Here is a 72,089-nt window from a genome sequence, read left to right on the forward strand (position 1 = left end):
AATGATTTGGTGTGGGTAAAACGGTAGATCAGTGTCTAATAGTAAATGTTTGATAAATATTTTCTACTATTGTTGTCATGATTGCTAAGAGTGAGCTAATTTAATATTATGGAGCCATTTGTGCAAGACAAGGCCCTCTGATTATCCGCAATAGTGTGGACTGCCATGCCTCTGGCTGCAGAACTCCAGACACATTCTCCTGCTAGTACTAGCACATCCCATGCCTTAGATAAGAGCTTGACATTTAAGCAGAGGACTGTAAAGTGGGAGCCTTTCTTCTGAGAAGGGGTGTAAGACCTCACATAGAGCTAGATTCACCTGTACAAACCACTAGTCATGAATTCATTTGCAAGTGCGAGTCACTTCTACATATTTCTATCATGTTAGTTGCCTGGCACCATGGACGTAGATAGCTCTGCCACATTTGTAGCCTCATTTCTAGGATAACAACCCAAGCAGTTCCAGTAGCTCCTTTATGTAGTATGGTTTATTTCTCATCAGCCAGCTTGCTTTTCTCTGAACACGATCCACTTTGACTATAATCCCTTTATGTATTTATTTTTAAGATTTTATTTATTTATTTGACAGAGACACAGCGAGAGAGGGAACACAAGCAGGGGGAGCTGGAGAGGGAGAAGCAGGCTTCCCGCAGAGCAGGGAGCCCGATGCGGGGCTCGATCCCAGGACCTTGGGATCATAACCTGAGCCGAAGGCAGACACCAAACGACTGAGCCACCCAGGGCCCCTGACTATAATCCCTTTAAAAGAAAGTCCTTGGATTTGGAAACAAGACTTAAATACAGTGGAGACAAAATATGATTTTTCTGGACATTATATTTCTTAATGTTTATTACCTTTGTTTCCTTTTTTAAAAGTAGATATATCAGAATGAATTCATTGTGTTCTTTGATGCTTTCTCAAAAGTATCTCATAGTCATGATAATGAAAGTGCATATGCCAGTGAAACAGCTTTGTAGGAGAGAGATGATGGTGATGATGATGATGGTGATGATGGTGATGATGGTGATGATGATGATGATAATGATGGATGGATGGATGGATGATAGATGATAGATAGATAATAGATAGATAGATAGATAGATAGATAGATAGATAGATAGACAGATAGACTGACAGAATTATTGTAAGAAATTGGATTTAAGTGATAGTGGTTGTTGGCCAGGAAGTCTGAAATCTACAGGACAGGCCACCAAGAAAGGCAGACTAGAAACTTCAGCAAGACCAGGTACCAGAATCCACAAGCAGAATTTCCTCTTCTTCAGGAAAATCTCAGTTCTGCTCATAATGTCTTTCACCAAATTGAATCATGGCCATCCAGATTACCCAAAATAATCTCCTTTATATAAAGTCAACTGATTGCAAATGTGAATTACATTTATAAAATACCTTCACTACAATATCTAAATTAGTGTTTGATTAAATAACTGGGTACTCCTGCCAAGTCAAGTTGACACATGAAACTGATCACCACAGAGACTAATTCCCACTCTAAAAATTATTTATGGCTGCCTGGAATGCCATGTTCAGTGGGATTCTGAGGTTGCGTCTAGCCTCAACAGTAAGAGCACTTAGCAATATCTGTCAAGTGCAAGGGAAAAAGGAATGGCTACATATAGCATTTACTTTTCTTAATCTAATAACAGAAATAGATAAATATAAACACTAGTAATATATTGTCAGCTGTGTTTAGTATAACAGAGAACTCAAACAAAATACTATGCTATCAGGAAAAATGCAGTTGTATATCATGATGTAAACACAGTTTCTCTGGGGTAATACAATGTATATTTGTTTTTTCCAGTAGCCCATTTTTCAATTAGAATATACAATTTCGTAAATTCATTGAACAATAAAAAGTAATATTTAAAACATCTAAAAAAAAGAATAGAGAGATGAAAGATGAGTTACATTTCCTCTCAGTGTTCACAATGTATTGATAATAAAAAATACCTAAATGACATACACATAGATTATTTACATTAATATTTATAATCAAGCTCATTATATTTCAAGTATATGACTGATACTTTTGGAAATTTCAGTGTGTATTTGATGGTCTATGACCAAATGACAGTGTAGTAATAGATGAGATTGAGATTCTGACCACCAGAGAAGTTTCTGCAGGCTTGCCCAGCCACTTTTCCCAGTCTATGTGTACACTTTCAATGTTCAGGCTCTTTTGACCCCAAACTTGGCCCCTCATATTCCTCTTCTTTATAATGCATTATGAACTTCACTTTGTGCCTTGCATGTATTTCCCCACCAAACCTCAATAGTGCTCAAGGCTCTTGTCTTTCTCAAGTGTCTCAAGGTCCCAAGGAGCCCTACCTGGCACCAGTAAAATCTTGCTGGTCCCCAAACTTTCCACAATGCCTATTTCAGAGTTTTATGCTGACACATATATCCTAACTACATTTCTCCCATCTTCCTCCCAGTGGTCTTATACCCATGTCCCAGAAACGCTTAAACCTGGTTCTTCTTTAATGGTTATTTTACTTGACAAATGCATACTAAATGTCTACTAAGTGCATGAACAGAGATTACTGATAATAAAATGCTTTATTGTCCTATATTCCTCAAGTTACTGACATCTTTCCAATTCTACATCTCTTTTACCCCATAAATTCTCCAAACTTAATGTCCCATGTTTGTCTTAAATAGATTTAATTAGTATAATGAGGCACCAATCTAAAAAGATACTTTGGGTTAGAAGCAAGCTTGGAAAAGATAAACTAGTAATTCTCTACCACTGGGATTTTTGCCTCTGGTAGTGTCTGGAGGCATCTTTGGTGGTCACAACTGGAGGAGTGGATGCTACTGACATCTAGTGGGTAGAGGCCAGGGATGCTGCTTAACATGCTACAATACATACGACAGCTCCTCTTGCCCCCCCAACAAAGAAGGGTCCAGCCCAAAACGTCAGGAGTGCCAAGGTTGAGAAATCTAGAGATAAATTAAAGGAGACTTCAAGTTATTTTTTGATATGGATGGTAATAAAGATACAGGTGAATTATCAATCTGCATTTTTACTAAAAAGAAAATGAGCTTAAATTTCTGAGAGATAGATTGTTTAGCTAAAAGAACTTTCTGATTGTAAATTGTTTCGGCAAATGTTCATTTTTCTTGAATGATTTTAAGTATATTCCTGCCTAAAGGCAGTGGAGAAAATGTAAGAACATTTCAGGATTTTTATAACATTATTAGCATTCTGGGAATAACAGATACCAGTTCATGAAATAAACAAACAAAAACCAAAAGATGTGTCACTGCTTTGGAACTTTTTCCTGATTTTCTTTTACTGCTGTTGATTATGAAATTATCTTCTTCATATATCCATATTATGTCTTCAGTCTCATCACTGAAGTTTATAATATTTAACATTAGCAGCAAAATAGCCTAATGATTGACATTAAAAAATCTTAGCTCATTTTCTCAAAATTTGTATTTGTGCTACCTCTATGGTAAATAGCAGTTAAATTGCTATACTATTTGGAGTTTATTTGTACTCAACTCTTTGGAGTTGATTTGTATTCTTCAGCATTTGAGCAATAAATTATCCTTTCAATTGATAGCTATTTTAACACAAAATACACAAGAATGCAATTTCATAATATTACTAGTGGATGCAGACTCCCTCTCATTTTTTTTTAAAAAACTGAGAGCTCTTCCTTATGGCTACATAGTAGTTCTATTCATTGTCTTGTCTTTGCTTATTTTTACTGAAAATAGCATTTAAAAATCATTTTAAATAAGAAAATTCAGGTAACTTACACTTGATGTCAGAGAAGGACTGATTTTTTTTCAGAGGATGTTTGGATATTTGAATATAGCTGATGCATTCATTTTAATCCAGTCAGGAAAACTGACCTTTCCTATGAGGAATTGGGTATATAGGTAACACGGGGCTGGCAACTGCAGGAAGCAGCTCCCACAGCTGGGAGCACAGAAGAATGAGGCTGGGCTTGTCAGAACACAGCATCTTGGAGTGGGACCCTCTGGAGCTCCTACTAAGACCCCTGAAAAGAGTGCATCAGCCAACTGGACTGATATTCTGAGGGGTACACTGAGGTACAATGAGAGTTCAGAAAAAATCGGAAACTAGACCAGGTGTTGCAACCAACGTAGTGCTAACAGAAAGGGAAAGCAGAAAGGAAAGAGCAACTTCTTTTTCTCTCCTCCGCCCTTCTAACCTTTCTTTAAATTTCCTATAGCAGAGCTTAACAGAGCCAGCTGGATGGGAGAAGTGTGGTTTGCACACCTCAGTTCCAGGATCACAAAGAAGAGTATAGGAGGGTGGGTTTGGAGCTGAACAACAATAGTTGCATTATCAACTGCTCCTGGATTTTCTGCCTGTTTGGTGGACAACACTTAACAGTTCCTTGTATGGGCCTCTTCCACCCACTCGCCAACCTGCCTCCTCGCAAGCAGTCTAGTGAGCACTAGTACTATCCCAGGTGAACACCCAGTAGAAAACGAGTTGACTCTGGGGATCCTACTGAAAGCCCTGTAAAGCTGTAACTGCCAGAGGCTTCTGAGGCCAGAAGCTGTCATCAACTATTTTCTCCACTTACTAGAGCAGCTGCTAGAAGACCATGACTTTAAGGCTTTGACTAAAGTTGGCAGTAGCAGGTATTTTTGCCTGAATAAGGGACTTTTATTTCTACCTATCTCTGAGAGAAAGTGGGAACAGAACTCCTTGCTCATTTTATATTTAGGTGTATGAGTAAAAATATCATACATAGACTAGAAGACTTGATGCCCAAAGAGATGAGATAACTTGCCTCAGGTCACATAGCTCATTAATGCCAGAGCCATATCACACTCTTGGCTGTGTTTTGTTTTTTTTTTTTCCTGTTATATTACAATATCAATTCAGTTTCTCTTTAATCATAGACATAGAAGATACACACCTTCATTTATATATATAATTATATACTCAATTCTAATTTCCAGAAATTTGGTTGAGTATTTCAGGAAATACAAGGTGGAAAAGGACACATTTCTTCTCTGCACTTTGTAATCTAAAAGGAAAGATAAGGCATGCACATACATAGCTATTATCCAAGATATAAAGAGATATTCTCTCCTCAAGCAAGGTAAGTAAGTAGAAGTAGAGATTACTAATACTTGGGAAAAAATAGAATCTATCAAAACCTCTCAAAATGGCCACTCTAAATAGTCAAGGAATACCAAGTATCATTTAATGCAAGAACTTTTAATACTTTAAGTATTATAAATTATAATTATGAAAAATTACCAAAAAAAATCAATCCTTCTCTTACATCAAGTGTAAACACCATGGAATGTGTTACAGAAATGAATTCTCTGTCCTATAATACTCCATTTCTTTTTAAGCTGTGTACAAATTAGCAAATTCAATATATTCATGGAGGAAAGAATGAATGGGCCTCCATATGAAGCAGGATTAAGTGTGGCACATTTAAAGATATATCGACCTTCTCACACCCAATTTCTAAGTTAATGCTAAAATCATCAGCAACCAAAAGAAGTTTTGTAGGTCATAGCAAGACATGTGTGATACAAATGTTCTGTGAAATTGAGATATTGAGCAAAGGGGCTAAACAGAATAGTCTCTAAAATCAGCTTACCTAGGTTAAATCTCAGCTCCACAATGTGCTTGGTTGACCTCTGCTAAGTTATTTCTTTTGCATCTGTTTCTTCATCTGTAAAAAGAGATAATAGTCTCTACTTCATAAGATTGTTAAGAAGTTTGAATATAGTAATTCATGTAAATCATTTGAAATAGTAGTAAGCATTATATAAATGGTTCCTATTATTATTATCACCATGCATTTATTTTAAAGTATTTTCAGGGTATATGTATACAAAGTATTCATATACATTTAATACATAATCCAGGTATTGTACTAAGTACTTTATATTGATTATCTCACTTAATCGTCACACTAGAATTTTTAGCTCCATTTTATACGCTAAAAAATTGAGGCTGAGAAATTTATGTAATTGATCTAAAGTCATATAATTTCAAGGAGATGGTTAAAACCAAGTGTTGATTATTCATACTTAAGAAAGATCACACCCAACTGGGGACAACTAGCATTATTGACCCAGATGACTACACATTTTTTAACATCCTATAATTAAGTTACTTTTCTTAAGCTCTTAGTCTTGGCTAGTTTTGCATAGCTAGAGGTTCTTTATTAGTAGTTTTGTTTAGCTTGGAATATTTTTCATTAGTTTATATTTTTCAGGTTTGATGCCTGTGAGAGAGCATTTTCCTGGAAGATGGTAAAGGATGTGGTACTAGTTAAATTATGGTAAAGGCAGCTCAATGGAATCATCTCTGTAAGAGTTGATATTTAAATGAAGTAGTCCTTTGGAACTGGCTGAGGAAAAGGGCTTTAAGTTTGAAGAAACTTTAGTTGAGAACTACCAGTTGAGAAGACAAGACTTTGGAGCCTCCTTGAATAAAAAGTGGCCTTGGTCAACAGAGTAGAAATACAAACGTAATGCTGTATTCTTTCCAGGAGATCTATGAACATAAAAAGGAGATTTTTTTTTAATTTGAAAATTTCATGCAAGTTATAGTAGAGAAGTGATAGGACCTCAAAAATATAAGGAAAGAAGTGCCAGGGCTAGAGAATTTGCTTCCAAAGAATATGTCTGTCCATAGAGGATGACGGCTTTCATTGCACTTGGGTTTCACCTAGAAGCTTATCTCAGTTGACCACTTGTATCCTGTGTCAGTCAGGAATGTCCTAAAGTCAAACCAAAGCATTTTGCAATGACTTCCAAGAAAAGAGTACATAGTACATGTCAGAATCTATTTCCTATTTATATTTCACCTATTAATTAATGTTTTATTTTTACATGGGTTATTATCTAGATTTTATTTTGAGGAGTCTTGGTTCTATGCTCTAATAGTATTTGATAACTTATAAATATGAAGATATACTTTGCAACTGGTTATAAAATGTTATGTCTTATTTTACCTTTTTTGTCTCACATGCCATGGGGTTCAACAAGATCCCTAAAAGATTCTGTTGCATGCTAAAGTATGAGAACCACTGATACAGTATAGTCAATGGTCTATTTATTTTTCTGGCTAATTGCATCAGAAACATTTCCTGGTTGTGCCAGCTCCTTCAAGAGTTGCTAAGGAGAGACCGGACTAGACACTTCTCATTGTAGAAGGGAACCTGAGAGCAGATTCTCAGACACCATCAAATATACGGAAAGTCTTGCTAGCTGTTTTATATTCTATAAACCATTAGAATTTTAGAAGGCCAATGATAGCATCCCTATTATCTACCTGAATTCAGAAAGCAAACGAGAGATACACCTAGGAAATAGAAAGAGAGAAACTGGACATTTCCCGTGAATTAACAGATTTACCCTCCTTCCTTCCAGTCATTTTTTTTTTTAAAGATTTTATTTATTTATTTGACAGAGAGAGACACAGCGAGAGAGGGAACACAAGCAGGGGGAGTGGGAGAGGCAGAAGCAGGCTTCCTGCTGAGCAGAGAGCCCGACGCGGGGCTCCATCCCAGGACCCCGGGATCATGACCTGAGCCGAAGGTTGACGATTAACAACTGAGCCACCCAGGCACCCCTTTCTTTCCAGTCATTGACAAAGTTACATAGGGATAAGATTCTAACTTAAAGAGATGAGTTTATAATTCAACGCAACCTACTATTACAAGAAGAAAATATCAGGGGGAGGGGGAAGTATCTAAAACTAACATGCCCAATTCCTTCTTCTAAAGTCATAAAGAGGTAAGTGTCCCTCCTTGTCTTCTGGGAAAGAGTAAGTGAAGAGGCAGAGAGCAACGACATAATTCTAATAGAAGTTACTACGGAAACACGAGGAGATGGGCACAAGCGTTCTCCCCCAAGATGAGCAATGATTGAGTTGATAGCACAAATCTTGAATGACATTTACTCAACTCAAATTTATTGAGCACCTTCTTTCTCAGAAATTATGTTAGGATGGTGTGGAATGCAAGAATGAGAATTTAAAACCTGTGGTAGTTATGGATTTAGAGAACCACATGGGTAAGATTTGTACTTTAATTGCAACTGAAATATTTATTTTGGTCTATATTCAAAATCTCTTTGCTGTTTGAGAAGTTAACATACATGATTATATAAACAGCAGAGATATTCCAAAATAGTTTTACAGAATAGATTAAAAGATAATTGAAATATCTCATTGATAAAAAATAAATTTATATTGTGTCTAGATGGTCTGTCCTCTCACTTTTCTACCTCTTCTTTAAAAACCAAATATCTCCAAATAATTCTCAATAGAAAGTTTAAATCAGGATGCTTTGAAGGACAACGTATAAATAAAGGGAGTTATTGTTAGAAGAGTGAGTGACATAAATAAGAAGAGCAAGACCACGTGTGCAAATCAAAATCACTTAAAATTTCAATGTCTTTCAACACCTAAAAATATTCACACAAATGAAAATAAATGTTAATTCAAAAATAAACTTTGCAAGTTGACAATAAATCACTTGCTATTTATAATAAAGGCAGGAGTTTGTAAACCTAAAGAGAAAATTGCTCTTCTAGTACTAAAAGTTGCTTATCAGAATGTGACAGGACAAGGGTTACACATTCAAATGTAACAAGATTAGGCTTTGGATTCCCAAAGTAGAAAGAACATGTTCAGCAGAAATGGTTTTTACATTGCCTCTTGGGCTGCTTTAGAATTAATTCTATTTATCTTTGGCCATCAGCTGTGGTTCTGAGACTGGAGATTTTTAGTCAGAAAAAAAAAATCAGAAAAATTGGATTCTAGAATTTTCTTGAATACAATGTAACATGGCTTTTATTATACACAGACTTAATTACTTTTAATATAAGTATAAAATATTATTGTTAAACTTGATATTTTTATGTTTGTGTTAAATCTAAAAAACCATAAAAATAATTTATACACAAAAGAAGCTATTTATTATAGAATATATATTTTATTCTCCATTATTTCCCAATACTTAATACTTAATTTTTGTTTAGTAAAAGGAATTTAAGAAAAAATTTTAAAACTGAGCAGCCTTTGATTTTTTCCTAGGAAATATTTTAATATTGCATTTTTATCAAGCAAAACATATAAAAGTATAAAATGAATATGAATATTCACAATAAGGTTATGTTTATACATATTTATATGTATATTATATATATATTATATATATATAAATATATATATATATATATATAAAGTTCTTAGGTAATTTGGCTAGTTTTCCACTTTTTTTAGTTCCATTTGCAGTAATGCCTTTTATAAATTAATACCACCAAGAGTGGTCCCTACCTTTTCCTCAAAATTAACTATCATCACAGAAACTCCATTTTGTTAGAGTCTGGTATATGTAGTACTTCAATATACATGTTGCAATGGACTGAATGTTTGTGTTCTTTCCAAAATTCATATGTTGAAATCCTAACCCCAGTGTGATAGTATTAGAAGGGACCTTTAGGAGGTGATTAGTCAGGAGGATGAAACCCTCATAAGTAAGATCAGTGCCCTTATAAAAGAGACCCTAGCGAGTGCTCTCACCTCTTCTGTCATGTGAGAACACACCACGAACATGGCCTTCGATGAATCAGTAAGCGGGCTCTCATCAGACACTGAATCTGCTGGCACCTTGGCACTTTTCAGCCTCCAGAACGGTGAGAGATAAAAGTTTGTTGTTAAGCCACCTGGACAACGGTATTTTTGTTATAGCAGCCTGAAATAGACTAAGACACATGTGTATGTTTGTGTGTTTTAACAGTTGTAGGTTTTAATATATATTATCATCCAAAATCTAGTATTCTTGTTAGGAACACTGTTTTATGTCATGAGGATAAAATGGGAATAGTATAAAGCTGATCCATGCACAATCCTGACAAATTTAAAAGATAAACCCTTATAATAAAGGGTATAAACCAGACTCTCCGAGACAAATGTGGCTGAAGACAGACTCACTGAAACAATGTCTATGGTGCTGAAGATGAGGGAAAGTGGTGCAGAAATTATAGAATATTTGTCCTTTTGTGTCTGGCTTATTTCAATAGCATAATATTTCCGAGGTTTATCCATGTTGTATCTATCAGAGATTTATTTCTTTTTATGGCTGAATAATATTTCATTGTATGTGTATACCACATTTTGATGATCCATTCATCTGTTGATGGACACTTGTGTTGTTCTCTCTTTTGGCTACTGTCAATAATGCTTCAGTGAACACTAGCATATAAGCAATCTATTTGAGGCCTGGTTTTTAGTTTTTTTGGATATGTATTAGGGTAGGATTGCTGAGTCATATGGTACTTCTATGTTTAGCTTTTTGAGGAAACACCAAGCTGTTTTCCACAGTCACTGTACCATTTTTACATTTCTATCAGTAATGTACTAAGGTGCCAATTTCTCCATATCCTCACCAACACTTGTTATTTTTAGTTTTTGTTGATTATAGGTATAGTGGTGTCTCATTGTTGTTTTGATTTCCCTAATGGCTGAAGCTGTTGAGTTTCTTTTAATGTCTTTATTCACCATTTGTGTAGTTTGGAGAAATATCTATTTAAGTCCTTTGCCCATTTTTTAATTGGATGATTTGTGTTTTTGTTGTTGAGTTGTAGGAATTCTTTATACACTTGAGATATTAAACCCTTAATAGCTATATGATTTCCAAATATTTTCTCTCATTCTGTAGGCTGTCTTTTCAATCTGTTGATAGTGCCCTTTGATGCACAAAACGTATTTTTTTTATTTTACTGAAGTTCAATTTATCTATTTTTTCTTTTCTTGCTCATATTTTGTCAAATATGACAGGATATTATCAAATAGTCTAGCAAATTTATAGTCAGAAAGTAGATTAGAGGTAACCAGAAGCCAAAGAGAGGGGCATATGGGGAGTTATTGCTTAATGACTGAAGAGTTTGTTTGGAGTGATAAAAATTTTACAATGGATGGTGATAATGTCTGTATAATATTATGAATGCAATTAATATCACTGAATTGTACACTTTAAAATAGTCAAAATGGTAAATTTAATGTTACATATATTTTACCACAAGAAAAGTGATAAAAAGGAATGAGAAATGGTGCAGAAGTAGTAATTCTCAAAATAGTAGATGACCAGATAGCCACAATATTTTAAAATTAAAAAAAAATTAATGAAAACTTCACAGTCTATTAATTCATGAAAGGAAGAGCAACAAACAAACAAATAAGTTTTGTCTAACTATAAGTTTAGTGATTCCTAGGAGATTGAAATATCATAAATGCCTAAAGCTGTTAAGTCCCTTCTTGGGGTAGTCAAAAAAATTTGACCTAAAGTAAAGATCTAACTTTTGTTAGATTCTGTAAATTATAATAGTCAAAAACATTTCCCTAAAGTAAGAAAAACTTTGTTGTTGTTGTTTTCCCTCTGGGGAAATAATGCAAATTTATCATCTGTAAAGTATGGTAATTTTGTATCCTGAAACTTTATAGAACTTAAAAAAAAAAAAAATTTATTTATTTAAGAGAGAGAGAGGGAGAGCGCACAGTGGGGAGGGGCAGAGGGAGAGGGAAAGAGAGAATTTCAAGCAGACTCCCTGCTGAGCACAGAACCCCACCCAGGGCTCAATCCTACAACCTGAGATCATGACCTGAGCGAAAACCAAGAGTCAGATGTTTAACCAACTGTGCCACCCAGGCACCCCTAGAATTTTTTTTTTTTTTATTAGTTCTAACATTTTTTTTTGGTGGAGTCTGTAGAATTTTATATATATATATATATATATATATATATATATATATATATATAATCATGTTATATGCAGAGACAATATCACTTCTTCCTTTCTGATTGGAATGCCTTTTATTTCTTTTATCTTGCCTAATTGCTTTGGCTGAGGCTTCCAGTACTGTGTTGAACAGGAGTGGTGAAAGTGGACACCCTTATCTTGTTCCTAATCTTAGTGGAAAAGTTCCAGCCTTTCACCATTTAAGTATAATGTTAGCTGTGGGCTTATCATATATGGTTCTTATTATGTTGAGGTATGTTCATGTTCCTTCTATATCCAATTTGGTGAGAGCTTTTATCATGAAAGGATATTGAATGCAAACTTTTTCTGCATTTATTGAAGTGATCATTTTAAAATTCTTTATTCTGTTAATGTGGTATATCACATTTATTGACTTAAATATGTTGAACCATCCCTGAATCACAGGGATAAACCCCACTTTGTTGTGGTGTATTATTTTTTAATGTGGTATTGAATTCAGTTTGGTAGTATTTTGTTAAGAATTTTTGCATTTATATTCATAGGGATATCGGCCTATTGTTTTCCTTTATTGCAATGTTCTTATCTGGCTTTGATAGCAAGGTAATTCTAACCTGCTAAAATGAGTTTGGGAGGGGCTCCTGGGTGGCTCAGTCATTAAGCGTCTGCCTTCAGCTCAGATCATGATCTCAGGGTCCCGGGATCAAACCCCGCATGGGGCTCCCCGCTCAGCGGGAAGCCTGCTTCTCCCTCTCCCACTCCCCGGGCTTGTGTTCCCTCTCTCGCTATGTCTCTCTCTGTCAAATAAATAAATAAAATCTTAAAAAAAAAAAAAGAGTTTAAAATGAGTTTGGGAGTGTTCCTTCTTCAATTTTTTTTTTTTTTTTTAAGGAGTTTGAAAAGGACTGGCATTAATTCTTCTTTAAATGTTTGGCAGAATTCACTAGTTCAGTTATCTGATCCTGATCCTGGACTTTCTTTGTTGGGAGTTTTTGATTACAGCTTTAATCTTCTTAGTTATTATTGGTTTGTTCAGATTTTTTATTTCTTCAAATCTAATCTTCAGAGGTTGTGTATTTCTAAGAATTTATTACTTCTAGATTATCCCATTATTAATTGTTCATAGTAGCCTCTTTGACCTAGCAGACAGAGGAAACCCCAAACCACAGCACCAGAATACACATTCTTCTTAAGCATGCATGGAACTTTTGCTAGGGTAGATTATATATTGGGCCACACAAAAAGTCTTAACAAATTTAAGATTGAAATCATATCAAGTATTTTTTCAGACTCTAATGGTATGAAAGTAAAAATAAATGACAGAGGGAAACTATAAAATTCACTAATACTTAGAAACTTAGACAACACACTCCTGAACAATTAGTGGGTCAAAGAAGAAATCAAAAGAGAAATCAGAAAGTATCTTAAGAGAAATAAAAACAAACACAACATACAAAACTTATGGTGTGGGCGCCTGGGTGGCTCAGTTGGTTAAGTGACATCCTTCGGCTCAGGTCATGATCCTGGAGTCCCGGGATCAAGTCCCACATCGGGCTCCCTGCTCAGCAGGGAGTCTGCTTCTCCCTCTGACCCTACCCCCTCTCGTGTTCTCTCTCTTATTCTCTCTCTCTCGCTCTTGCTCTCAAATAAATAAATAAAATCTTTTAAAATAAAAAAATATAAAAATAAAACAACTTATGGTGTGTTGCAAAAGTTGTTCTAAAAGGTTTATAATGATAAATGCCTACCTTAAGAAAAAGGAAAGATCCCAAATATACAATCTAACTTCACACTTCAAGAAATTAGGGAAAAAAACACTAAATCCAATGTTAGCAGAAAGAAGGAAATAATAAAGATTAGAGCAGAAATAAATGAAATAGAGACCAGAAAGACAACGGGAAAAATCAGTGAAACTAAGAGTTGGGTTTTTTTTTTAAATATAAACAAAATTCACAAATCTTTAGCTAGACTACAAATTAAAAAAGAGAGATGACTCAAATGCAATTACAAATGAAAGAAAAGACATTACAACAGATACCACAGAAATACAAAGGATCACAAAAGGCTACTGTGAACAATGATATACAAGCCCTTTCTGTGAGAGCACTCTGTCCTTATTAATCCTATTGTGAAAATTAAAAGCTTTAGTGTTGTTCTGAAAACAGCTGCTGGGAGTACCTTGGCATGCCCACTTGCATTCTAAGTTTCTGCTAGACGCAGCTATTTTAGTGCCTCGTGGGCCATCTTTCCTCTCTCTCCTCTGGACTGTAGCATCCCTGTTCTCTTGGTTTGGATTGGATACACTTTCTCTTTCCAACATCCCTTCTCTTTGTCCCCCTCACCTGATTAATTTCTTCTGATCCTTAAGGATTTATGTCAGAATTTACAGCCCAAGATACCTTTTTGCCCTAGGTTGGTTAGGTATCCACCTTATGCACTCACATTACATTTAAAATACTTACCTCATTGTATTATAATTTTATATTTTCAATTTGTTTCAACTTGTTCAGTTGTTCCCCAATGCATCCAGTTTAGAAGAACTTATAAGAGAAACTATTGAATATTTCTGAGGCATATCTCTTGTTATTGTTGTGTTGATTAAGCCAATAAATTCATTTTTTCTAAGTGACAAAGCTATAATTTCAATATGGGTTCATACAATCCAAAATTCACACTAAATGAATGAATGATGAACAAATAAATAACAAATAAACTGTACTAAAATTTGTAAGGTAGACCAACTCCCTTATATCATAGAGTATGATCCAAAAAGTTTATATTTGTTAGGAAAGCCCTCCCAACCCCATTATGTTACCCTAAATTGTTTATTCACATATAGGAGGCACATTGCTCTCCAAATGTGTGCTAGTGGTATTCCACTTTTTGCCCCAGGTGGAAATGAAAACAGAGAGAGTTTCTTCTTCTTAGTAGAAAGTCAGATGGTTTTAGAGTTACCAAAATAAACTTACATAGAAAAAAAAAAATGAATCTCCCTTACTCTCTACAATGAGGAAAACTCCTAAGAATTTGTTGGTTTTAACCTGCTTTCTTCACTGTTTTCCTGATTGAGAGCTCATAATTTATAGCACTGAGCTTATAAATTAACTATAAAATCAAAGAGATGGAAGGGTCTCATAGTACAAGAATGATCTGGGAATATAAAGGTGTGGATAAAGGGTGTGTTGCTGGAGTTTCAATTTTTATTATTTGGCATATCAGCTCTGCTAGGTATTGCTTAGTGTCCTGCATTCTTTGAAAATGCAAAGCTCCACAATCAGCTTTGGATTCTAATGAAAGCCTCAAATCCCCCCATCTCCAATAAAAACTTTCTATATGAATGACAACATTTGCTCTCCCTTATCACCAATGTCACGATATAGGTCCCCATGGAAAGTGTTCCTGTAGAGATGACACCAGGAGGCTGGAGCATTTGCAAAAGAGCCATAGAGGGCAGTGACAGAGAAAGTATTAGAATGCTGCTGACTTAATTCTCAGTCTATGTCGGATCTAATTATCTAGGGTAAATCAAAAGACTGACTGCCTAATCATGCTGAGTATGTGAAGGGAGAGAGGATGGCAAATTTCATTTTCAAAAGTAGAAATTGACAAAGTAGAAGAATTATCTAACTTCTTTCAAAAATAGCACTAGAGGACTGATGCTTGATTATGCTAATCATCATTGATTTTTCTCATTTTGAATTGAATTTAGAAATAACACTAAGGGTGATTTGCACATTCATCTTTTCACGGAAATTGGCCCAAATCCTTATGCTGGCATTCAAGGTCATCTATAATCTGGTGAAAATCTATATTTGATTTTGATATTTTACAATTCCCAGCTTAGCCTTTTGTTGGTGATGGTGGCTGATTTACTGCTCTCTGAAGCTGCTTTCACTTGATAGACCACGTGAATTGCTCTCCCGTTCCTACTTCATACAAACCTGCTCTTCCTTCAAGTTGAGGACTGTGTTTGAATTGATTATAGATCCAGTGTCTGACTGGATGAATGAACACATTTTGATTATCCTTCTCTAGGAGTTCAGTTATTAGAGACTCCTTATAGCTGGAGTATTATGGGATGTATTCAAAGATACCACAGTTCTAGGAGACTCTGTTGCTTGAGGGGATTAAGGAATATTGTATTAAAGGAATTTCATGAAAGCTTACTTTGTCCTAATAGTCTTCTAACATATTACACATAATATTATACTAATAAATATAATATTATATGTGACCATATATATTATTATATTAGTATATGATAGTCTACTAATATCTGTTTTCTGAGATAGGGTTTCAGAAAGATATCCTAGCTTATTCCAGAATTGTATTAGAATAGCTGAACAGAGATAGGGACATTTTCTTGTTAAGAATGCCAGTTTACTCTGTTTTACTTGATTTGGATTGTCTATCAGGACATTGATAGAGCACTGGTGTGGAGTCAGACAAACTGATATGTGATGCCTAGGTTTGTGACCTTGGCAAGGGATTCAGGGTCTTTGAGACTCATTTTTTCATCTATGAGACACAGATGACGTACTTCACTGAGATATGAATAGTTAGTAAGTAATGTTGGTAAAATTGTTTGGCACACTGCCTAGCCCATAGTAGGTATTCAATAAATATCTGGGGATCCTTCTAAGGGCATAAAGTAAAATATATGGTTTAAACATTGGAAGTACGGTGATAAAATAATATGACATCTTTAGGGTCTAAAATGTAAAACTTAACATAGAAATCTTGTAGTCCAACAACTTCATTTTATGTATAAGAAGGCTCAAGGAGTTGAAGTAACATAGGTTACTCAATGGCAGTTTATTGTGACATGCCATATTTCATTTTTGTTTCATTTTTTATTAATTACTTGAGGAGTGTACACATACACAGACACAGAGCTTTTGACTCTGGGTTACCTTCATTTAAATTTCACAAGGAAAATTATGTAAGAATATCTGGTTAAGGGTGTCTATAGTGTTTGACTTAAGTTTAGCAGGCTATTTGATACATTACAATATCAAACATGGAACTTAGATATAACTTAAAACAGAAACAACCCATAATAGAATCCCTAGGTGTCAGAAATGTTAGAGAGTTCATAGTGAAAAATAAAGGGAATTGTGGAGGATATAGCCAACTGATTCTAGTGTCTAGATTTTGTTTTGTTTTGTTTTTAAATGGCAGAGCAACCAAAGGGCAAGTGGAATGGAATGTAAAGGTATGACTAGTTAAAACTGATAACAGAACTTCCCCACCACCCTGAAGCCTCTGGGGTTATGGCTAACCCAAAGAAGGTAGACCGATATGATTTGTTGCAAAATCTTAAGAGATTGTAGTGACCTCATGTGACTCTTAGCCTCATTACAACAGGCCATGGAGATCTCAAACCTAGCTAAGAGGAACAAATTTAGAGCAAAACTTACGTAAGTTAAAAAACATTATCCAAATGTAATAACTATCACAGCTAATGCTTTTCATTTTTTCTTTGCCTTAAATTATTTTATTTAACTTTCCCAACAATCCCCAGGAGGTAGGCAGTATTGTTCCCGTCTTAGAGAAGATGAAATGTAGGCTTGAAAGCTTAAATAAGTTGCTCAAGGTCCTATAGCAAATGGGAAGTAGAACCACGATTTGAACCAAGGCATTTTGCCTCCAGAGCCTGAACTCTTAGCTATTTTATAAAACTGAACCAAATCTTAGTCCCCTCCGAATTCATGTCTCTTCTCACATCAGTGTAATAACCACCATCCCATGACAAACAGCAGGGGGCATAAGCAAGAAAGACCAATGCAGGACTCTTGTTAATGTGCTGTTTGATCCCTCACAATGTGGAGAAGGGTCCTGGAGGGTCTCCTTTTATCTTTTTGTGTTAGCAATATCTGCCCATGAGCACCGATAGAAGTGTGAATCCAGGTACCAAGAGTGTCACTGGTTATTTAACTCATCCCCATTGCAATACAATATAGTATGAAGTGTGGATAGCGGCAGCTGCTTCTCTCATTCAACCATGGTGGCAGATGATGTCCATAGGACAAACCATGCTGGCTTCAAATAGAGACTGTCTAAATGAGTCTGGGGCTTTGTCACCAACAAGATGAAGATTTGAGTAAGTTACTCAGGTACTGCCACACTTAGCTTTCTCATCTATAAGGTTAAGATGCTACTATATCATTGTTACCGTAATTGGTAGCAATAGCAATAGTATTCACCTGAATTAGCATTTAAGAACGATACTTTCCTCTTGTTCCATCCAGACTGAAATAATATATTCATTCATTTGTTCATCCATTCTTCAACCAACAAATAGGCCCTGGAGTAAAACCCACTTCCTGTCCTCCAGCCTCTTGCTGAATAAACAAACATTTTGAGCTCACTCTTCTCAGACACTCAACTTTACAATACTCAGAATCCTGGATTTTCTATTCTTCCTCGAGCTCCTGTATTTATTTAGCCTTCTTTTTCTTCTTTCTTTTAAAAGCTTGAAATGTCTTCGTTCAACCCTGACTTTTATTTTTTTTCCCTCTCTCTCAAAAGGAACATTGCTCTTATGTTGTCTTGGTCTTTCTTCTCAGGCATGCAGTGGCTAAATTGAAAGCTGTCTGCATAGGTAAGGCATGTGGCTGGGTGAATAGGATGTGTCATTTCAGCAGGTGCAGGTACATTTCCAGGCAAGATGTAAGACAAACGTATAGTGTAAACTTCCATTGGAACAATCTAGGATATCTTATAGTCCATACCTTTAAGATGATTTGCTTAAGATGAGTCAGGGAAGAGCAAAGGAAGAGACAGAGCAAAGAAGGGAAAAAGGGGGTGTGCATAAGTAATTCTCAATCACGCTTTCAAACACACAGGAAACAATCAAAAGCTAAGCAATCTGGAGGTGTTTGCTAATGGTTGCTTCCATACCAGTGCAAAGGCAATATTTCACTTTGAGCCCACTGAAAAGATTTTGTAGATTGAAAGTCAAAAGCTCAAGATATTTTTGCTGAAATACCGATCTCTTGAGTGCAATCCTTAGTTGCTATCAGTAAAGCAATCTTAGAATTCAAAAACCATTATAAATATTGAAAATAACATTGGCTATTATCCTTAAGAGAAAAATATAAATAAGGATATTTATGAATAAGAGCTATATGTGCCCATGAAGTCGAAGCCATATTAAAATATATCCATATTGCTTTTTATAAAAAGGATTAAAATTTAAATATTTGAATTTATATGACATAGTATATTAACATGGTGTATGCCTTTATATTGTACCTGCCAGTGTTCACATGCACTCTGCTTTCTGAGAAACTCAAACTAAAAAGATTGTAATAGTAAATAGGTGGGGCCCAGGATATGCATTACCTTTCCCTATTGTTAAAGCATACTTCCTCCTGCTTTGGGATAATATGTCACTTCTCTGTTTTTCTAGCACCTTTCTCTGTTGGGAAACCAGTTGGAGCTGATGAATGCTTCCCCATAGAGAAATTGCAAATGAAATCATTATAGGAGAACTTTTGTATATTAACCTAAAATTATTTCATCTTTTAAGGAAATCGAGCCCTAAAATTATTAGTGGTTGCTTTGTGTTGACTACAGTGAATGCTTTTTATTTAATTCCATCTTAAGTGGAAGTTTGTTCCTTGAACTCTAATATCATTCTTGAAGGGAGCTAACAAAAGCATTTCTAGCACTCTGACTTCACAGAAAGCCTCTATACTTTACCAAGAACTCAAGCCAAGATAATTACTTCAAATTTTTTGTCACTAAGAAGTGAAAGTTGAACGCTATCACGCAATGCTGTAAATGTAATATTTCTGGTAAGTCTGATGGGAGTTATTTATAAAAAGATCAACCTTCAGTTCTGGGAGATGTACAGAACTATTTCTTCCTTTAATTATTCTTGATTTTCTCACCTATTACACCATGAGCCTCCTCAGAAGATAGCAGTTGAATGCTTAGTTTTTCTTTTTCTTTTTTAATTTTTTAAAGCAGTACTTGAGTAGAATATGTGGAGGAAAAAAGACAACAAAAAATGAAACAAAACCACTGCTTTGCTAAGGCAGCAAAGCTTTCAAATGCTGGACGCATAGTTGGGAAGCTAGAATACTCACTGCATTTGGTCCAGTTATCCCAGAACAAAATTATGCTTGGGGACTGCTCACTGGCTCTACTTGTTTTTTCTTAGAGATTTCATTTCATTGTCTCAAAACAGTCACACCTTTCTCAAGACTCACCTCTCAGAATTCAGAAATCTTATTTCAAACAGTAGCTACCTTTTTCTGCTAGAATTTTTTTTAGTAAACATTTGTAAATAGTCTGACAAAAATTTCATTTGTTATATACCTTAATTTGCCTGAACTTTAGAGGTCACACCCCTGCCTTATATTTCTTTTTTTCATTATATTCCAAAGTATTTCTCTCAATGCGTTAAAATAGGAAGATGATAGTGCCTGCATGTATTAAAACTACAGTGCTATGTATAATATAATGTTTGCTTTTGAAAAAATTCCAAATTCTTGACAAATATATCTGATTCTAATGTTTCTGTGCTGGTTTATTACAAAGACTAAATACAATCTTATACTAATAACCACATTTATTTGGAAATATTGATGTAATTTGAAAAGAAAATGATTTATTTTATATTTTCTCCATCACTCTCCCTTATGAATACACAAATCAACCAGAATCATAATCAATTCTCTACTTTCATCAGTAGAAGCCACCAGCAGCCTCTACATTGATAACAGCATCATCCAATTGATAATTGTATGACAAATTGACTTTCAGGGCCCTTGAAAACATTTTTCTTTCCTGAAATTAGAATGATTCACTCTATTTGTTGGTATAATATAAAAATGCCCAAAATTTATCTGATATCTGTTAGTTGAAAGGAATTTTAAATTTCTTTGAAGTTCAACTCATAAGTAAATCAAGCAGAATTTCTTCATTACATATAAAAGAGATCTATTCTGGGTTAAACAATAATAAAAATTCCTAAAATTGGTGCAGTTCTTTCTAGATTGCAAAGCTTTTTCACAGAATAATCAAGCTAACATTAGTTGAACTTACTTTGTGACTATCATTGTTATATCCAGTTTACATGAGTTAACACTTTTAATCTCTCAACAATGTCATATGTTGAGTTCTATTATTAACCCTCTTTTTAAGATAAAGAATCTGAGACACAGAAGGAATCAACTTCTTTTCTAGGATGACACAGCTAGTATGTGGTATGACTGAGATTCCAACCTAATGCAGTCTGAATCAAGAGTCTGCATTTCTAACCACTATTTCTAGCTGAAAAGCTGGGAATCCTGGAGCCAAATAAGCCTTCCAATGCTGAGGAAATCTTAGTAGAAATGGAATAGGAATTATAACCACACCATTGAAGCGAACTAATTCAGGTGGTTGGGATTGTATTTGCAAAGACAATGCTTAAGGAAATAAAAGAAAACAAGACATAAAAGCTGAAGCTTCTAAGAAAATGCATAAACACGTAGGTCCTTGGAAAGAAAATAAAGTAATAGAACTGTATATAGTTTTTCACACGCATAAAACTTAGTCAAAATGGAATTACACTTAAATATGCATGTATTTGTTTGGAATTTATTGTGTGCTTTTATGGTACATAATCTATGGAGAATAGAGAAGAACGCAAGCATGATCCCTGTCTTCAAGGGTCTTATGTTTCAGAGAAGAGACTAGAAACTGTGAGCATTTTACACTTGCATAACGCTTCATATTTTTAGAAATTTCCATAAATTATTTCACAGTTAAGCTTGCTAAATAGTTATGTGAGGATCTCTCTTTCCCAGATGAGTAAAGAGAGGTTCAGAGAGGTGATGTGGCTCATCTAAATGTACAGTTATTAATAAATGTATTAAAAAGCACATGATACAAATCATCAAAGAGGTATGAACAAGATGTGAAGTTATTAAAAGATGCACATGGCAATAGTAAGTAAAGAAGGCATCATGGAGGATGTGACAGATAAATTAGATACTGCAAGTTACATTAATATGGGCAGAGAAGGAACATGAGCATTTAAGTCTTAAACAGCATCAGGAGCAGGGCAAAGGAAACCAGAAAGTGCCAATATATCTGGGCAACAACAATCAGTGTAATTTTACCGAAGCTTTGGTAAAGAGAAAATGAGTAGGAGAATATAAAATAAGTCAGATAAAGTCAGATTATGAGGACTTCAAATGCCTTAAAAAATAAAAGACATTAATAAAACACTTTTGAAGTTCTCTTTTTAAAAAAAATAAAGATATGACATAAAAGCTGTTTTAAAATAAAAGAAAAAAATAATCTGAAACTCTTGAGTAGTATAAACTGGAAAGGACAAGACTGGAGTCAAGGTCCATCTTCATCTACTCCAGATTAACAGCTTCTCGAATTTTAACATACCTATGAATCACTTGAGAATGTTGTTAAAAATGCAGATTTTTTGACTCTGTAAGATCTAGGAAGGACTGAGATTCTGTAATTTTAACAAGCTCACAGTTGATGCTCTGTTGATATCTCAAATACAAAAGAGACTGTAGAGGTTCCCTTCTTCTGGGAGGTGAATAGAGGTTTGCACCTCCAGTTCCTGAGGATGTTTAAATTGAAGCTTGAGTCTTGAAAGCTAAATTTTGTATTAAAACTTTGACACAAAGGGACAAAAATAATAAAGATGTAACTAACAATTCTTAGCTCAGCAGGCACCCATGGCCAGAGGCTAACAAGGGCTTCTGATGTCGTGGTATATCTGTGAAGGACCCATGACGATAATGCATTTCAATCACCAATGTCCTCCACTGCCAAGAGAAGCTCAACATGATCACAGCCAACTCTCTCTCCTTCTGATTAGATTCAACACGTGTCATGGTCAACCGTTGTAACATATTCCTCTGGTCCTGTCCTAGCCCCTTCTTCCTATCTCTTTCATTTCATGATAAATAATATCAAAATCATCATCTTTATCAAAACATCATCAATACCGGCTCTCTCTACATGTGACATCCTCTATCCTCTTAATTGAAACTCCATACTTCTTTTTTGTTGAAACTTCATACTTCTGATAAAGAAAGCAATTCATTTTTTTTTTTTCTGAAATGTGTGACTCTGATGTCCCACCAAAGGCATTATCATTATCATATTTTATATCTTCTAGATACATTTGCTGTATTCTTTTGTTACTCACATTTCTATTCCTTGAATTTACTCTCATTTTTTATTACTTTAGATCTGTTCATGCCAAACTGCACTGACAGAAACTAGAACTATGATATTCTAAGATCCCCTCCCCAAAATTCAATGGTATGCCATGCAATCTAAGAGGGTTACTGTGGTACATCATAGTTACTCAAAAATTTTAACATTCATGAGAATCACTGGCAGCTTTTTAATAGTACAAATTGTAGGCTGTACCACAGAGATTTCAATTCATTAGTTATAAGAAGGGACCTATGAATTCATATTTTTAGTATCACCCCAGTATATTCTAATTCACATAGTCCTGGATCTCCCTCTATAAGAACAAATGTAATCTAAAGAATTCAGGCATGTGTGTTTTTATCTGGCTTCTATCACAAATTAGTCATGTGACATTGGAAAAGTCATTTGGCTTGTTTGGTGCTCAGTCTCACATCTGATTGATTTTTCAATGTCCATTCCAGCTCTGTTTATTCCATGAATGTATAAGTAGCTGGTCATCCAATATACATTGAATACAAAAGGAAAGGCTTCACATACACATAGTAGAATAAAAATAACACAAGACCAAGGAGAGAATTGGGAACTAAATGAGAAAGAGACAAAAAAGGAGGGACCCTTTCTTTTTCATTAGCTGAGGTTAAATGCAGCATCTGAACAATTAGGTTAAGTGCATTCTGCAGCTTCTTCTTACAAGCTCTCACATGCTCTCGATACTCTGATACTCTTTTCGCAAGTTGTTTCTATATTTAGGAGCCAGCAGTTCCCATGGGAAGGATGTCCTGACTCAGGATGCATAACCCAAAATCAGATAACATGAATCGGTTAATTCTAAGACAGGGAAAGTTAGGGGTGTTGCTTCCGGGGGACAGATTTCTTTGGCAAAACAGGCCAAGTTTCACCGGCATACGTTCTCATCTTGTTCAGTATCCATGGACATGGATTTCAAAGAAATGCTCTCCTCAGTGAGCCTCCTTCTGCATTAACTTCCATAGTATATAGAAGTCACCTCTGAATTATGATAATGACTTATTACCGTCTGCCCAGAATTGCACACACACACATCTTCCATGGTCTTCAGTGCAGCTGCGTGCATGTAGTGGAAATGAGAAATTTTTATGAAATAATTATCTTCAGAATACTTTGAAAATTTATGAAATTAAATGGTATTTATTCATTAACATTTGAAAAACCAGAAATATCCTTCCATCTGCTTTTGATGAAATCAGCCCTTTATTCAATTCAATATTATCACAAATTAGTCAGCTTGCTTTCATAGCTTTTTCATGCTCTCCATTCTGTTTAACTCTTAAAAGCGATGCGCACTGTAGCTTAAAGACAATGGTCTCTGCTGATGAAACAACCACAAATTACAGAGAGACAACATGGAAGCCTCTAATAAGCTGAATAGAAGTATTTACAATATGCATTTATGCTTGGCTGTCTGAACACTTTTGCTTAGATTTCATATTTCACTTTCTATGGCTGATTTGATGGAAGTCTTAAGAGAATAATACCATTTTGTAGCTTTCTATGATTGCTATTGTACTCTGTTATAAACTGTATATTCTTCATTTAGATATGCTAAGCAGTTTTTTCTTTTTTAATAATGAGAAAAATCTCTTTTTATATGGTATTCAGAATGAAAATTAATATTAATATTGTCCTCCTCTGGGTTAGTGAAAATGAATTTCAATAACTTCAACCAACTGTGGAAGAAAAAAGATGTTAAAAATAAATGGACAAGATTTGGGTGTAAGTTTTAAATGTACTTAGCTGATAATGATCTACGATGAAAGTTGTTCTTATTAATTTACAAATATAAGTACTTTCATTGTAAGAAAACCAAATTTGTAAGATCAAGTAAGTTGAATTACTTCTAACTTTATTTCTGATTCTCCATTTTGTGTATGTTATAGTGTTGATTTAATTTCCTATGTTTTTTTTCCCATCAGATTAATATCAAAACTACCATAGCTAGTGAAGCACTTTCCACAGTTCACTTCCTCCTCTTTTTTTTTATGTCAGTTGTAAGATTTAACATTTTAGCAACACTCCTCGGTTAAATATGTAAGTCCTTTAAGCAATCATAATAGTAGTTCTCTCTCTTACCAAAAGGTCAGGTCTGAGAAAAGCATTAGATATCCTGGAATTATGTATCTATTCTGCCCAAGACTTTAAACTTAAGTTTTTTTTTATAAATGTCATTCTCATTTTGCTAGGCATGTCTACCAGATTTCTTTGTTCTCACCTATTTTCAAGAGCTTTGTCCTATAATATATATGGGGACTACATATGTGTGATCTCCAATAAAAATGAATGCCTTATACTCTCCAAGGATGTGAACTGACAATGATGTCTAGAACTGCCAGACACTGTGAGTAACCGACAAGATCTTGTGGGAAAATCGTATACCTGGTTTCGAGGAAATTTGATGTCTTTATTTTCCTATCCTAAAGATGAAGATAATTATTGTTAATCATTCATTGCTTTGTGTTTAGATAATTATATTATAGTGTAAATGCTGGTATTTTTAGGGTAATATTAATAGAACCTTAATTATCCATCTATTTGTTGACATAGTCTTAGGTTTGGGTTGAATTTGAATTTGAAATAAAATGTATAATATATATGGATGTTAATTAGAATATTTTAATGGAAGTTACAGAAAATAACACAGACCAACTTAAGCAGAAACAGGAAAAAAACAAAACAAAACAAAAATGAGACGGAACCAGAGAGGGAGACAGACCATAAGAGACTCTTAATCATAGGAAACAAACTGAGGTTTGCCGGAGGGGAAGGGGGTGGAGAGATGGGGTAACTGGGTGATGGACATTAAGGAGGGCATGTGATATAATGAGCACTAGGTATTATATAAGACTGATGAATCACAGACCTGTACCTCTGAAACCAATAATACATTATATGTTAATTAATTAAATTGAATAAAAAAGAAGAATGTGGGTGATTTATGACACCAAGAAGAAAAGAAAAGAAAACAGTAATTAAGAGTTTCCTATTATGGCACAATAGGTAGGGTTGTTATAATAGGGCCTCGAGTAGTATTTCTGGCCAATTAAACTTTCTAATTATCCACTTAACAATTTAAAATCCCACCGTTCATTCTTTTCAGCAAAACAAATAAGATTTTCCTGCCATTTGTTGAGTCTAGAGTTAATTCCATGTCAATTTGGAAAATGCCTATTTCTTAGCTAAGAGCTATGAGAGGGGATTTCAGGACAATGTAAATGGAAAGATTTTCAGGATTAAAATCTGTCTTGGTATTGACAAGATAGAAAAGTAATCATTACAGCTAAAATTTGCTGAGCACTTACTAAGTGTCAGTGACCATGCAAGTAACTTTACGTAAATTATTTCATTTAACCCTAGGCAAGGGGTTTTAATTATTACCGTTATCTTTGAAAAGAAAATAGTGACACAGAAAGTTTAAGTAATGTATGCAAATTTGTTTAGCTAGTAAGTGGTGAAGCCAGGAAAACCACACCTCAGTCAACTGTAATTTGACTTTGAAAAATATGTAATTTGCTAGAATTAAAAAAAGATGAAGATCAGTAAAATTCTTTGGGATTCTGAGGATCAGACTCCAGTATTTTGGAAATTGATTGTAGCATGGTTCTTTGCACTTACTTTGTTTATTTCTCCACGTTATTATCCTGAGAGAAGACTTTCTTGACTTTGTATTTCCCGTCTGTAACCTACCCCCACCGCAGGGCTGCCACTTACTCATCTTCTTAAGGCCTCCCCTGTTCAGTTAGGTTGGCAACAGCCATGTCTGTCTGGCTGGCAGTGGCTGGCATCACTTCCTCAACCCTGTGAAGTAAATGTCATTTTTATTGTTATTTTTATTTTATAAAAAAGAAAATTGAAGTGCAGAGAGCCTAAGTAATTTACTCAAGTGCACACCACTAGTCAGTTTTGTGTGTGCTTTTTTTATTTAAAAATTGTTTTAAAGTACTGACAATGTTTGTCCAACTATTCCCTTTTCCTGTCTGCCACACCCATTTCTTGACACACACACACACACACACACTCATCACATAGAGTAAATCCTAGGGTTTTCATAAAAATTATGTTTTCAAGTTCTATGGTACTGTTAAAAGTTAAAAAAAAATTAAGTACCACTTCAGTAGAGTGGATGTCATTGTACAGGCAACCGTGCACCCTGAACTTACATAAAGTTCAGACTTGTTATCATTTTTGGCACTGTTGCTTCAAGCACTGCCTTATGCCAAGGCTCAAAAGGGGTATTTCAATTTTTTGTTATTTCACATCAGGTCGGTTTCCCTATTCCCCAAATTGATCAGACCAAAGCCTGTTGTTTGTTTCACATGGAGATGCACTTCCTTTAACCTTTGCTCTAATCCAATACGTATGATGTCATTTAATACTTTAGCATCAAAGATTACATATAAAATTTGGTGATACCTCTCTGAATGCACAGTTGTAATTCGTTCAAAAATGTTTTTAAAAAACGATTCCACTTCATCTTTCATATAATAGAAAATAGAGTTGTGCACTGCACATGCGTGCACACATAGGCACACAAACACAAAGTATTTCTTTACAAGTATGGCTCCGTGATCTTTTCCTCAGTCCAGATATTTTGTGTATCTTCCAACGTTTTCCTAAGATGCTGTGGAAAGTAAACATCTTCTGGGTAAGCCTCTTGCTGAATCAGATGTTTTACTTCAGAAACTTAGTAGCTGTCTTCCATCTCAATGAAAGTAGCCCGAGGACCTTAGTGGCGAGCAAACACTTCTGTGGGAACAAACATGTACTTTTTTATTTCTTCCTTATTACAGTATAACACAACTGTTGGTACAAATGACTATTATGTTACAAAAAAGGCTAAATACAAATAACAAATTTTGTGATTACAATCTAGAATTTAGAATGCCTGCTCTTCTTAACAGTTTAGTGATGTTGAAAAAAATAGAAGAAAGTAAATGGAGACTTAACAGTATGATTAGATAAAAAATCTGAAAGGAAAAGGTTAATGAGGGAATCTTATTTATTATTTGGTAGCATAGGAAAAGTCAACAAACAAATCATATCAGAGAGAAGATCAATGGCCTTAAATCCAGGGCCACACTCATGTCGAGATGAATATGAGAAAACAACGTACCAAAGCAACTTGGAAAATATAGCCAACATTGGAAGATAAATAAGAAAGGAGGAGACGAAATAAAAGGAATTTTCCTCCAAGGGGCAGGCCAGATTCTTGTTAGAATACCATGATCACTTTTTGAGATCTAGAGAGCTTGGACATGGTTAAGTATTTGGAAAATAAGAAGAGAAACTGTGGATCATAGTGGGTTCTTATTATAGAAGCTACTGTGAACTGGTTTTCCATTCCACCAAAGTACAAATGAGAAGCAAGTGGGATAAAGAACAAAGTTGGAAAGGTAGATTTTTGAGGGTGTACAATGCATCTCAATTGATAGTTTTCTAATGGTAGCCATGGTAAGTATAATTGTGAGGTCCAATATTGAAAGTGAATTAAAAAAAAACTGTAGCATTATGCCTATAATATTTTATCAAGTATTTTATTTCTTTTAATATTTTCTAAAATAATTAAATATTAAATTCTTTAAACATATGCTAAATTTAATAAGAAAATATATAATATACATGAACCACCTACTCAGATCTAACAATATTTGGTATACTACTTTTTGAAAAGAAATACATATAAAAGCTACTGGGAGGGAGCCCTGCATACAACTGCCTTTGTGTGACTCTGAGCAGCACCTTAGCCCCAAGCTTGTCTGTCTTTGCTCAATATGAAGCCTGGGGCAGCAGGCATATGGGCTGGCTATGAGCTAGAGACCCTCGTGGGTAGAAGAAGCAGTGTCCACAGTTTAGCCTTGACCTTAGAGAGACTTAGTATAGTAACCATAGCTCCAGTGACACTGGCCACTACTGAGAAGAAGATTATACTCATGACAGGAGGCCCTACCAGTTTAGGGCAGAGATCTAAATTAACAGCCGTGGACAACTGTTGCAGAGCTTCTTCTTAAGCCACTTCAGGACTATGTCCGTACTGGATGATGCCTAGCGGAGGCTGAGAGTCCTTCATGTCCTCTGATGGGTGCTTGAGTGAGTGTTTGTTGTTCTATTGCCATTACTTTGGTCTGTGTTCCTTGATTTAAAACCCTCAGGCTGGTGGGACCTGGGAGATCCCATAAAACTCTCAAAGCAAAATTCTAAATTGTGATGTGTATTTCCTTAGATATGGCAACTTTCTTGTCTGATATTAAAGTTCTTTGGAAAATGAACCTTTTTTTAAAACCCAGTATAATTGATAGGTTCAAGAAGTTTCCCTTAGTGACTTCTCTTATGCTGATTAGATAACTCTTTGTTGACAAAAAGGAACACAATCTCATAATTCTGAATTTAAGGCTGTCTCTTCTAAAATGAAATTAGGATACTCTGTTAGTTTGGGTTTCTACAAAAGTAGAATCTAAGACAATGGCTTCCATACTGATGGTTTATTTAAGAAGTCCTTCCAAGGAATAAGAGGATGGAATGGAGAGAGTGGTAAAGAGAAAGGGGAAAAGTCAAAACAAATGTTCACTATCAAGTTTGTCACCAGCTCAATCCTGCCAAGACCTTCCCATGTGCATTATGGGATTGTCCACAGAAGGGATCAAACTATGGGCTCCTTTCCCATAAGTGAAGGATTGCTAATTCCATCCCACTCCCACATGGTACGTGTGTGAGCTCTGGGCATGTTCCTGTGAGTCCCAGGTACAGAAAAACACCTAGGTGGGAGGCTTGAGGGTCTTTGTACAATTGAAAAGAGGAATCCTCTACTTACACCTACACCAAGCAGGTAGCCCCAGCAATGGCAGGTATAAAAGGTGAACTGAGGGGAGCACACAAGAGGTATTCAATACAAACATGGAATTTTAAAAATTGAATTTACAGACCAATTGCAAGTTACAAAAAATGTGATGATTGATTTTGGTCAAAAGCCAAAATATCAGTAGGTATCTTCAAATTTTAAGTTTAAAAAAAAACCTTTGCCTTGAGATAGAACTTTTTTTTTTTATCTTTTTCAGTCTAAAATAGCCTTTGCAAAAGAGACTGGCAGCAGATTACCTTTTGTTGGAAGCACATTCTTAAATTGCGGTTATTTTGGTTTTGGAAGAAGCAGAGAGTAGTGGTAGTTTTAAATTAATTAAGGTAAATATTAGAGAAGATAGTGTTTTACAGGAAAGATTTGAATAAGCTTAACAGTAATTATTTTTGCATGGTTGGCAATCAGACTCCAGGTGAACAAAGTAGATCTTATCTTAAACCAAGAGCATTCAGAGGCTGAGTCTATCAAATAAATACCAGGAGTGATTGGAGTGAGATAGATACCAGGAGTGATTGGAGTGAGATAGAAGGCTGTAACTATGGAGAGAAAATCTTACAGTTATATTCTGCAAATTCAACTTTCAACAGGTAAAGTGAAAGAATCACATTTACTGTTCATTTTCTTTTCATAAGGCACCTGTGATCCAAGAGATGCAGTTCAAAAATGCAGAAGGATGTTCCCCAATGCCCCACCTGCTGTCCTGCCTAATTTAAAAGGAGCCCAGTGCAATTCATCAGGAGAGAAAAGAGAAAACAGGAAAAGGAGTAAAATGAGGTCCTTTGGCTACATTTAAATAGTGCTGAATAATGATGCTAGGTTTTGTTGCTAACCCAGCAAGTATGCTGATCAATACTGTGCAGAACCAAATGTAGTAGACCCTAAGTCAAATACGATTTCAGAAGAGTTTATCGTTTTACCAGTCTGCAGTGTTCAAGACTGAAAATGTTTCATATGATCTAAGATGTGACAAAGTTCTTGGGCTTTGAGTATCACTGTGAATTCCAAAAAGAGTGAAAAGTCTGGGAAATTCATCCCAAATTCGGCATCATAAAAGACAAAAGTAGTTATCTACTTTCTCATGTATAGCTATTTTCTTATTCCCAGGAAGGTAGAAGTTAAACCAGGAGTTAGATGATTTTATGCTTTGGGCTGGTTTTAAAGGAACGATCAAATCATGATGCATTAAAACAGCCCCAATCAAAAACCTTTTTATAGTAAACTTTGTAGATTAATCATTGGCATTTTGAACACAGTATTTAAACTACATTTGCTAAGCCATTAGTAGTCAAAATGTATCATGCCTATGACCAAATAGATCTATTCTTAAAATGAAAAGCACAGACCTTTTCTAGCTGCTGTATTTTGTCACAACAATAAAAGCCAGCATATGTGTGAGATACAATTCAGCTTTTTTACATTATAATATAATTTTAATTACACTTGTCTCACCATTAACTTTTTTTTCTCCATTATGACTTTCTATCTGATTTTCAACAACAGAAAGGGTTTTGTTTTTTTCTTTAAGTCGATATTTAGTTTAAGATAAAAAGACTTTCAAAACACTGAATAAATGTCAGTAATTTTGAGAGATTAAAAATCTATCACAGAAATTTTTCAGGGGAATGGCTAATGTCAGGTAGAAATATAAAGTCTGGGAAATTTCTTATATTTTTTTGATATACATCTTGTCTTCTTGGATGTTCCTACCTATTTAGTAGCTCATTAATTTGGAAGATTCAATATGTTTTCTCCCTCGAGGAAAACAAGGCATTATTTAATTTTCAAAGAATTGAAGTAATACTATTTTATGAATATAAATACATTTCTGCGCTTTGCTTTTATTTAGGCGTTTTATCCAAATGACATCATCTTTAACCTGCTATTCTAATGGGAAATGCCAATCTTCTAGATTACTAAAAAATCAAGAATGTTATTAAAGAAAACAAAGTATTTTAAATAACATAAGAATAGAAAAATGCCATTATGAATAAGTGCCATTTTCCATCCAGTCTAGCATTCAAACGGTGAAAAGCATCAAAGATTTGGAGTTTGTTTTTTCCTAATGTTAAACTAAAAATTCACAGGTGCACTTAAAAATGCCCATAGTATTCTAAGTGAATTATTATGACTATCCTCCAAAAATATTTGCTAAACTCATATACATCCTAGTAGTTATTATTATTATTATTGTTATTATTCCATGTGTTCCGGCTGACAGCAATTTCCATGTATTTTCTTCTTTCACTGCTAAAAATCACTTCATTAACAAGGCCTCTGGGACATCCCCCAGTGCCAAAAACAGTAAAGAGTTGACCTTGTTTTCCTTCTATGGTATGTACTTAGAAGACATTTTTTGGTTTTGGTTTTGGTTTTGTTTATTGAGGTTGGGAGAGAAAGAAAAGATCATGCTTAAAGAGCTTACCTAAAGAGCCTCCTGCACACCAATCAGGTTCTCTTGTATTGGGATGATATAGAGGGTCTGCCCCTAAAATTAATACCTAGAATTTTGCTCATCTCCCAAGCCTGTGCTTTAGATACATAAGGCCCCACAGATCAATGAGTATTAACAAGTACAAGTATGTTGGAGAAGTTCCCAGAAGAAAGATAAATTTAGTCTTTCTTGTCAACTCCCTGTTAAGGCAAAAAGAAGTGACAGCAAGCAGTTTAGCACATTTGCTGGAAGGATGTCTGGTATACAAAGAGAATATGTCCAGGAGCTTCTAGAGAATTTGCAAAACCTATGAAAACCTACTGATCACTGATTATTGGAAAGACCAAGTAAAGAATAGTTCTAAAATCTATTTCTGCTGATATGGTAAAGTTCTTTATTGAAGGTTTAATAAGCTGTATGAATTCACATCTAAAGTGCCTATTACAGTGTCATTTAGTATATCATCATCTCATCATAATCATCATCATCATATCTAACATTTATTGAGAATTTATTAACTACTAAGTACAGAGTACTAAGAATTCTACATTCATTACTTTTTATAATACTTACAAAAACCTTATGAGGTTTTTAACTTCCTAAAGATGATCTACAAAAAACCTCTAGCTAACATCATACTCAATGATAGGAAACTACAAGCTTTTCTACTAAATCAGGTTCAGGACAAGGATAGTCCTTCTCATCACTCTTTTCTTTTTTTTTTTTTTTTTAAAGATTTTTTTTTATTTCTTTATTTGAGAGAGAGAGAATGAGAGAGAAAGCACATGAGAGGGGGGAGGGTCAGAGGGAGAAGCAGACTCCCCGCCGAGCAGGGAGCCCGATGCGGGACTCGATCCAGGGACTCCAGGATCATGACCTGAGCCGAAGGCAGTCGCTTAACCAACTGAGCCACCCAGGCGCCCTCTCATCACTCTTTTCAACATCTTACAGAAAGTCTTTGTTAATGCAATAAGGCAAGAAAAGGAAATAAAAAGTATGCAGATTGGGAAGGAAGATATAGAACTGTCTTTGTTGGCCAATCACATGATTGTCTATGTGGAAAATTCAAAAGAATCAACCAAAAACTCCAGGAACTAACAAACAGTTAGTTTGCAAGGTTGCAGGTTATAAGGATAAAAGATTATTAAATAAGTGTCAATCACTTTCTGATACACCAACAATGAACAAGTGGAATTAAACCTTAAAAACACAATACCATTAGCTCTCTCAAAAATGAAATATCAAATATAAATCTAAAAAATATATATAAGATCTATATGGGGAAAACTACAAAACTCCAATGAATGAAATCAAAGAATTAATTAAACAGATACTTTATGTTCATGGATAGAAACATTCAGTAATTGTCAAGAGGTCAGTTCTTCCCAATTTGATCTCTAAATTCAATGCTATTCAAATTAAATCCCAGCAAATTATTTTATGGGTATCGACAAACTGATTTTAAAGTATGTATGTGGAGGGGTGCCTGGGTGGCTCAGTTGTTATGTGTCTGCTTTCGGCTCAGGTCATGATCCCGGGGTCCTGGGATCGAGTCCCACATCGGGCTCCCTCCTCGAGGGGAAGCCTGCTTCTCCCTCTCCCACTCCCCCTGTTTGTGTTCCCTCTCTTGCTGTGTCTCTTTCTGCCAAATAAATAAATAAAATCTTTAAAATAAAATAAAATAAAGTATATATGTAGAGGTGCCTGGCTAGCTCAGTTGGTAGAGCATGCGACTCTTGACTTTGGGGTTGTGAGTTCAAGTCCCACATTGGGTGTAGAGCTTACTTAAAAATAAAACCTTAAAAAAAAATAAAGTATATATGGAGAAGCAAAAGATCTAGAATAGCCAACACAATTTTGAATTTGAAGAACTGACACTTCCTGACTTCAAGACTTGCTACATAAAATTTCAGTAATCAAGACAGTGTGGTATTGGTGAAAGAATAGAAAAATAAACATCAATGGAACAAAATAGAGAGGCCAGAAATAGAAACTCAGGAAAAAAGTCAACTGATCTTTGACAAAGAGCAAAGGCATACAATGAAGTCAAAATAGTCTTTTTGACAAACAATGCTGGAACAACTAGATGTTCACATGCAAAAAAATAAAACTAGACAAAGAACTTAGCCTTTTCAAAAAAATTACTCAAAATAAACTACAGATATAAATGTAAAATACAAACTTTATTTTTTATTTTTATTTTTTTTAAAGATTTTATTTATTTATTTGACAGAGACAGAGATAGCGAGAGCAGGAACACAAGCAGCGGGAGTGGGAGAGGGAGAAGCAGGCTTCCCCTCGAGGAGGGAGCCCGTTGTGGGACTCGATCCCAGGACCCTGGGATCATGACCTGAGCCGAAGGCAGACGCCCAACGACTGAGCCACCCAGGCGCCCAAAATAGAAACTTTAAAACATATATGATAATATAGGAGAAAACCTAGATGACCTTGGGTATAGTGATGGTTTTTAGATACAACACCGAAGATACAGTCCAGAAAAGAAATAATTGATAAGCTAGACTTTATTAAAATTAAAAACTTCTGCTGTGTAAAAGACAATATCAAGAGAATTAGAAGACCAGCCCCAGACTGGGAGAAAGTATTTGCAAAAGGCACATTAGATGAAGGACTATTATCCAAACATATAAATAACTCTTAAAACTTAACAATAAGTAAACAGACAACTCAATCTTTTAAAAATTAGCCAAAAACCTTAATAGACACCTCACTAAAGAAGCAAACAAGCATATGAATATATGCTCCTCATTATATATTATAAGGGAAATTCAAATTAAAACAATTCATACCTATTATAATGGCCCAAATCCAGAACACTGATAACATCAAGTGCTGGTGAGGATGTGGAGCAGCGAGAGGTCTCATACATTGCTGGCAGGAATGCAAAAATGGAAGACAGTTTGGCAGTTAGTTTAGTTAGTTAGCTTACTTAGTTTAGTTTAGTTAGTTAGCTTACTTAGTTTAGTTTAGTTAATTAGCTTATTTAGTTAGACAGTTTGGCAGTTAGTTTAGTTAGTTAGCTTACTTAGACAGTTTAGTTAGACAGTAAGACAATTTAGTTTCTTACAAAACTAAATGTAATTTTACCGAGTTGTCCAGTACACTCTTGGTATTTATCCAAAGGAATTGAAAGCTTGCTGTCCACACAAAAATTTGCACATTGATATTTATATCAGTTTCACTCATAATTGTCAAAACTTGGAAGCAACTGAGATGCCTTTCAGTAGGTGAATGGATAAATAAGCTGTGGTAGATCCAGAGAATGGAATGTTATTCAGCACTGAAAAGAAATGAGTATCAAGCCATGAAAAGACATGGAAGAAACTTAAATGCATATTACTCAGTGAAAGAAGCCAATCTGAAAAGGCTACATGCTGTATATATCCTAACTGTATGACATCCTTGAAAAGGCAAAACTATGGACACGGTGGAAAAAAGTTTGGGTGGGAGAACGAATAGGCAGAGCAGAGGACTTTTAGAGCAGTGAAAATACTCTAAATCATATTACAATGATAGACATATGTCATCACACATTTTTCCAAATGCACAGAACCACACAACACCAAGAGTGAACCATAATATAAACTACGGATTTGAGGTGGTTATGATGTGTCAATATAGATTTGTCCTTGGTAACACATGTACCATTCTGGTGAGAGATGTTGATAATGGAGAAAGCATGCATGTGTGGTGGAAGAGGGGATACTTCTCAATTTTGTTGTGAACCTAAAACTGTCTTAATACTTTTTTTAAGCTAGACTTATCCCTATGGGTTAAGTTCTCTTATATCCCCATTTTGCAGATGATATTCTTAAAAATATTTGCAATTGAAAACATATAGATGAGAGAGTGATAGATTAGTAGACATCCACATAGATATTACATAGCTTGATATTACAGTTATTGAAGGTAGACAACCATGTAAATTGTATCAAATGATAGATTTTTTTAAGGCCAATAGTCATGATAACCAAAAGCCTCTAGCTATAGAAAATGTTTTCATAAGGACAATATTTCTATGATATGAAGAATGATGCAGTAGACAATAGAGATGAGGGTTTGCAAAGCTAATAGCTAATAAATAAGAAATTATTTATGTGAAATAATTTCTTCATCTCCTTCCATTATCAACCTCTGTCCACTGGAGTCCTACGGAGTCCCAAACCCAGGACCAAGAGGTAAATAAACTGATAAGGTTTATAAGATATTTGGGTTTCAAAATTAACTTCTGCAATGATTCTCAGGAAGATTTATCACTAAGATTTGATGGAATAAGATGGATGTTTGCTTAGAATATGATAATATCTGAGTTTGCTTAATAGTACAAGATCAAACAATTTGAAAATAACACCTTAAGTCAAACAGGCATGTGCCTGCATGAAAATGGAAGGAAAGCCTTATGAAGAAAATTTGGAATGAAATAAATAGATTAAAATATTAGTATTTACTTTAAAAACCATCCATTCAGTTTGTGACTATAAAAATTGCTTTCAAAATATATGTTGAAATGTGCATTAGTGGTCAAAATGCAGTAGTGATATCCTACTGGATGTCCACATTAAAGGATCACTTGACAAATGGCATTTTCCAAAAATACATGACTATCTTTACTGACAGTTTCATCTTTTATGAGCTTAATAAAGCAATGAGTGCATTTACTATTCTAAACTTAACTGATCAGTAACATGATTGGTGAACTAGCATGATTCTTGGGAAAAAGTGACCATTGTCATGGTGAGAATTATTAGAGATGCAAAAAGGAATCCAAAAGCATTCTTAGTTTACAAAACTCACTGTAGGAACCTGATTTAATAAGAGCTTCTGACCTGTGCTAACTCAGCAAGTTGTAGGTCTCACTCACCTAATGTTATTTTTATTATATTCTGAGTGTTTATGTAAGAAAAAAATGGAAAGAATATTGAATAATTGTCTTCTCTTTGAGCCCACACTATACTTAAATTGTCTCAGATCAAGATCAAGAACAAACCTAATTTTTAAAAGCTCAACTTTAAAATCCAGTGACAATAAGAGGACAAACTGGTGGTCTCTTTCATAGCAAGCAACTAACAAATCACCAAAGATCTCTTAAGTGCCTACTTTATGCTGAGAAATTAATGTAGCTGAAAACATTTATTTGATTATTCTCCATCCTTCTTTTTCCAAATGAGTAATAGTTTTTTAACTTTTTTTTCCACTTAGATAACTTAAACATATGCAATGGAGTATTATACTCTAAATGTATATATGCTTCCAGTTCTGAGTTTTGCATTTAACAATAGTTAATTATTTTGCCTTTTAATGCCTTTTAGATGGTGCAATTTGTTCCTAATGCCTTAGCTTTCCTCTTCGGTCACACAGCTGGAGTGGAACATGAAGACTCTGTGGAGCACGTCTCTCTGGGTGAACATTTAAAAAAAAATCACAACTAGTAGGCAAAAAACCATTTCGTCTAGTCAGGCTGTGGTTATCTTGATCTAGCATGACAAATTGGTGTTCCCAGAGTGGCTGCAAAGTAATCAGACTGTGACAAATGGTTTACTTATAGCAATTTGTTTCCATTTTCCTGAAAATTTCCACAGTCTTAAAAAAATAAAAAGATTTTTAATGGCATTTGAACGTTGTTGAAAGTAAGCTGCTTGAAATGGCTCAAGCTGGAATCTAGAATCATTGTGATCTCCCGTGAGATGTGATAGGAGTAAGTCATGCCTCTGTCCACTGGTGACAGCAGAGTGACCCTCTACCCTGTGTAGATCTTTTAAGACTCTGTTGTCATCTTGAACTAGAAAGTCTTTGGTACAGGTGATTTCTGGTTCACCTTACGATTTTTCAACTTTACAATGGTGCAAAAGCAATATGCATTCAGTAGAAATTGGAATTGGAATTTTGAATTTGGATATTTTTCCAGCCTAGTGATATGCCCTACAATACTCTCTAGCAATGCTGGAGAGTGACAACAAGGTACAGCTCCCAGTCAGGCATGCAATCCCAAGGGTAAACAGCTAATACCCTTACAACCATTCTGTACCCATACAACCCATACAACCATTCTGTTCTTCCACTTTCACTACAGTATTCAATAAATTGCCTGAGATATTCAACACTTTATTACAAAATAGGCTTTGTATTAGATGATTTTTCCCAACTGTAGGCTAATGAAAGTGTTCCAAGCTTGTTTAAAGTAGTCTAGGTTAAGCTATGATGTTCGGTAGGTTAAGAGTATTGAATGCATTTTGCTTGATGATATTTTCAACTTAGATCAAGTTTATCAGGACTTAACCAATCATACATGGAGGAAGATCTGTATCAAGTATGGCATGAATTATCTTCTTTGGGCCTGCCCAAGCCTGGCAAGATCAACTCTTGTTATAATAAAGAAACATCCATTTGGGCTCGGATTCTTTATATCCTGGTCCCCATCTTTCTGAATGGTATTCCCATATCCCTGCCTACTTATGTTGATCTTTCAGCAAGTTCTCCTTCTGTTCTTGGTCAGACCCTCTATGGTGACTCACAAAGTGATTTGTACTATACCCTGAGCTGTTTCCTGGCTAATGCTGTCTTCTGTCTCTTTCTCACTTTTGTGAATCTATGGATGGTCTTCAAGTGATGCTCTGCAGGTTTTTGGCTAAGAGCCCTCTTTCTTTTACCTGATTTTCCTAAGGAAAGTTGGGGATTGGGGCATAGAAAGGCAAGGCTTAGTGTTAAGAGTTAGCGCTGTACCAGACATTGAGTAAGGTGATATGCCTGTGTTATCTCATTTCACTCTGTAAGGTCAGCATTATTCTCCCCATTTTATAAGTAAATGTGACTTAGAAAGATGAAATCAATTGTTAGGAATTAAGTATCTGTGCAATTTTTTTCCTGTCCACATCCTCAATACCATGCCTTATTTTTATTTCTCATTTCATAGGTAGCATGAGGCATTCTTTTCCATTGGTCTGTGTTGTGAGTTAATTTTTTTAAAAGGTGAGAAAACTATGTGTTAGCAGAGAAATATTTAATAACCTAGAGATTTAATTAAATAGAAAGAAAATGATTCTTAAAGATATTGCAATGTTAAGCTTCAATTCATATATATCTTATTTAAAGCTACTTGCTTTACTCTGTACATACTTGCTATTTTTACATTATATTACTCCTTTAATATTGTTGCCCCCACTCTTATCTAAATATATACTGAAAAAGAAGTCTCTAAACAAGAAATTGTGGTATTTATTCTTTATAATGTATCTTCATTGGTCTAGTTATAATACTGAAATAGTAATTTCCATATCCGGTAATATTTCCTAATAATTATTGGAAATTCTTTGCAATGCCATAGGATTTCACTTAACTATAAATTAAATAGTCATAACTCGTGATCTTTTTCTGATGTTCTGCTTTATTCTGGAGTCTTTTCCTCTTCCCAAACTGTTTTGTTTCTCCCTTAGTGATCAGATTATTTCTTGGACATAATACATGTGACTCCTCTTCTGTCCTTTACTTTGAATTCTAAGAAAAGCTTTGAGATATACACAACTCTTTGTTTTGTCAACAGAAGAGAAAAAAAGAAGGTTATTTGGTTCTGTTTAAATAATAAATATTGTTTATATTTTTCTCCCTTTTAAATGAAGTAAAAATCAGTTACACATGTTTTAGACAAGACATGATTTAAACAACCCATAGTATATTTAATCATAGTCCCCTTGCTCAACTATCATTGCTAATCTTATTGTATTTTCATTTTTCCTCATATTATTTAAAAATTATCTTTCCAATCTAAAATAATAAATATAGTTGCATTGTTCTAAGAAAATAGGGCGAATAATTAAAGATGCAAACTGATGAAAATGTTTAAGCAATGTATAAAGAAAAATAATGATTCTTAATCTGCCAGGACTTCAGTAATAATCCAAAAAGAGTCTTCAATAATTTTTTCTTTCTTGGTTTTTAATGTAGTATCAGATATGGGCTTAATATTTATCAGTAAAATGTATATCTGAAAACTGCTTTTATTTCCATTCATACATTCTAATAATATGCCTTTGTACCATATTACATGCCTCAATTTTGGAGGAATTGTTTGATTATTCAAAAATTAGGAAAGATCCATTCTTGTTTGAAGTTATGGTGTTCTTTATTGATTTAACTTGATTCTGGGTTTGATGACAAAGTCACATTGGGAAAAAACTACTATATATATACTGTGCTGTCTTTCTTTTGCTTTGGGAAAGTTTGATTAGATAGCCATGCCAATAAAAGGGATTAGGAAGGTAAGAATTTTGTTTTTGCCTCCAAATTTTAACATGATATCAGGTCACATTATAAAAATCAGTAAAATTATGCAACACATATCATTCTTTTTTTTTTTCCCCAAGGCAAAAATTACATACTGGACATGACTCATGCAGGTTGCTGGACACTTTCTGCGGGGTGAAGATAATTCCCTAGGCTTCTCTCCTTCCAGTAGGGATTGAGTGAATATTTACAAGCTCCTCAACCCATTGCAATGACACCAAAAGACTTATAGTCACCTTAAATCATTATTATTTCATTAAGCAGCATGTATTAATGTGGAGATCACATTACATCCACTCATCCATGTTGCTAGTAGAATTCTAGACTCAAAGGCTGTCTGCTACCTTTCACCAACAAGCTTGAAGTGAATCCAAAAAAGTAGACTGCTTAGAAATAATGAGTTCCACACTCAGAGTATGAGCTTCTTAGTATCTAAAATATATTCTTACTAGAGATCTTGGAGATAGTTCTGTCGAAGAGCCATTTCATAAACCTGACAATATCTCTTTAGGAATACTTCTGGATTAAATTGTTGTTATAGTTCTTGCTTCCTTCCAGGGAGAATTTTCTTGAAACATAAATCCAGTGTCAATCTTTTTGAATACTCAACAAAGGCTGCTGCCTACTATTCTTATCAGAGCAGTAACTTTGAGATAATTACTTCAATTATGCCTCTCTTCCCTCTCATGGTTTTCCACCAACTTAAATTCAAGCACAGTTCACTTCTCCCTTTTAACAGTGGCTGCTGGAACTCACATGCTTTCACCACACTGCTTTGTAGCCTTAATCTCTTCGCAGAAAAATCCTGCTACCTAGTTATTGATTTGGAAGCTGGATCTCCCCTGAAAATACCTCTTCCCTTGTTCCCAACTGAGTGAAAGCTTTTTATACTTTCAAGCTCAAGGAACATGATGGCCTAGAGTTACTACTGGTAATTTCCTAATTCCCAAATATTTTTTTATCATAAAGCAAAAATCACTCTTTCTTTAAGGATCATGATAACTATATATGTCATCATGTACCTCTCACTATTGACGTCATCCTTTGCCATGTTGACTACCTTATTCATTCACTGTGGGCTTTGGAACCTAGCTCTCAGACTTCTTCCCCTCCATAGTAAAATCAACCATCATCAGTTGTTCAATTATACATGTAGGTAATCTTTCCAACAAATAGCTTTAAAGTATCTTGACTTTGATATCAGCATCCCTACCCCAGTTTCACTCCCAATTCTACCATCACAACAATACTGTGGACCTCATCACTCGAACTCTTGCATAAAATCTTAAAATTCAAAATGTCATCATCTTACCAAATCTCCTGCCCTTTTCGGTTTCTCACGCCTGTTCTTATTCGTGAAGAGATATGAATTCTCTTTCCCTCTGCTTACTCACAGCTTGTCACCACATCACAGTATCTCTCTGCTTGACACCTTGGTAGTTTGTTTCATCAACTTATATGCTAGCATCCTAACACTCCCATCCCTTCACTTCACAATCATGAAAATTTTCAGATCATCTATCTTGCATGTGTGCAACCATCCATCTTGTTATTTGCTGTTCCCAGACTTCTGAATACTGTTAGAGAAAATAAACCATTGTGTGAATTAGTGCCAACTATTTGGTCTCCAGATGGGTTTTCAGCAGAGCTCAGCAATTCTTTTTCAAGTCCTTGGTTCTGTTCTCTCTCCAATTTCTCATATATACCATTTCTAAACAAAACTAATAACTTTATACTTCTTAGTCCACAACTGTTTTCCTCATTTTCTTTCTTATTTTTTAAATTTTCTTAATTTTCAAACAGATAACCTGCCTCTTACTTCACAGGGAAATTTTCAGGCTATTTTGTATGATATTCCCTAAATTCACATGTCCTGTTCACAAACATGTGATATTGTCATATTTGTGAGATAATAAATTTGTTCTTTTCCTATTTATTTCCTGATTCTGCTCCTCCAGAGACCAGGCCTTTTATAGTCTCTTGTTTCACGAGTGATTTCAGTTAGGGGGCTAAAAGGAGAAGTTGCCTTTATTTTTGTTTGTTTGATTTTAAAGTTGAGTGAATGAAGAGATTGTGATAAATGACATTGAAAGCCACACTAGGACTGACAGAATTCCCTAGGAAAGGAAGAGGAATAATATTATATCCAGCTACATGTCTTCCAAAAATGAAGAGCAAGTAAAGATGTTTTCAGAGAAAATGAAAGAAAGAATTCATCATCAAAAGACCTGTCCTTCCATAAACAGTAAAGGTCGTAGGAAAATGATCCTAGATGGTAGCACAGAGCTTCAAGAAGGAATAAGAACATGAGAACTGGTAAATATGGTCATTGAATATGAACAATTAATGACTGCTCAAAACAATAACAATAATAAAAATATCTTACAGGATTTGTAACATGTGTAATAATAAATATATGACAACAGCTCAAAGGTCAAGAGGGATTAAAGGAGTTAAACTGTTATAAATTTCTACATAATTAAGTAAGTGATAAAAGTATTAATTTCAGAAAGATTATAAATTAGGGGCACAAATAATGTAATCTAGGGAATTATTAATAGGAAAACACAGTAATTTTAACTAAAGAGCTCAAAAGAGGAGAATAGTAATAATAATAAAACACTTGATCAATTCAAAAGAGAGCAAAAAAGAAGAATAAGGGACAAATAGAAAACAAATAAGATTTTATAGTTAGACTTAAATAAGTCCATAATTACATTAGATGGACTAAAGACCCCAATTAAAAGATTGATAATAAAAACAATACCTAACTGTAAGTTCTTTACAAGATAGAATCTGAAACAAGTAAGCCTAAAGGCTGAAAGCAAAAGAATAAAAAAGATATACCAGGAAAAACTATTCTACTTATAGATAAATATCATTGAAGGCAAGAATCATATTAAAGATACAGAAGAACTTCTCATGATTATAAAAGGTAATTCAATAGAAACGTAATAATTCTAAATTTTTGTATAGCTAACAACACAGACTTAAAATACATAAAGCAAAAATAAACAGAACTAAGAGGTAATATCCACTATTAGAATAGATTTTTAAATATATCTCAGTAACATAGGAAAACATGATTAGACAAAAATTAGTAAGCATTCAGAATTACAGAATATCTCAAAAATATGATTAATTAATCTAATTGATAAATATAGAAAATTACCCCCCCAACCAGTGCATAATATAGGATATGTCTATGGGATATTTGCCAAAATTTATTATGTGTTGGGTCTTTTAGAAAGTCTAGACAAGATTAAAGAATTGAAATCATAAAATTGGGTTCTTTGTTCACAGAAGAAATAAACTAGTAGTGAATAACAAAAAGTTTGGAATGTACCAGTGTGCCTCCAAATAACGCATTAACCAAATGAGAATTCACCATGGAAAACAGAAAATGTGTTAAATTGTGGGATGTGAATAAAGCCAAAATTTAAAGAAATACATAGCCTTAAATGCATATATAAGAAAAAAAGGTTAAAATCATGATTAAAAATATTTATCTCAAAAAGTGGGAGAATAGCAAATCCTCCCAAAAATAAGAGGGAGAAAATAAAACAGGAAAGAATAGAAATTAATGAAACAGGAAAACAAACTGGAATTCTCATAAATTTCTTATAGGATTATTAATTGGTATAACTGAGGGCCAGGACCAAGTACAGGCCAAAAATGGTAGCAAAATCCTCATCAGCCTCACTACCACCACCAGATATAAAATTCATGGGACAAAACACCATAGGAACTGAGTGGCAGTAAAAATGCTCAGCAGTCTTATGTCTTGACCAGCATCAAAAGGTAAAGGGAGGGTAATAAAAAACTGTATTCTTAAAAAAAAAAAAAGAAGATAGTAGGAAGGGAAAAAGGAAGGGGGGGAATCGGAGGGGGAGATGAACCATGAGAGACTATGGACCCTGAGAAACAAACTGAGGGTTCTAGAGGGGAGGGGGGTGGGGGGATGGGTTAGCCTGGTGATGGGTATTAAAGAGGGCACATATTGAATGGAGCACTTGGTGTTATACACAACAGTGAATCATGGAACACTACATCAAAAGCTAATGATGTAATGTATGGTGATTAACATAACATAATAAAATTAAATTTAAAAAAGTACAAGAATAATTGTCAGGTAATTCTTTCAAACATTGTTGTATCTTTAACTTGTGTACAGTGGCTTCGCTCACTGCCCTTTACTCTTGCCCAATGCCTATATTGAGGCCATGCTCCGAGCTTTGAGGTATTCTAAAAATAGATCCAACTTCACTAAGCATTAAATCATATTTAACTGAAAACTCATGGGGAGACAGAGAGGCAATTCACATAGCCCAACAACTATAAGAAATAGAACTAAATTTCCTTTAGACATCTCTATCTTCCACTAAATGTTCCTCTTCCCTCTGGACTTCTCGTCTTTCTCTGTCTCTCTTTTTAATTTTCTTTTTCTTTTTTTCTTTCCTTCCCACCAGCTATAAAAATCCTTTCAGCAATTCAGTTGTGTGGCCAACTTAGCACATCAGCATCCTTCATTTGCTAATTAGTGACTATCTGTGATACTTTAAGCACACGACGTAATGGGTTTCGGTTTATCCAAACACACTTGCTTATTTTAATCACAACACCTTGTTTTGAATCATGAGGCTTTCAAATAGAAAATTAAGCACCAAGATGTGACATGATTTTCTCCAAGTTTACGTCAAATAATTAGTGAAGCTGAAATTGAACCCTTGGCCCAGGTCTTGTTATTGAACCTACCTTCTCCGCCACTCACTAGGTTCTTTATATAAGGCGTTGGCATAGATGCTGTGATGAACACAAAGATACACTGGGCATATTTCCTGTCTTCGAGTAGTTGAAAATATTATGGAAAGGAAAGACAAATGTAGAAATAGTTGTAATCTAGTGAAGAATATGAAACATGATAAAGTATAGTTGACATGTTATTGAACCACAGAGAAGAAAAAGAATAATTCTGGAAGAAGAGAGGAAGGATGAGCTTGAAAGATTTAAGAAAGAGGTGACCTTTGATCTCATGAATACAGTGGTGTTGAATAGCTAACAGACATGTTTATTGAATTTTAACATAATATTGTGTCCTAAATCATATGTCCTGCATTTATTTTTAACTAAAATATTAAGTCTCCTTAAGTTTCCCAAATAGTTTTATTTATTTATTTATTTTGTATCTAAATAATGTTCAGAATGCTTGAGAGCCACAGGACTATCCAGAACATGTAAAATCTCACAACAATACTTGTGGTAGCTATTATTTATATAATATGCCCTGAAATTCAACATTTAATTTTATTTATTGATACATGGCATTTGGCTGATTATCAACATCTGAACTATGTGAATCCTGCATCAATCTAATGGAGAGATATTGATGTTAAAATACCCAGAGAAATAAGTTATTAGTCATTTGTATGAAATTTATCCATCTCTGTCTTTAATATTATGCACTGATATATTGAGTCAAATATGCTAGTTGAATTCATTGTTATAGGTCCTATTAGTACAAGAACTTCTCCAGTTGTAATTGATAAAAAAACTCTTCCCCGAAAATAACTCATGCTAGCACACTTTCTTCTTGCATGTTAAACTGAATGCTATACCTTCTCATTCTTACCACTTAAATATCTCCCAATCTTCCCTACTTCTTTCCATCTCTACTTAATCAGTTTCCTATTGTTGCTGTAACAAATTACCATAAAATTAGCACCTTAGAACAACATGTAATTATTCTTTCACAGTTCTGGAGGTCAAAAGTCCAAAATAGGTCTCACTCGACCAAAATCAAGGTGTCAACATGGCTGAATTCCTCTGGAGTCTCTAGGGTAGAATTCATTCCCTTGCATTTTGTAGCTTCTTAAGCCTTCCTATATTCCTCAGTTCACCGCTGCTTTCTTCCATCTTCAAAGCCAGCAATGTAGCATTTTTCAATTCTCTGACTCCAACCTCCTCTTCTGTCTCTTATCCACTTTAAAAGATCTCTGTGATTGCACTGAGCTCACTTAGGTAACCCAAAATAATCTCATTTTAAAGTCAGCTGATAGCAACTTTAATTCCATCCACAACTGTAATTTCCTTTGTTGTGTACACAACAGAGTCTCAGGTTCCAGAGATTAGAACGTGGACATCATTGGGAAGCCATTATTCCACCATACTACATACAGACATGGTTCTGGCCACTATCAGCCCTAGCCTGAAAGGTTTCCATGCTTCCGTTCTATTCCTGTCCCCATCCATTCTGCAGCCAGAATGATCTAACACATTATCCTACTCTCCTAAATTATTATTTAGAATAATATACAAATTCTTTAACATGAATTCCAAGGTTATATGTATCTGGCTTTATACAAGTTCCCAATTTTCTCTCTGATCACTCCACTCCACCCTATGGAATGACTTCCAGCTCTCTGAATGAGCCACATTCTCTCCTGTCTTCACTTTTCAGGTTTTTTTGCCCAGGGTATGCTTCCCTCTTATATTGGTTAATTTTTCCTCATCTTTTAAATCTCAGTTTAAATGGCATTTCCTCCAAACACTTTCCAAACACACAAATATGTAGGGATGTTTGGGCATTCCTCATACATGATCCTTTAGAACCCTACACTTTTCACATCAAAACACTTATTACACTCTAGGATATTGTAAAAGTAACATTTTTAATTTCATGCATTCCCCCACTTTATGGTAAACTCTACCAAGGCAGGAACTTCATCTGTCTTATTCAAGGTTAGTTGCATCTCTACTCCTGACTACTTGCTGGCATGCAATATGTACTGAGTACCTGTTTCTTGATCCGATGATAATCTAGGAGAAATAGAATCAGCCCTGCCCCTCTCACCACCACCATGGCTACCAAACTCTCAAACTGCAATCCTCTCATCTCTTCAAACCCAGGGAAATATATTTTAATTGTAAATGTTAACATTTTACTTTGGTTGTTGAGTGGTGTCCAGCACTCATCCTTGAGATACGCAGTGATTACTCTATAATGAAGGTAGTAAAAATACAGACAGTCTGAAGACAATTGATGTGCCTCAGTAGCCCCTGATCAAAAAGGTGAGGTCACTCCTGAGGGTTAATAAAGACACTATGGTTGAGTTAAAGTTTCGATCCACTTATGTACAAATATGATGGGCCTGAAGGTAACTCAGAGCAGAAGCTGATGTCCAAGGATGTGTGTATGTGTGAAGCTAATCTCTGGATAAGCTTCAATGTCTCAGCAGTGGCTATATCATGAAAGGAATTACAGATTTCTCTTTTCTAATGTTTTATTTAATTATTATTTTATTGGGCCTCAGATACACAGAATTAAATTCATATGAACTCTTGGTTCTTTATATATTATTTCCAAATAACTACCACCATTTCTAAAATAGAAATTAAAAACTGTATTGCAAAGTATTCTGCTCACGATGTTAATGTCAACATCTATTGAGTGCCCCTTGTCCAACCAGGCACTGAGTTAGGACTGCAATGCACTTACACAAGTGTTGACATCTCTTTGGGCAAACCATCAGAAATAGGTGGGTTGTTCAGTGTGGTTTGGCATCATCCTTGAGGATGTTTGATAATAATACACATGTTAGTGTCAGGAGCTCTGTGAGAAATTGTGAACTTGAGCCACAATTGGGATCCAGAAGTATAATGACCTTTTCCATGGATAGAATGACTAGTAGGACATGAAATAGGTCCTTAAAGAAATTTATTATTCGTTTAGGAGTCTAGTAGAGTGGGCCAACAGGGCAAGAGTATCCCATATATAAAAGACAGCAATGATTCTAGGTTTCATGTGAGGCTGTTTCTGCCTGACCATCCAACAACCTGGTCTTCTGTTCTACTCTCTTCCTACCTATAAATGATTCTCAGAAAGAAGAGAGCTGTCATTTGAAACCTAAAACCTCTGGTAGTAGAATCCGCTATGAAAGAGCTGGTCACAAAAGGCATTCCCTTGCTATGTAAGAAAGAGAAGCCTCACAGACAAGTTTGGCAGAATTAGCACCAACGCAGACAGCCACCCCCCAGCTTCATGGAGATCTGTGGTTCGGAAGTTGACAATGGAGAAAAAAGCAACCAACCAAGAGACCAAAGCTCAAAGAATCTAAAGGAAAGTGACAGAAAAGGACCACAGGGCACGGTGATCATAGGCATGGGCAGCAACTGTGAGTGTGGGACCAAATTAACCTCTTTATCCTTTTCCAGCCTCAACTACCACACACACAAACATACACTGTGCCAGAGACTCAAGGGGACAATCAGGAAGCACACAACAACAATAATAATAGCCATTTAGATCTACTGAGTACTTAATATTGTTTCATTAACTACTCTCAATAACCATATAAGGTTGATACCACTATGAAGTTCAATTTTATTTATTTATTTTATTTTTGGATGGAATAAATAATGCTTAGAGAGGTCACAAAACTGACTGAAGATGAAGCCTACTACCAAGTAAGCAGAGGCTCAGAGCATTAAGAAGCTAGGGTTTGCTCTAAATGTTGTTTTCTCTCTTTCTTTCATATATAGAGGGTAGCAATGAAGAAGTGAATAACTGGTGTTCTTTGCACTGTGTACTGTGTTCTTTCCACTGTGTAAAAAGGAAAGGAAGAGAGAATGGAAAATGGATTATCATTATTTTATTATCATTGGAAAAAACAATGAGTATATTTTCTCTTTGCCATTCTAGCCATTCTAACTTCAGGATTAGAAAAACAGGTTGTAGACATTAACAGATATCTATCTGAGGGCAGTGTGCGGGGGGCAGACATGTTTGTGAGTTTTTCCCATGGAACCTTGATTCGTAGTTATTGAACGCATGTGATTTGTCAGTTTCAGACATGAATCACTCCTGTTGTGGCACGAAACTCTTGGTTGGACTGCAGTTAATGAGCAGTTCAGTGGGGAACCACCCTCTCAGTGCACCTTACCACTCCCTGAGGTGTCTAGCTACGAGACCAGTACACTCTCTCAATGACAGCCCTCCCACTGAGTCTCACTGTCCTTGCCCACAGAACTATGGAGTTGGCGCTTTCCCAAGACCCTGCAATTACTATCCAAATGTGAAAAAGTGACCCCAAGGTCTTGAGGCTAGCCTGATTTTTCACATTCCCAAAAGTAGCCATAGGACCGGCTCACTCACCCCTTGAAGCTGACTGAAGTTTCTTTCTTTGGGGCTGCCTGGGTTTTGCCTTTGCAGTTTAAACCTGGAAGCAGTTATCTGCCAGCCAAGATAAGCACTCCCAGGGCTTCCACAGGCAGCTGGTCCTCACAAAGAAGGGATAAGACCTCTGAGCGTGCTTTGCCATCTACCAACTAGCAGCGGAAAAGAGAGTAATCAGGGTTCTTTCCACAGGGTGTTCCAAGAGTGAATCCAATCAAATTAAAAGAAAGTCAAAGAGAAAAGATAAAATAGCTTCAAAAGAGAACCCACAGCTGTGGACTTTCCTGTCAATCAGCAGGAGCCACAAGCCAATCAGAGTTGAAGTAAAAAATTGTTTGAAAGAAAATGCATTAGAATCAGTTGCAATCCACCAGAGTAGGAAAAAGAATAAAAAGCTGGCCAACCAGTACAAGGTGCAGAAAAAGCTGATAATCAACCTGTACAACTAAGCCTGTCAATAGAGATTACACATGAAAATCTGAATTGGCAGGGTTTTCGTGTGTCCAGCCATGATTTTAGCATCTACATTGGTTAATGTTCATGATCTCACAAAGCTACTATAACCAAGACAATGAACCAAACTCTTAAACAATAAGTACATTAGCTAATTTTGTAGGCAAATTTAATTTATTAAATGGTATGATTGTTGCCTCCTCAATGTTGTAAGAGTATGCTTGCCCATCCTAAAAAGGTAACTCAACCCTTGGGTTCCTAAATATAGAGTTTTTATGTGTATGTGTGTATGTGTGTGTGTGTGTGTGTGTGTGTGTGTATGTTTAATAATGCCCAAAGTAGATTTTTTTCATGCAATACCAATCTTTTTGTTCAGGAAAAATCTGACTCATTTCAGCAGTAGAGCTGGGTAACCTATAAGCAGGAGGGAAATGACGGATAGGAAAAGCCAGGAGTGACAAGACCAGACCAAGCTGATTAGCTTTGTGAAAAGGGAGGATGATGAAGGTTGGAGAGTTTACGTGTCAGGAACCTGTGATCTACTTGCACGCAGCATCATTGGTGAGGGAGTGATAGCAGGAAGGACATTTGCTAAGTACATGTTGAGGCCTTCGTAACACTTCCAGGTGGCTTATTGCAGTTTGCAGCTGGTGGGGAAGACAACCCTGTGGGGCATCTGTACCACTTAGAGTACCATAACCTGTCCTAAGGAACAACAGTGAAGATGATTATAATCGAGGACCACAACTAGACCACCTCCATTTTTTCTGGCGGATTGACCCTACAAAGATGCCCACATACTTAACCCCAGAGTCTGTAAATATGTCACCTTAAGTGGCAAAAGGGACTTTGCAGATGTGATCAAATTGAGGATCCTGAGAGGGGGAAATGATCCTGGATTATCTAGGTGGACTCAACATAATCACAAAGGTCATTAAAAGAGAGAGACAGTAGTGTCAGAGTTTAACAAGGCAATGTGACAATAGAAGCAGAGGTCCAAGAGGGAGAGAGATATTTGAAAATGCTACACTGCTGGGTTTAAAGATAGAGGAGGGAAGTACAAGCCAAGGAATGCTGTTGATCTCTTCAAGTTAGAGGAGACAGAGAAACAGAAACTCCAGAGGGACCACAGCCCTCCCAACTTATTTTGAACTTCTGGACTGTAGAACTGTATGACAATATATTTGTGTTTGAAGTCACTACGTTTGTACCTACTCATTACAACAGCAATATAAACTACTCTAGCATCTTTTAAAATCTATGTATGATCATATGACACTATGTATAATCTATGATACTATGGAATGTTTATAGCTTTTAGGAACAAGGGACGATGCATACACAGAGAGCCAGGGGTACATCATATATAAATGCAGTGCTGAGTGAATATTATAACAAGAAAGGAACAAGCCTACAGCTTAATATATGATACAGAACAGTCCTAAGTATTTTACAGTTTTGCAACAATGAGTTGCTTTTGATGGAGGGGACACAGATGGGACTAAAGAGGGAATGGGTTTAAAAGGGAATCAATCAACCAACTAATCAGGAGAGTATGGTTATCTCTACTTTCTGCACCAATTTTTTTTAAAGGAAAAATAACAAATATACAGTTCATCCACTGTATTTTTAAATGAGATTGTAAACTTTATCTTTGTAATAATAGATATATGAAGGGACCTGATGCCAAATTCAAAACCTAAAGGAAATTATGATTTATCACAGCAAACAGATTACCCATGGAAAATTACTGTAATTTGTGGTTAAGCAGAGTTAATAAAAATTTAGTTTACTGTAATGAAAAATGTCACTTGATGATTTTGGATCATCACTGTTGAGATGATCACCTTACACTCTACTCTTTTACATCTTCTGCTTTTCCTTCTAGAAATGAAATGCATCCTTGACCGTTTTGTAAAAGTAAAAAAAGATTCAGTGAGAGAAATTGCTCTTTAGTCTCAGTGTGATTTAGACTTTTAAAAAGGAGGTCAGATTGACATTTGGGTTCTAACAATTTCTGAGTCAGAGATTAGCATGATAAGAATTAGTAAGAATCCCCTGAATTCACTTGCCAGTAAGACCTGTTTAAAAAAAAAAAAGTGAAGAAGAGAGGGAGGGAGGGAGAAAGTGAGGAAGAGAAAAAGAAACACAAATTTCAAGTCAAAAGTATATTTTATTTTAAGATTTTATTTATTCATTTGAGAGAGAGAGCACCATGAACAGGGGTTGGGGATGGGGGTTAGGGGTAGAGGTGGGAGAATCAGACACCCAACTGAGCGGGGAGCCAGACATGGGGCTTGACCCCGGACCTGGAAATCATAACCAGAGCTGAAAGCAGATGCTTAACCATCTGAACCACCCAGGTACCCCTCAAAAGTATATTTGAAAAAGCACAACAATAATCAGAGAAATAAAATATCTTACAGAAAATATCTGAGTTGTAACTGTTAAATATAAAACTAAGGGAAAACTTGACCTACTGAGAAAAAAAAATCTTCTAGATTTGAAAATCTTTTTTTAAGATAATAATTATATTTATAAGGAGACATAAGCCAGGTGAGACTCTGGACATTGCTTTTAAGAAGAATTAATTTTCTGTTCATCTTTGTGTAATCCAATTAATAGCAGCCTTCATGTTTGTGTGTAGGTGTGGCTGTGTTCTCCTATATTTATTTTAATGCTAACTACAAAAGGATCTCTAAGGAACTAGCATCAGATTTCCCAACCAACAGTCAGTTTTTTTCCAAACATTACCCAAGGGTTGTGGATGGTACCAAAAAAATTTTGGAAATATATTTTCCTAATTTTAGGAGAAAATAGATACTTTCCCTGAAAAATACGGGTAACTTGCAATTTCCTTGGCAGTAATTTGGAAATTTTAAATATAAAATGGGTCCATGTGATGAATCAGCTTTCCAAGGAATCAAAGGGTGACATTGTAAGTATTGTCTCTTTTTTCTTCCATCTTTTAGAGCTGAAATGTTGCTCTTCCACCCCAAAAAGTTACCTAAGACTTTGAAAATACAGAGAAAGTAAGTTTTCTCCTGTGTTAGCAAGTGATTCCTGAAGCTGCACAAATACATACCTTCAAGTAGAAAAAAGAAGACATACAGCTTTTCATTCCATGAATCTCCTAAGCAACTAAAACATAAAGTTTTATAACCTTGATTAGCATTGAAAATTGGTAAATCCTGGGAGAGCAATGGGTATATTATGCTCAAGATTGAGGGCTTTTTATTCCTCAGTGGAGTCACAATAATTCCTTCCAACTTTTCACAGAATATGATTGCTTTTGAGAAAGGTAAATTAATTTCCCAACATAAGGTGTTTTTTTTTTTCCTCTGGTGAAGATGATTCTCCTCAAATAAAATGAATCAAATTGCTCATCAACTATTAAAAATATTCACAAAAACATTCTGACAAAAAGAAAGATAAGTTTCAAATACTACCAGCCACTCTCCTGCCCAGAGAAGTGACCTCAAGTATGCTTAAGAACTAACTGGAAAAGAACGTTCTTTTGAAATGTCTTTTATTATTTTTTTAAAACTAGATAATGGACTGCTTTATTTCTTTGTTTGGACCCAGTACAGCTGGGTATGCTTTCCTACTGTACAGATTCTATTTCTTCACAGTCAAAATTCAACCTCAAAAGTCCAGAACCTTTTTCAATCAGGATCAACACATAGTGGTGGTATATTTATGCTTGAATTATTTTCTAGAGTGTAACCAAATGACCTTAATACCTCCCCTGAATCTGTGTTTCTTCTGCATGTGGGGCTCTTACCTTGTTAGTGATAATAAACTATTATATTGCAATTTATCCTAAGAAATGCCCAAAGAATTTAAAGAAAAAAATCCCAGAAAATTGTGGGATGATATAAAAATGATATAAAATGAGGTTTAATGATTTTTTTTCATATGATTATGGTGTCTTGGTAAAACAATAGATTTTAACATGTATGAGTTGAATGAATGAATATTTTACTTGTTTAGAGCTTTATGCTGTCAGCATGTGCTGACAGATCAAAACTGGGAATGTTTAGAATCTGCTACATGAAAGATGTCATCTCTTGCGCTGCCGTTTACTTTGATCAACCAAATTCAAGACACAATAAGCACAGGAGAACAAAGCATTATTTTAGAAAACATAAAAATGTGTGTAATTATTACATGCAACAAGTATTTCATAAAATAGTCAGAAAGCATTATTATTTTTCCCTCTCATTGTCTCTTTAAATCTATTGTGTAGGTTGGTACTTCTTGGTTATACCTAAGTAATAAAACTTTAGTCTCAGTAAATAAGTTTCCAATCTCAAAATATGATCCAATTGAACTTCAATTTTGTTTTAAAATTTTGGTTTCTTTCCCTTCTGCAGTCTGTGCCCTTTGCAGTCTGAATTATTCCATGTCCAGTTTATTTGCCACAGAGAAACTCAGAATAAATCTCTAGCCACACTATTGATCTTTACATAATCAAAGACAATGGCTATTTCTTTTTAGGTCTTCTATTATTTTTTTGAGATTTTATTTATTTATTTGTCAGAGAGAGAGAGAGAACAAGCAAGGGGAGTGGAAGGCAGAGGAGATTCCCTGCTAAGCAAGGAGCCTGATGTGGGACTTGATCCCAGGACCCTGGGACCATGACCTGAGCTGAAGGCAGATGCTTAATCAACTAAGCCACCCAGGCGTCCCGGTCTTCTACTTTCATATTGAAAGTTCTAAGCCCTTGCAACTATTTCCTTCAAACAGGGTGCCATACCATTTAAATACCGGGTACCCTTTTCCTCATTTGTTCCAAGTGTGGCTGATCGTTTAAAAACCTATTGTCCAGAACTCAACATATTTACTCCAGATGAGGGTATATCCAGAGCATGGCTTAAGCATTCTCTACAATATCCATTAACTTGATGCCATCTATTCAAATCCTTGGGCTTTCTCATTGATTCTCCCAAACATTCTAAAGAGTTCATTCTGCTTTTAGTCTTTAAGGCAAAATTGCCATGTATTTATAGAACTCTGTGTTGTTGTGCATTATTCTTGTCTCCTTTTACATCTGTTTTATAAATACCGTAATAGCTATACACCAACTTACCTGATGATCATACCCCACCTTTTAAATTATCTATACATTTTTGGTAACATAGTAAGATAAAATTTGCTCCACGTGAGGAGGACCAAGGAGGGAAGTGGTGATGAGGACGCTTGGGGGAAGATGGAAGATACATGCTCCTGAAGTTGCTTGCTATCACCTCTGCACACCACTGTACTTCTAACCTACTTTCTTGTTCTCCTTATGTCTCATTATTTCCCTGTCTCATTCCTGCCTTGGACAGATCTCTCAGTTTTAATGGCTGAAGTCTGCAAGCTCAGGTCTTCCCAGTTCTTAGTAAGGCTGGTGTCAGCCTCATAATGTCTGGAATTGGTCAAGCTGACCATTGTTTGAAGCTCTAGACATCCTATTTTCCACTGAGCTTCAGTAGGAATCTTTTTTTTTTTTTTTCTAGTCTGTGTAACCAGGTCTAAACTGTAGGTTACTGATCTTACTCCAGTTCCTTGCTAAGCTTGAAACCTCACCCTGGCCCTTACCCCTAGTCTTCTGGCTAAGGAAGAATTTTCTAGCTCTTGTCAATTTCCTCTCTACTATTGCAACAAGATTCCCCTCCTGTACCCTCATATTTGCTAAGATGTAGCTCTAAATCAGATGGACTGTCTGGGTTGCTAAGAAACCCCTTGCTTAACCATGGCTATTGAAATTTTATCAGCTCACTATCACTAACTCCAAAACATAGTAGCTGAACACAACACATTTATTTAGCTCACAATTCTGGGATTAAGCAGTTTGGGCTGGGCTCAGCTAGGAAGTGGTTTAGTTCTCAGCTGGTCACATGTCTACAACCAGCTGCAAATCGGGTTCTGGAGTGGGTATACCTAAATTCTCCTCCAGGATGTTGCCCAGGGCTTGTTCTAATGGAAGAGGCAGAAATTCAAGGGAGTTAAGAGAAGTTCAAGGCCTTTTGAGGGCTAGACTCAGTACTGCTACACCATCACTTCTTTTTAGCACAACACAACACAACACAACACATTCTTTTTAGAAAAACAAGTCAGCCCAGATCAAGGAGTAGGAAAATAGATGCTACCTTTTCGTGGGAGGAATTACAAATCTTCATTGAAAATTATGTTCCTATATGGAGGGTTGAAAAGCTGGGGAATTTTTCATAATTAATATACTACAAGTGACCCAGCAACTTTACTGGATTCCTACTCATCATGGACTGTTTTGGATACCAGTACTGGTGCGATCCCACCTAATTTCACAGTGCTATTTTTGGATACCATATTTGGACTTGTGTCTTCTACTTCTTAGGAGAATGCATGGAAAAAATCTGTACCATCACTGATTTATTGAGTTTCTATACTTTTAATCCAACTCACTCCTGGATTTATTATTTTCCCCAATGCATTTTTCCTTGCACAGTGCTACTAGTTAACTGTCAAGCAGTAATTAAACATGTTTATATTAATATTTGGAGGGTTTTTTTTCTGTCCTTTGGAACACCACCTCAGGGAAATCAGATCAAAATGCTTATAAAAAAATAAGTCAGTCAAGACAGGTATTTACCAGAACTGAAGACGCTAAGTAATTAAAATGGTAGTCCTATGGCCCATCTAAAGAATTCTGACATTCTGTTCCCCCTACACCAATATCAATTCGAGTTATATTTGGAAGCTGTCATGTATAAATATCAAATATCAAGGTGAAGAATCGATAGTGGTTTCTTATCTTTGGCATAGGTAGAAAAAAACCCAAATTTCTCTGAGGATATGGAGTAAGATTCATCATTTAACAAAACCAATAAAAAGAGATAGAAAGAGAAAGAAGAAAGAAAAAGAAAGAAGAAAGAAAGAAAGAAAGAAAGAAAGGAAAGAAAGAAAGAAAGAAAGAAAGAAAGAAAGAAAGAAAGAAAGAAAGAAAATCAAGCTGTTTTATTAATTGATGGGCCATCAATAATCTAATTACATGACCACAGACTAATTGAGTGCCTGGACATACTTAAGCAAATCTAAATATTAAAATAAAATAGAATGAATTAAGTCAAAATAAGTTCACCATTTTATTTTACTAATAGCTATTATTTTTGAGTAATACTTTGAGCATTAATGTAATTTTTCCTACTTAATCTTTACAACTTCATGAAATAGGTGTTATTATAAACAATTTTACAGATTAGGAAACTGATTTTCCAAAAACTCAACTAATTTGACCAAAAGCTGCACAGATATTAAGTGGTTGATCTGGGATTGGAAGTCCAGGCTACTTAATCTTGGATCCTGTGCTCTTAACCATTGTATAAAATGCTGGATTCTTGTGAACTACTTAAGAAACAAAAGTCTTAATCAAAAGTATACTTAATCAAAAGTATGAGAAGTAAAACAGGCTTTAAATTAGTTACAGTGGAAACTGTTCTTGCTTTGGAGTCTGTCTACTCCCATCTCCATTAAATTCAAATCCTACTTTTTCTAAAAAGCTTCCATGATGTGGCCAGATAGATTTTTCAGCCATAAATGTAAGTGAATCCTCCCTTTCATAGGCTTCTCACTTCCAATACTCATATTTCTAATACTTTCTTTCAATATTGATTTTGTTTTGGCTCATACTGAAGTTACTACCAAACTCTAAAGTTTCTGGAAAGTGGGAGCTTGCATGGAATCCAGCCTTACATGTTATAGAAAGTAATATATTTACATAGCATGTACATACATGTTAAAAATAAATATGTACCTATACATACATCTATGAATTAAGAAGGACATTTTCATTCTTGATTCTCATTATTTTCAACCATTCTAGTATCTGTGAATTTCTAGTGCTATTTCTTAATTCATAGGGCTTTTACTAAGTGATCACTTTTTTAAAAACTGTTTAGATCAAGAAATCATGGTTATTTAGAAATTATGTAAAAATAGATTTCAGTTTCTTATGAAAAATTTTAGTTTTCAAGAATTCTGTTCTTAAATATTAAGAACCTACCAAATATGATGAGCAATGATGAAAGTGCATTTCACCTAGAAACGAGCCATTGGCTAAATTAGTGCATCATACGGCCTTCTTTTAATTAACACACTAAAATGCTGTATAAACTGGTAGTGGTAACATATAGGTGGTGACATTTCAGAGATAAACCCTTTTCTAAGGGATTAATTAGCATTTATTCAACTGCATAATAATGGAGTTTTAAAGGAAAATGGGCCCACCAGGCTTGTTTGCTCCCTTTTTAACATATAGAGGACATTTTAAATTAACTCTATTACTTTTAGAGCATTTCCCAGGTGCTAGAGAAAACATTCTACTGCCTCAACATAAGATATGATAAACCAATATATTTTCTTCATCATCTTTGTTGCTTTCCATTCCTTTAAATATAACCATAATCTTATTTATTTTTATATAAAAAATAAAAGTATTTTTATTTATACTTTTATGCTGCTTAAAAGTATACACACCATATACTTACAGAAATCCTCACCGTAGACACAGCTATTATTACCAGTTTCTCAAAAAAAATCTTAGAAATATTCCTTGTGTCAATAAAACAAAAATATATATTTTAAATTTTTTAAGCAAAAGGTAGATTTTGTTTGCCTCTATTCTACATACTGCTTTTTAGAGTCCGTGATAGAGAAAGTGGGTATTGTTCCATATCACTACAAAAAGAGCTTTCTTGTTCATTTAGTTGGTTGTGTAGTATTCCATTGCACAGACAGATGGCCCACGTATTTTGCTTAACCAGTTCTTTATTGATAGACCCTGAGGTTGTTTCTGCTTTTTTGCATTACAAACAATACTTCAACAAACAACCTCATAGGAGTTTTTCTCAAACATGCAGTGTACTCCTGGGACAAATACCTAGAGGTGGAATTGCTCTATAAAAGGAGATGTGTTAGTAATTTGTGCAGGCATTCGTCAAGGTGTGTTCCCATGAGTTCATACTCATTTATACCATCACCAGCACATAAGAGAGTGCCAGTCTGAATACCCTTGCCAACAAAGTTATCAAACTTTCAGGCATTTCTAATTTGGTTAGTTAGAAATCATATAACAGCATTATTTTAACCTAAATGAATGTTATTATGAGTAATACTAAGCATCTTTTTATATCTTTAATCTCACTTTCTCTTTCATTTTATTGGTTTTGTGCCAAACTTTTTGACTGGGAAATTTAACTTCTTTATTAATATTTATTCTCATTTGTTAATATAAGTGCATTAAGTATTTCTAAATATAAGTAAATTTCTTTTGAGCATTGCATTGAGTGTATCCCTAAGTATATTTATTTTTATTATAGTTATTATTTTCTAGCATTTTCACTTTCTAATTTAACTCATTACCTCTGACTCCTGAAATATGGTCTTTTGTTATCTGAATTTGTAATAATTTATAATTTCATAGCTTTGAAATCAAGTAATATACAATTTCTACATTTGGAGAATACGTGGAAGTTTTGGGGTAATAACATACAGTCAGTTTTTGGACCCATGGGAATAAGATGTATTCTCTCTTTTTAGCATCTAAAGTTTGACATACATCCATCAAATAAACCTTGATAACCAAGGAGTATCTATTAGATTCACCTTATTTTACTTAGGTCATATGTTGTTAGCTGTATTTTTCCCCACTAGAAGTATCATGGATTGAGAGTGGTGAGCATTGCACTATAAGGAATAGCTTCGCATTGATTACATAGTATTTACTATCAGAATGGGCTCATGGATTCTTATTTTATTCAGAGTATTATAACTGATTACTGTTATTTCTTTTTATGCTCCTATTGCTCGATAACTGGGAACCCTCTCAGCCTGGCTCCTGTATTCTGAGACAACATCTCTTCAACAAAAACACATAAATCCACCTTTTTCCCCCTAATAGTGAGGACCCTACTTGCTTTGTTACACAGCAAGATGTTTCAGGTTTATCTTCTACATTCCTTTCTCCAGCTTTAGAATCATTTACTCCTCCAAGGTATCCTGTTTCCTTTTAGTGAGGAAAAGTATTTAGAAATGAGGATATGAATGCTAAGTGTTCTCATCGCTGCTTGCGTGTCATTGTTTCTAGGCCCTTACAATGAATATATATATCGAGATGAGAGAGAGAGAGAGATTAGAGATTATACTGATACTTTCAATTTAATCCACCTGCAAATTTCTTCATATATCTAACGTCACCCTTCTTCCACTGTGAGACCCGGTTCTCAGCCAGATTTCCTCATCTGCTAAATCCTGCAATTCACACAAATTAGCTTCAAAATTCTTATAGCCATGCTATTTCAAAAAATAAAATCCAAAAAGCGGAGTGCAATACTTATTTGCAGTTTGTTTTCTTTAAGCTGGTATGTAAGATGGTTAGCTGCATTATGAAGTCCATTTACATTTAATGTACTTAGTCGTACACCTGTGTGCATTTACAGTATTGCTATTTTCTATCTGACCTTGTTTTTCTTTCTTTTCTTGATTTCCTTTTGATTATTCTAAAGTTATAGACTTTTAAATATTCTCTTAGCTGTTACTGAACAGATTACAGGAATTTATCCTTGGTTATTGATAGTTTAATAAAAACTACATTTGCCACTTCTCTGATAATACTAGAACTTAGAACACTCATCTCTACTTACCCCATCTCTGACTTTTGATTTATTTTGTCATGCATTTTAATTCTACCTACATATGTTTTTAAGTCCACTAGTCTCATGATTATAGCTTTGTATAGTCAATATTCACTTACATTTACCTACATATTTGCCTTTCTTTTATACTTTATTTTTGTATTTGCTGCATTGCTACACGGATTCGACACTCATTGAAAGAGCTTTTACAATTGATTTTGAATGATCCTTTAGTTGTTTTACCAAAAGCCTCATGAACAAGATATTCCTGAACTCTTATAGTTCTAAAATTGTTTGATGTCCTTCCTATGTTTGAATGATATTTGACTTACATAATATTCTAGTCATAGTTTTTTTTTTTTTTCTTGCTGATATCAAAAGTTTTATTCCACTGCTCTCCAACACTGAATACAGTTGTGGAGAAGTCTGAGGTCAGCTTGATTTGTTTTTTATAAATAAATGAATTCTTTTACCCTGATTATCAAAACCATTCTTTGTTTATCTTAGATGTTGAAAATTATTTTTAATATTTCCTGAGGCATAGTATGCCATTTCAGTCTGTGCATTTAAAATGTCTTATTTTCATTTCTGTAAACATTTCTTGTTTTTTAATTTAATCATATTCCCTACTCCATGCAGTCTGTTTCCTACTTTGGGAATTCTATACATATATTAGATCTCATTTATTTTTCCCCATATCTATATTTTTCTGTTTAGGCCTTTAAAATTATTTATATTCACTTTTATTTAAGCATTCATTTCTTCTATGTCTCTTACTGTGCTTTCTGTAGTCTCTCTTGTAATTTTTCCAATTTGCTGTGATTTTTTTTTGTGTGTGAAGTTTTCACTTTTTTCTTCACTTCATGTCTGAATTCTGCCACCATATATTTTAGTTCCTTTTGTTTTCTCACCATCTATTCCTTGAATCCTTGCATATATATTTTATACTCTTGTTTTATGGAGGTAATTACTTAAGTTTTTAATTCATGAGAAAATGCAATATGTTTCATCTGACTTATGGCAAATTTTTCCTCAGAGTAATTTTCAGTTGTCATTTGTTTTCCACTTGTTTTTTATAACTTTTTGATAGTATGTTTGTATTGACCCTGCATTGATCTCTCCAACTCATCTTTCAATAAGGTGAATTTTCCTGGACCAGCTATTTGCAGAAGGCTGCTGTAGTGAACAGCCTGGAACTGTGTTTTTGGCTAACAAGAAATTTTTATGGGGCGCCTGGGTGGCTCAGTCGTTAGGCGTCTGCCTTTGGCTCAGGTCATGGTCCCAGGGTCCTGGGATCGAGCCCTGCTTTGGGTTCCCTGCTTGGCAGGAAGCCTGCCTCTCCCTCTCCCGCTCCCCCTGCTTGTGTTCCCTCTCTTGCTATGTCTCTGTCTGTCAAATAAATAAATAAAATATTAAAAAAAAAGAAAATTTATGAGTTAGCTTCATTTTTTCTTCTCATTAGCAGTGGTGAAAAGCAGACAGCTTTCAAACTTCACTAAAACACCTTCCCTACTTCCCTAACCTTCAACATAAGCTCAGTTATTACATGAAACTTTAGCCTTTAAAAAAAAAAATCTTTTTGTTCAACTCATTTTTTCTGCTTTTCAGAACCAAACTGATAATAAAGAAGTTCCATAAATCAGCCCCATACATCTAGTTCCTTCTGCAAATAGAACTTTCTACTTTTCACTTTGGTATATGCACTTCACTTTGGAGAATTGCAATTTTGAGATATGAAAAAGTGTTTGTTTTTCCTGAGATTTGCATTCATGGCTATCTTCTCTCTGCTTTTGCCCACTGCTTAGTTTTCAACTGTTATAATACAATTTCCACCTATTTGTTTCCCCTAACTTCAACAAAGATGGAATTTGTGTTTCCATTTTTCATTATCCTTGCTGTGTGGGTAATTTCTAAGAAAAGGCAAAAGAAATACAGACGCTATGACCCATCATCAAAATGGAAACCTTTTCTTAATATTTTTTCTTTAATATTGACCTACTATGCTAATCTAGAAAACAGTGCAGTGTGGTTGTTTTTAGAAAAATGTTGACTGTTGACTCTGATATCAAAAGCTCTATGAATCTTAGTTATTGTTTTCTGCAAGTGAGTAAGTAATCTTGCTTTTCAATAATCTTGCATAAATTCTAACCAAAAACCAAAGAAGGAAACTATAATGGAAATGACTGAGAAATTTGATCCAATAATGTGAAAAGCAAAACTTGTATGCAGTGAAAAAAAAGACAAAAAAATTAAACTGGAAATCATGATTTGTAGTATATATGATAAGTTAAAGGTTTTTTTTTTTGTTTTTTTTGTTTTTTTTTTAATTTTTTTTTTTAAAGATTTTATTTATTTGCAAGAGAGAGAATGAGAGACAGAGAGCATGAGAGGGAGGAGGGTCAGAGGGAGAAGCAGACTCCCTGCTGAGCAGGGAGCCCGATGTGGGACTTGATCCCGGGACTCCAGGATCATGACCTGAGCCGAAGGCAGTCGCCTAACCAACTGAGCCACCCAGGCGCCCAAGTTAAAGGTTTATAATTTAATATGCAAACAATTCTAACAAAACAATAGTGTAAGGATCAATACAAAATTTAGAAATGAGCAAAGGGACATTTTCTAATCATATTTATCTTCATAAATTTGCATTTAACCCAACCATTTCTTGTGTTTCCACCTGTATTTTATCTAGTATTGCTGTTTTTAGAAGAAATGCATCAAAATGAGAATAACGATGCCATCTTGACAAGAAAAAATTCATTTGGCTAACAAACATAAAATATTCAAACAGTATAATAAAGTAAATAAAAATTAAAATGATGAGGCAGCATTTTTTTCTCTATGAGATTAGCAATGCTAAAAAAAAAATTATGGTCAGATTAAGGTATGGGATTTTCACATAAAATATAGAACAGAATGTACATTGACACTGGCATAAACTTTGACCTTTTATTTTTTTAATTAATTTTTTTGGCCACTTCAACTCAGAAATTAATTTTCTGGAAATTTATCCTCAGAAAACTCTGTACAAGAATATTAATCATGATATGGTTTATTTTAATGAAAAATAGGAACAACCTAAATGTCTAACATACAAGAGCTGGATAAATAAATTATGGTTTGTGAATGTAATGAATATTATGTGGCCATTAAAAATAAAACAGAGATGGTAGCTACACTGGTGGTGAGCACAGCATAACTTGTTGAATCACTTTGTTGATTGTTATACATTGAGATGCACTATAAATGTAAAATGCACTCCAAATTTCAAGGATGTGGTATAATCAAAGGAATGTAAAATATATTTATCTATAATTTTTATATTGAATATGTGGCTACTACAAAACTTAAAATTACATATGTGGCTCTATATTACACTTCTAATGAATAGTGCTGCTCTAGAGAATAAAAGTATTACTTAATGTAGAAGCCACAAACTGGAAGAGAATGCTTAACCCACAGACCTCTGTTGTTGGTCCATGTCATGTTTTAAGATTTTTTCATTAATTACCAGCATTATATATAATAAATATATATTCATAATTTGTATATTTTATATTATATATATAATTTTTGACAAATTTTGATATCTGGCTTCTCTTAAAATATCAGAAAATTGGACAAAACTGCATTCATGGATTTGTTTTTGCATGGCAAGAATTTGCTGGAACTGACAGTGACTACCCCTAGCTAGCTCCGAGGTCTCCATTTTGCACAGCCCAGCTGCCATTAAGAAATAAAATCACTCTGCGAGACCTCTGAAGACATTTGAGTTTGAAATCCTTGGGGCACATGACAGGATGATGTAAAAGAAGTGGGGATTTTACCCACTAAATTTGTTCTAGCAAATGTTCTCTACATTGAGTAGTTTCCCTTTTTCTAGCTACAAAAATTGATCAACATTTTACAAGGTAAAAATCGCATTGAACATTTTAACAGTGGCACATAAATCAGGTAACGAAACCAGAATAAAGCAACATCTTGCACTGTGGTACAGAAAATCCTAGTTATGTTTAATGCAGAGACTGCTCCTTTAAATTTTAGGAACTTCCCAGGTCCCCTCTGCACTATTGGCCTATATGACAGGCTTTAATTAGCACAGATTTTTCACGTTCATGGATAGATTAGAAATTTGGAAGTACTTAATGAAAAAGGTCTGTTACCTTGACCAGTCTGAAATTGCAGTTAGAGGACATTTGCTTGCTCCAAAGGCTGACTGCATACAAATATATGAATATTAACACTACGCATACAAAAATGAAGTTTTAGGCTTTTTACTAAAGGAATATTCATTTTGATCCATTGTTAATACCCCTGAAGAATGTGAGTGGCATCTTTATGTAACACCTATGAATTAAATATAACTAGATTTTTTTGCCACTCATTCAGTCATCATAGCTTTCCTTTTGCCTGTTGAATTAAAGAAAATGAGGTGAAAAATGATCCTATTTCTCTTCTGTAGCTCGCTCCCAAATGCAGTTTATAGCCTAATAAGCTAGAGACTAGCAAATAAATAGATAGACAAGTAGAGACATAGATGTATGCCTTCACGCATGCACGGCACATACATGAGTAAATAAGTAGAATGGTTACACATTATTGTAGGTGCAATGAAGAAAAATGAGCTGAGGTAAAGAATGATATGAGGACATAAAGCGGTGGTCAGGAAAGATCTCTTTGAAGAGGTAGAATTTTAGGTGAGATCTGAAGAAAGAGAAGTAGAGGGATAGATGAAGAGCAGAATGTTCCAAGCAGAAGGAAGAGCATCTTCAAAAACCTCAAGGCAGCCATGTGTATTCCAGAAATGAAAGAAGGCCAGTATGGCTGGGACGAATGCTGACCTGGCTGCCCAGCCTGGGGTCACGGAGTGGACCTGCCTGGACCCCATCATCCTGTTGTTGACATGGCACCATCCTAGCAGAGGCAGCTGGACACCACCATCCCAGGCAGGCTGTCCACAAGCTTAGCATAAACCATACAGCCCACAGACTCACCGAAACCAGCCAAACTACACCAACCATCCAGCCTGCACTACCAGAGGCTTTGCTCTTCTCACTTAGTCTTGAACTGTTCCCTTTTTTGTTTTTCTTTTTGACTTTATAAAATCTACCCTTTCTCCAACCTCCTCATCCAGAACTGAGACTCTGCTAAATTGGGTCCTTACTAGGCACTAAAACTTTTCCACTCTGTGTTCATTCTTTAGACTCTTAACCTTTATTTTTTTCTTTAATGTTTAAATAAAAGGACTTAGGTACAAAGCAGTAGGGATGAATTGGGAAGGTAGGGGTCAAAGAACGTAGAAATGGAGAGAAGTTTGGGTTTCATCTGAAGTATAAAGTCAGATAACTGAAGGGCATTAAAGTAGAGAATGTGACAAATCCAATTTATATTTTAAGATGATTATTCTCACTGTTATAAAAAACGTTTGAAGATGGGTAAGAATGGGAGCAGCACAGGAACGTTAGGGAGGGAAGTGTATTTGGGTGTAGGAGTGGATGTGCTTTGGATGTGAGATCAACATGTTGAATTAATAGAATCATGCTAACAGTAAATGTTGGCAATTTCAACAACTGATGAGAAGAAAAAAATATTTATTGAATGCAAGCTACTTTATATGTTTCCTACATCAAATCTTTACCCAAGCCTGTATGTGAGATCGAGCTCATTTTATAGTTAAGAAAATGCAGACTCAAAACATGTTGCCTAAAATCACACAGTAAGTAGCTGAGATCCAAACCAGATTGTAGGATTACTGAGCTTGTACTCTCACGTATATACATTTAATTAATTAATAAGCATTGCTTAGAGCCTGTTGTTTGCAGTTACGCACTGTTACTCAAAAAGGGAAAACAAATGACTGAAGAAAATCTTAAGCGTTCGTTTACTATTATGTAATAAAAACACGAATAAGACTTTTTCTATAAAAAGAATGTACAGTGATAACTCAAACATCTCAAGTTTTTAATTTGTCTTATTACCAATGGGACTTTTAATAGGTATACTCCAGTTCCACATTTCAAAAATAGCTCCACGTCAAGTTTGAAGGAAACCACATTAAATCAAACATGTGTTTTCTTTAAAAATCCCTAGCGAGGTGATTCCAGGTTCTTCAAAGACAGAAATGGGTAGGAGGTAGTGAAGAAATCAAGCCATGATTTAAATAAAGGACTACTGATTTGCCAGTAGCTTTCCTAAAGCTCTGTTTTTGGGTGACTGAGCAACATGGGCATAGTCAGGAAGATGGATTACTATCCTCACAGTTACACAAGTGAGTCACCTTTGGACCCACATAGGGAACATTCACTACCCGTTTACCCAGCCACATGGTTCCTTACCACTATTCCTTACTTGTTGGGTATGAGGAAGGAGAATTTATTTTGTGTCCTAATCATAACGGTCCTAACAGTTTCTCTATGTGTCTTTGCTTTATCTATCTATCTATCTATCTATCTATCTATCTATCTATCTATCTATCATCTATCTATACATAGATATAGATATAGATATAGATATAGATATATAAAGATTTTATCCATTTAATTGAGACAGAGAGAACAAGCAGGGACGAGGATCAGAGGGAGAGGGAGAAACAGACTCTCCGCTGAGCAGGGAGTTTGACACGGGCTCCATCCCAGGACCCTGAGACCATGACCTGAGCCGGAGGCAGATGCTTAACCATCTGAGCCACCCAGGCGCCCCTCTATGTGTCTTTGCTTTTTGTTTGCTTGTTTCATTTTTATTTCAGAACCGAGTTTTTGATATTTGTATCCTTTTAGTTCAAGCTAGTCATTTAGGAAAGCAAATTATTTTCAGCATTAGAATGGAGAAACACACACTTGCCTTCTAAGACCTTACACTAGGGCACTCAATTGCCCTGCTTTGGGCAATTGGCTACAAAAGTATCACTGTCTCAAGTGGTAAGTGGGTGGGAGTATGCAAACCCACTTACTCAAAAACAAGGAAGTTTTCAGTAACACTGCGTTTCATCTTCTTTTCCCTTATTCCTGCCCTGACTTCACACCCCATTCCAGCAAGATAGCCCCAATGGAAATGTTTTCTTTCTGCCTCAACCCCCCACTTCTATGAAATTAATTAAATGATGTCATGCTTCATTTTATCTGATTTGGAAGCAATTCATCACCTTTTTGCTGGTTGTATTAGTCCAAGTGATCAGCATATTAATTCATTTGTGAGAATAAGCTCAAGGGTAATTACAGTGAGGAGGTTTAATGCCTAAACGTGTTAATGTCTGTAATCAGAAGTATTTTCTCAGTACTGAACAATTGTTAGACAATTACTGTTGGATATGATTGCCCTAGTAGACAACAGACACAGTGTCAAGAGGGAAATAGCACAAGCTTGTTTTGCAAGTACTGTATTATCAGCAAGTTCTCTCTTTCCCCCCCCAACAATATTTTCTACTACGTTCAACTCATGTATAGTCATCCTAGTACTTACTGTCTACATTGTTGATTAAGTAAAAAAGTTGTATTTGTTATGTAAAAGGATCACAGGAGACAACTTGGCACTTCCTGAAAGACTTACCCTTTTCTTACACTTTCTCTTCTGGTGCTTTGATTTCTTTCTGCATAAAATTACCAACTTAATAGCTTCCTTTTATTTCCCAATATGCCCCAGGGTCTCCATTACCTTTTTTTTTTTTTTTTTTTTCCTGTAGTGAGAAGATTCTTAGGTCTGACTGAATATCAAGACCCAAACATTCTTAACAGAGAGCAATCCCTCTCCATTAGCAAGTTGCAGTGAATTGGATAAACACAGTGGGAGAATTTGATTATTGAATTATCACTCATTATGCAGCTGGAGTGATTTTGAATGTGAATTTGGATTTAATCTCCCCTACTTTTCATTCCTTTTTCAAATTTTTCTCAAAGCTTTATGATATAATTAAAAATGGAAATACAGAGCTTCCTCTCTATATGGTATTGCTTTCCTGGACCTCTTTTAGGCATGTATGGGATTATATCGAGGGGGAACAGAATATGTGACCCCGAAATATGCCACTATTATTTTGAGCTGAAGGCAATCAAGATCCAGCCGGCTCAAAAAAAGCTTTTACCTCAGGCCTCTGGTGCCAACTGCCTCTGTAAAATAATGACCTTTCCTTCTCTTCCACCTTCCAAATATCACTGAGTCTCTCATTGGCATATTCTAACTAGGAATCAAATGAGGAGAGATTCTGGGAAATGTAGTTCCTTGCTTCTGCTTTGCAATACCTTGTAATATAGTGATGGCAATATTGAGTTGACACAGAAAATCCAACACACTTGATATCTTTAATTGGTACTTAAAAAAAAAAAAAGAGCTTTATTGGGATGTAATTTACATAGCACAAAAGTCACCCATTTAAAGATTACAATTCAGTGTGTGTATATCTCTATGTAGGAATATATAGATATAGATATAGACAGGTATATACAAATTTATCCAATCATCACCCAATCTAATTTTTAAACATTTTCATCACTTTATTTTTTTTTTTAAGATTTTATTTATTTATTTGACACAGAGAGAGAGGGAGGGAGAGAGCAAGCACAAACAGGGGGAATGGCAGGCAGGGGAGAAGCAGGTTCCCTGCTGAGCAAGGAGCCGGACAGAGTGCTCGATCCCAGGACCCTGGGATCATGACCTGAGCCGAAGGCAGACAGACGCTTAATGGACTGAGCCACCCAGGCGCCCCAAATTTTCATCACTTTAAAAAATAAATCCTATATCCATTAGTAGTCATTCCCCAATTCCCACTATCTCCCCCTTCCCAGCAGTAGGCAACGAATGATTTTTCTGTCTCTATATATTAGCTTATTCTGGACATTTGATATAAACAGAATCATTACAATATCTGATCTTTTGTGACTGACTTCTTTTACTTAGTTTAATGTTCTCAAGTTTTATTCATGTGCAACAGTTACCAGTATTTCATTCTTTTTATGGCTGAATAATATTCCATTTTACAGATATACCACATTTTGTTTATCCATCCTTCAGCTGATAGACTTTTGAGTTGTTTTCATTTTTTGGCTATAATGAATAATTCTGTTATGAGCATACATTTATACATTTTTGTGTGGTCCTAGACTTTTATTTCTCTTTGGTAATGATGCATTATATTTTCCAAGTAATTTCTGTTATGAGGCAGTTCTCCATGGACCTTTTGTGCTCCTAAAATTTATACTGATTGTATCAAAATCGAAAGATCCTGACTTCTCTTTCAGTGCCACCATTTCTCAGCATTGTTCATGCATCTGGCTTGCTTATTGCTTGGTATAAAAGCAGGGGCTTCCTTAAGATCCAGATTTCTCAGCAGCAACATAAATCCACTGCATGTGTGGCATCCATCAAGGTCCATTGTTCTGTCCCGTTGCCTTGGGAGTAGGGGAACTACAGTAACCATGCTGATGCTCATGCTACTTGCATTGCTGGAAGAATTTTTCTCTGAATCCTATGTCTCTTGTCTATATTCAGTGCTTATGGCAAATTGAGGCAAGTTTACTACCTGCCATGCTTTATGAGGTTGGAGGTATTGCCTACTTCACATCAGCTTTTTTCATTGGATCCTCACAACAAGCCTATAAGACAGAAAATAGAGGAGTATTAAAGTCAGGTCACTTGCCCTAGGTCACAAATTAATTGGATCACACCTATACCTACTGCTTCCTTCATGTATTCCTTAATTAGAAATAGGCAGGAACCTCAAAAAGATTAAGTCCCAATAACCAGACCCTAGAGACTATCTTTTACCTAAGCAGAGATTATAAAAAAAATTCAGAAAACAAAAAATCACCACCCTAGAACTAGACAAATACAGATTATCTCTGATATTTTATTGTATCTCTGGACTTCTGGTTTTGTCCATTTGATCTGTGTGTTTATTACTTTCCACCACATGGCATCCTTAGATTTTAGTTGACTTACTCTTATGGAGAATACGTTATCTACATTTCTGAACTTTGCCTCCATTTTTTTGAGTATAAGACTTGTGGCTTTCACCTGTTCCTAACATTTGATAAAACTCTCTTGATTCAATGGCCCAAAAAGGAATAGCATTCTATCCAGAGTTATTGCCTGGTTTAAAAAAAACCATGAATGTAATGAACTACTAACTAAAAACAGCTTCCGCAATATCTCTATTACTATATGAGTCCTTTCAAATTAGTCTTTATGGAAGAAATTTTTCTTGTGAAAAAATTTTAAAATATTATTTGAAGTGATTTCTTATTTTATTTTGAATTTTTCAGCCCTCAAGGATTTTTGTGGTATAAAGGGGTATTCCATTTAGCTGCATGATACTGTTCTGTACTGCTGTTTATATAATCATGCTGCTTTGCTTTAGATTAGCTAATGTGAAAAACATTTGCACAGAAGGATATGAAACGTGCAAAACAAAACAGAGGACTTAATGGGCTCTTTATTTAAGTTGGAAACTCTAAGTGGCTCATACTTAGATTCTTTGAAAATATTAAATTCACATGGCAGTTCTAAGAATGTAAATCCATGGCTAAAGTGTAATATATCTGACACTGGCCTTTTGATAACTTTTTCTCTGAATCCTATGTCTCTTGTCTATATTCAGTGCTTATGGCAAATTGAGGCAAGTTTACTACCTGCCATGCTTTATGAGGTCAGTGTGCTTTCCCTTGTCATCTTTGTGGCTTTGGGTGAACCATTTAACCACACCAGGGGCTCAGTTTTCTTATTTGTCAAAGGACATTCATTCATTCATTCATTCACTTGATACCTATTTATTCAAATTTAATAGGGCCAGACTCTGTTGAGGTGATAAATATAGCAGTATGTACATGAATTGAATTCTAGTTTAAGAATTCATTATATAGAAAGAGATATATTCTATAAATGAAAAATTCAATACAATATGATGACAGCAATCACTATATGGAAAAAAGTGCTATGGGTATATGGTATTATGAAAGTAAGATAGGACAAATTCATAGGAATCATAGAAGAGTTTAGTTTTTAAATCCAGATTATGAATTTGCAAAGAGAACAAGAGAGACTTCAAAGAGTTATTGTGACAATTAAATGAGCCAACAAATATGTCAGTACTTTAAATTAAAAACATAAATAGAAATTAACATAAATTAAACACAATTGCCTAAGAAATGAGTACTGATCAGCCTCAAAAATATAACTTATCACTTTTTTTAAAGATTTTTGTATTTATTTATTTGAGAGAGAGAGAGATAGCAAGAGAGAGTACAAGCAGGG

The sequence above is a fragment of the Halichoerus grypus genome, chromosome 4, assembly GCF_964656455.1.
Source record: "Halichoerus grypus chromosome 4, mHalGry1.hap1.1, whole genome shotgun sequence".
Classification (NCBI taxonomy): domain Eukaryota; kingdom Metazoa; phylum Chordata; class Mammalia; order Carnivora; family Phocidae; genus Halichoerus; species Halichoerus grypus.